This window comes from Protopterus annectens, chromosome 2.part1 (genome assembly GCF_019279795.1).
Source record: "Protopterus annectens isolate FY-2018-M chromosome 2.part1, PAN1.0, whole genome shotgun sequence".
Classification (NCBI taxonomy): domain Eukaryota; kingdom Metazoa; phylum Chordata; order Ceratodontiformes; family Protopteridae; genus Protopterus; species Protopterus annectens.
In genome coordinates, this window is record NC_056729.1 from 142,950,321 (window position 1) to 143,022,409 (window position 72,089).

A 72,089-nucleotide genomic window follows, 5' to 3' on the forward strand; every position below is an offset into this window, starting at 1 on the left:
GACCAGTTGGGTTATATAACTAGTAAAATTCAAACCTGGATCTACTTATATACCCAGGTCCTTAAATGAATCTGCAGCTTTAATCACTGTGTGCAGTATTAAATATTCACCTTTCAGTTTATGTCTCTCAAATCACATATGCTTAGTTTTTAATATATTTATCAGCAATAATTCTCCTGTGCCCATATGGTCAATTTAGTCAAGTTTTTTTGCAGGTATGCCCATCTATAATACATGTAATCAGTGTATCCATTTTTAATTCATCTGTATACAGACTGTAGAACACTCAGATGAAGAAGATAGATCTGAAAAATACAATCTAAACAAATATAAGCCTAGGATAGAGCCCTGTGGGACACCCTGACTGTAACTTCAAATTCTACCTATCCATTTGCTCTATGAGACTTGCCATGTTCTATTTGTAAGCAGTGCAATTATCTGTCTTATCAAGCTACATCAATACCTAGTTGTTCTGATTTATTTATCATTGTGTTGTGTATGACCCAATTAAATGCTGAAGTTAAATCTATATAAATTACATCAAAAACACATCTTTTCATCCATAGCTGTTATTTTATTGTTATAGAACATCATGTTACAGGTGGTAACAGATGTATTTTCAACATATGCATGCTGATATATGGTTATAAATCCCAAGGTTTCCAGTTATGATAATAATGTATCCAATATAACCTTCTCCATTATTTTTCCATAACATATAAGTAAATGTATGTGTTGCACAGCCCTGGGTTTGTCCTACTTCTATTCCCTTAAATATAAGTTTAACAAGTGCATGTCTCCAATCTTGGGTAATCTCCCCTTTTTTATGCAACTTAGCAAATAACAGATATAATGGTACTGTAAGTTTATGCCACAGAGTTCTCAGGTCATCATTACTAATGCCATCTCATCCCTGTGCTTTGTTTGGATCCAGTTTGCATAATTCCTTTTCAGTATATAATCTAATTTGATTTCAGTGTAAGATTACCTGGATCTCACTCAAACAATTTATCTCCCCTTTGTGGATCCAAATTGTTTTGCATAAGAGTTTGTAAATTTATTGATAATTTGCTGTGTCTGAGAATAATTTTTATAATGTACACAAAGCTTATCAATTTGTATGTCTTTACTCCTTTCACATCTTATGTATCTAGAAAATGATTTCCTATTATGCTCAATATCTTTATATAAATTTCTTTTAAATTTTTCTTGATCTTGTTTTTAATTTGTCTGTCCAGCTTGTTTATGTCAGTTTTCAAAGTTGTGGTACAACCTATTTTTCATTTGTTGTAATTTATGTTTCTCACCTTAATCAAGTATCTTGGTCTTATGGAATTATATCATTCTGAAATTCTCTGCCTTGATCCAGATGTTAAAACTTTTTGGACTTTTTGCATTCCAACAATTTCTCTTTCAAAACTTTCCACATTCTTTCTGCAGTTGTTTCACTGAGCAGATCACCCCAGTTTGTTGTACATAATGACAGTTTTGCTTCCATAAAATCTGTTATTAATCTTCTATGCATTGGTTTATATTTCAGTTTAGAAAAATTATCTAACAGCAAATTAACCTTTAACTTTAAAACTTGACATGGAGTAATAGTAATTTCCTTAGGAACACAAACAATGTCTAGTATGTTCTGTTCTCTGGTTGGCTTTTTAACAGTCTGAAGCAATTGCTGTTCCTGAACATAACATGGTAAATAATTTCCTTACTTATGTTGTTGCATCAATATTATTTCATTCGGTTTCTGTTAAATTTGAGTCCCCAGCCAATATTATTCTTACTTCCTGTGTTTCATGTAAGAAATGTATGAATTCCTCTAGGTCATCAGCACTTGACTTTGCTGGTCTATACACTTCAACAATTGCGAATATGTAATAATCACAGGTCTCATAACAATCTTTAACACTTGTCATAATACCTCAACCTGATTCCTGATTTTTTGGTTGAAAGTCTGTTTGCAGTAAAAAAACATTTATACGCTGACAGAATTGGTTTCCAGTCATTGTTCTTTAACCATGCTTCACAAACAATAACAGCATCAACCTTGGGGAACGTAACAAATCTTCCAAAACAAAAAAATATATATATATTATTAATGCTGCTAGCATTGACAACCACCAAAGATGCATCAAAAATCCTGCCTTCTGTTTGTCAAATACTGCAAAATATCTGCTGAAAAATTTATTTTCCCTGATCTTCACAACTGCTTGCCATCCTGTCTAAACACGTTTGTACAAAATTAGGCGCATTTCCATTTTTTTAAATGGGACATTTTTCATTCATAGTGACCGGTCTCTCCTTTCTATATTTGATTTGTGAAAATACGTCCTAACACCTGTACAAGCTATGCTATCAAAGAGGATGTAAGTTCCCTACTAACAATCAGAGTCCTTGTGGATGAGATCATTTATAGAAACATACATAAAACAGATCCGTGTTTTCTAACATTAAGGCAGTCTAAGGCCTGTCTCACATCCTCTCTTTTTGATCCTGGCAAGTATAACACTGTTTGACATTCATTATCTTCTCTGCAATGTGAGTATAAGCTCCTGATAGGGCAGTGATATATATTTCTAGGTTAAACTTGGAGAGGTTGCATGTTATTTTTTAAACATGCTGTTTGAGTGGATGTGTTAGATGTCTGGTTGTATAGCTTGGGAGCTGGTCACTGAGAGAGTCTGATACTGTAGCTGTGGTGGTAGATTTGCTAGGGTCTGATACTAGGATCTAATATAGTAAGGAATTTGATGTATTTTCTGTAATCTGTGGGACTATTAATTAGTTATGTGAAACAGTATAAGTTAATGATACATACACAGGAATTAGAAGTTACATCCAACCAATTGATATTGACATGACCTAGTAGTATTTTTTCTTTTGGAATTGGTATGGATATCCATTGTAGGATATCATCCAGTGTAGCTGTTCTGCAGCCTGGAGGGATGTAAAGGGCAGTAGTACATATGTGTTTATATGTGTTTATTGTCGGGAAAGTAATAGAAAGCTATGCTGAATTATATTTTTGTATTGGCTTGCTGTAGATGGAAATGTGGCTGTTGGGAAATCTTAGAGCAATACAACCACCTTACCTCTTCATTTGGTCAGTACAGATGAAAATATAACTATAAGCCACATTTCAGTTATACTGAGGATGTCAGGCTTATTTTCAGTAATCCAGGCATGTAGTCAAGGAATTTTATTTCTTATATTTTTAATATTTATGGAGGCAAAAACTAGATTAGCAGCATGAAGGGTAGACCATGGTGTGGCTAGGATGATGTTGGCTGTGTTACGTGGGGTCAGCATTAGGGTGAAAGTCTCCTCTTAGGAGGAATTTACACTACCCTAAGTGCATAATGGTCTAACCCCCCCCTCCCACCCTGGTAATCTAACTTTTGCCTCCTCACACTCAAGAATATAAACATCTGTGCAGTTACTGAGACATGGTCTAAACCATCAGTGCAAGGTTTCAGTGCCTTCCACAATTTCAAACCAATAGCTGCACAGATAAGGCTAAAGGAGAAGATGTCTCAATATACATCAGTAACAAACATACCTATAGGGTGATCAAACAGGATGACATGTTAGAATTCATCCATGTGTAGATCATCATAGGCAAAATCCTGAACCATATCCTAGCCAGTTATAGGTCACCTTGCATGACTCAAGAAGCTCACAGTGCATAATGGGACCAACTGGAAACACTTACCATCCAACCTAACACCCTATGCATTGAATATTATAGCAATAACCCACGCCTGGGTGTGGGTAATGCTAAATTTACCCACGGTTGGCGTGGTTTAAGCCCTCGGGACCAAACCACGCCAACCGTGGGTAAATTTAGCATTACCCACACCCAGAAGTGGGCTATTGCTATATTATGACATTATTTAAGAAAAGAAACTATTACTTTTCTTAAATAATGGCATAGTATAATGCCTGTTTGCTGCCCTTCCGCAGATGTCTGGCATCCACGGCAGTTCTGATGTACTGCGTGCCTGCGCAGTACATCAGAGCTGTGGGCAAAAGCAACGGAGAAAGCAAGATCTCCATTGCTTTTTTTTAGTGTTTCGCTATGTTAAATGAGTTTAACATAGCAAGACAGTTTTAAAATAAGCAACGGAGATGTCCGTTGCTTATTTTAAAACTGTCTCGCTATGTTAAACTCATTTAACATAGCGAAACATAAAAAGCAACGGAGATCTTGCTTTCTCCGTTGCTTTTTAACACTGTCTGCTGTGTTAAATGGGTTTAACATATGAGACAGCTTTAAAATAAGCAACGGAGATCTCCATTGCTTATTTTAAAGCTGCCTCGCTATGTTAAACCCATTTAACATAGCGAGACAGTGTTTTAAAAAAACGAGTTATACTAATGGAAAAAAGTCCGGGCGACCGGACCTTTTTCTATTAGTATAACTCGATTTACAACGGGCATGCTGGCCAATCAGCATGCACGTTTTGGGGGGGGTCATGGTATAATAGATTTTAATTACCCCTTTACAGACTAGGAATCCTACACTGCCTCAAATCCGCAGGCACAGAGATTCCTGAACTTCATAAATACAAACACCCTTGACCAAATAGTGAATACTCCCACTAGAGTCTCAAACATACTGGACCTCATGCTCACAGATATGGGAGAATGCTGTGAACACCCCCTCCCCCACTATCTCATCCTCCCTGGTAAGGTTCGACTGTAAAGCTGTCTCCTTTGAAATCAAAATCAACTCTGTAATCCCATTAAAACCAGTCACAGTTAGGAACTATTCCAAGGCAAATTTACTTTTAGTAAGTGATGGTTTGTCTAAATTCAGTGTTTCTCCAAACCCAGAGAACACAGCTGCCTGTGCTAAATTGCTAAGGCAAAAATTAGGAAGGGTAATTCCCAAAAAAAAAAACTCTCTTATCAAACTAAGTGGACAAGTAAGAGGGCTAGTTAGGTCAAACAAAGCCAACACTGAGGTCAAGATAGCCTCCAAAGTGAAAGATAACCATAAGGCCATCTTCTAGTCTGAAACTTCAAGGGCAGCACATGCAATGTGCTGAACTGATGGAAAATAGTGACATATTCACCAAGCCTGGTGATACAGTGATCCTGTTAATGGATAAATTCTATTCCATTTTTACCCCTCTCTCACCCCCATTCCCACAAAATATACCCTCGAACATAACACTTCAAACTATAACTAGTAAGCATGTATTGGCTATGCTCACTAAAACCAAGAAAATGGTTTCACTGTCCCCAGTTACATCCCAGGATGCCTCCTGAACAGCCCAAAATATGATTTATCAGCACCCCTGGAGTCATTATTTAACTATAGTCTTAAAACAGGCTTTTTGACACATGAATGGAGGATGGCATTGCTTATCCTTCTTTATAAAGGAACACCTTCAACTGATCCTTGAAGTTGCAGACCCATTAGGCTGACTGGCCATGTTTGCAATGCCATGGAAAAAAATTATCTTGGAAATATTAAAAAAAACATAGGAGATCTCCAAACATTGGCTCCTTCCCAGTTTGGCTTTGTCAAAAGGAAGGTCATACTTACTGAATCTAATGGACTTCTTTGAAAAGGTCACAAAGACAATTGAAGAGTAAAAGGTGCTGCATGCTGCCTATCTACATCTGGCTAAAGCATTTGATACAATATGACACTACAGCATTGTCAACAAACTTATGGAATGAGGTATAATCCCCTTTATAACATACTGGATAGCTAGCTTGGTTACTGATAGGATTGCAAACTGGGAGCAGTCAGTGAATTCCCCAAGACAAGAACACTCTTCCAGAAGGTCTGATATATAGACAGATGCTTGGTACCAAAGCCATGGCTTAAAACTCAACAAAAAAATGCATTATAGTACATTTTGGGAAGTTGGCTACCCTGGGAAACTACATCATCAATAAAACACCCCTAAACTTGATTGAATAGTCAGGGATCTGGGAACTCATTTAGATAGTAACCTGGACTTAGATCAAAATGCATCCAAGGTAGTAAGTAAATTCCTTTATGTTGCTTAACTGATAAGCAAGGGCATGGAATCTAGGTCCAGAGAAATCATCCTACCACTGCACTTGGCCCTCATCATGCTCATCCCTAGAGTATTTTACCCTGTTGGGTATTTGCCATATCAGACACATGCAGCAACTGGAACATCCACAAAGGTTCCTTACAAAAAGAATATGAGAGTAAATACAATTTCCTAAGCTGATCGCCTTATAGTCCTGTGTCTTTACTTGGTATCATACACATTTTGAAAAGTGATCTTTGCCTGTAATACAAGGCATCCCTGCACCCTGTTTTGATGAACCCTTTGCACAGCTGCAAAACACATGGCATCGGAACAATTAGATTAAAAGATATAGATTTTGCTTATAACTTAAATAGTACATGTTGGAGAAACAGATATTTTTCTCAGAAAATTCCCATTCTCTGGAACAGGAGGTCCATGTGAACCAGTGTTCCTCCCTATCTCTATTTAAGTACAATTTGGACCAATAAATGGTTAGTCAGAAATTCATCCCTGGTTTGCCACCTACAACTCTGAAGGATGGAGGCTGTCAGTAAATCAACATGTATATAAATCAAATTTGTGGGTTACATTTGGGTTGCACGGCTAGGCTTATGAGGGTCCTAGTGGTCATTAGCATATTATATACCTATGTACCTTTGAATGTATGTTGGGGTTTTACTGATTCTTGTTTTTGGATAGTATTTTTGTACTTAATTTTATTTTGATTTATATTAAAGTGTTATTAATCAAAGGTCATAAACACACTAAAACTAAAAAAAAAAAAAAAAAATAAAAAACCCAGGAAATCACAGTCGTAACTGTATCAAGGTTTATTTAACAATGAACACTTTTGTCTTAAATCTTTCTTAAACAGACTTCATCAGAGTAATTCTGGTGAAACCAAACATACCACTGTATTATAGGGTAACCACCAATGAAAGGCTGACAAGCTGAATAAATTAATTAATTCATGAATATTCATTAATATTAAAATTACACTCCATGTTGGATAAAAGCAATGATAAATAGTAGAAAATAGTAAAAAAAAATACTATAACATGATACTATGAAGTGATGTTAAACCACCAGATCAATACACATGTTTAATGAAACAGAATAAAATGCTAGGTAATAAATAAAATAAGTTTAGTTAAAATTAAACAGTAGCTGCTTTAATTTTTAAAACACTTGCCAAGGAAACAGAATCATTTAGGCCAGGTGCAACTGTGGCATTCAGCCTAAGTTGCCAATTAAGTTAGTTTAACTCAAGCTATCTGTATCCCCACATAGAGGTGTCACTATAACTCTGTCCATGAAAAAAATAAAAACCTTGTATGCCTATAAGAGGCATTAGTAGTTTTCTTTTTTCTTATATCATAGTAATCTTCCCTTATTCTATCTTTCAACTTTCTGATAGTTTTCCCCATGTAGCATGCATTGCAGGAACTGCAGCTAGCCAAATATACAGCATAGTTACTATTGCAATTACATATCCCTGGGCATGATAAGGTCCTCTCCAAATTGTGGACTACTATATATGGCCCCTAATGAATGTACCTGCACATCTTACAGAACCTGCATTTCTGCATGTTACTGTGGGTCAATGAAGTTTTTGCCGATACTAGTTCTAAAAATGTTTTAATATTCTTTCCTCTTGAATAAACCACTACAGGAGCCATTCCAAGACATTTTTTTAATCTCTTCCATAAACACAATATCCCTGTACAGCTTAATAATACTAACATACTGATAAGTGTTGATACTGAATGGTACTACAAATAACGGGGTAGTCACATTGGGCAGATCCTTGTGTTATAACACTCATATTTACCTCTCTACATAAATTTATATCAGTTCTTAGAATGGGTGTAAAACCGTCATGGCAATGGCCCTCCACTACAGCCCTGATTTTCCTTAACATCTGCATAGGGTAACCTTTGTCCAAAAATAAATTAAATGGTGTACCTCAGTGTCAAATATGGAATCATCAGAAATAAGGTGAGAAAGTCTGAACATCTGCCCTTTAACAAAGGACTTTTTTTTTGAAAAAGGGGTGAGAACAAGTAGTGGAGCTAAGTACTTGAAAAAGTCTCCTTCCTATAAATAGTTGAGGAGTAGCAACTTATGTCCTTATTTGTCCCCAATATAATATCAAGATAGTTGATATTATTTCTACTGCTAGAATAGGTGAATTTAAAAAAAAAGAGTTCAAACTTTGCCATTGATCAAGAAAATATTCCCATTCATTCACACTACCCTTCCACAGAATTAATACATCATCTAGGAACCAGCAGTAGCCATGTGTCAGCACCAGTTGAGGGGTAAAAACATCCCTCTTCTCCCACATAGCCAAAACAATGTTGGCATATATAGCGTGCAAGCTGTGCCCATAGCAACCTCAGAAATCTGGCGATATTCACCCTCAAAATATATAAAGTTGTTAAGTTGGGTTAGACTAAGCAGGGCCATAACCACTTACACTTCTTGACTAGATAGAGATGTATGTTCTGAAAGGAAAGAATAAAACCACTCTAGTCCAATATCATAGGGGATGACCGAATACAAATCAGCTACGTCCACAGTTATAAAATAATGTCCTATTAAAATTCCAGTGAATTCAGAGTCTCCAGCTAATGCCAGGAATCTTTAAAAATATATGTTTCAGATTCCAAGACTGATTTACACTTAAAAGCTAGAAACATAACTAACACCTCAGTTTTAGAGCCTTTTGCTGGAACTATTGGTCTCAACGGGGATCTTAAGCATTTTTATGTATTTTAGGAATACCTAAAATTGATGCCACCTTTGGCTTAGCCACGTTGAAGTATTCCGAGAGCTCATGTTTCATATGCTCTTGTAACACCATATCAAGAAAATGAAAATCCAGTTTGGTATGTGCAACATTTATTTCATTCAGGGAGACTCTACTATAGGTGGTTTCATTAGAGAGCAAGAGGGGCATTTTTGAAGAGTAATCAGTGCTGTTCATAATAACCACCCCCCACCCTTGTCTAGTTTCATAATGCAAATACATTAGTCACCAGCAAGTGTATTTAATAACCCCCTCACACACTGGATAAATTGTTCGGGGTCAGCTTAGTCTTTTTGTTCACACTGTGAATGCTTCTGAATTGACCCTCACAAATTCTCTCACATGCAGAGACCAGGGGATTGGGGGGAGGGGTGGTGGCAAAAATGTACTCTTCTTCCCTAAAACTTTCAGTTTAACACTAGCAGCTTTTCCAGCAAAAAACATGTTCAGGTTTAAACATCTGGTGAATAAGTTCAACTGTGTAACAGCTGGAACAGTATGTAACTTAAAGTTTGGAATGAAGTTAAAGCCTTTCATAAAAACATGCATAACAAATACAGAAAATTCAGCATCAGATAAATTAAAAACATTAAAAAATTCCATGAAGTTAACATAAACTGGTTTATTACAACCACATTTACATAAACCTTAATGTCTGAATCTGCCCCTCCCCTGAAAATTCACAAATGTCTCTCTTCTTTGGGTTGAAAATCGATTCTCGAGCCATAATTGGTTTGAGGGTGCTGATTGGCAAGTCTCTATGACCAATATACTTGGGGTTGGTTTAAAAAAAGCCATCAGTATCACCATTATAATAATTTCATTGACTGAATCCAAATTATCCCTATAGGAAACAACTCTATTCCCCTGCCTTTGCCATTATAATGGGTAAGCCTTCCCATTCTCATAGTCTGTTTTGTCTCTTTGCAACTTATACATTTTAAGCTCCTTATTTTTATTAATATTGATGTCCACCTTGTGAAAAATATCAGTATACATACATACAAATATTTCAAGCACTGGCATTAATGCCCTTCTAGCATGCCAATACACCAAAATACTTGTTCCCATAATAAATGTCCAGGCTGTTCTTAAAAATGTCTAAACTAGTACTTGCTTTAATGTAATTTGGTAGTTTATTCCATGCATCATCTACTCTGTCAGAGAACCAAATAATACACTTCTCATTCCTATAGAATCTTCTACATAGGTTATCTGATGATTCTCTAGTACTTTTTGATAACCTCAAATATTCCTAGAGTTAGTTGTCTCTAAATGCCCTATATACTTTAATAGGATTTCCTCTTATATATCTATAAGAGACACTGTACAAGTTCAGATATTTTAGTCTTTCATAATAACTTAGATTTTCACATCCTTGGATGCCCTTGATATATTTCTGCTGTACTCTTTCTAGTTTAATCATGCTTGTTTTCTTATAGGATTTCCATATTGTTATTACATACTCAAGTTTGGGTCTAATGTAACTAATACACAATTACTTCATTATTTTTGATTTCCTAGACTTTATAAATCTTATTATACAACCTATAGTTCTATAACTATCATTAACCAATTGGTTGATATGATTAGAAAAACTCATAGCTGAATCTATCCATACACTCAGATCCATAAACGAGTCTACAGTTTCAATCACTGTGTGCTGTATTAAATATTCACCTTTCAGTTTATGTCTCCCAAATCTCATATGCTTAGTTTTTTATTTATTTATCAGCATATTATTCTCCTGTGGTAAAATGGTCAATTTAGTCAAGTTATTTTGCAGATGTGTCTTGTCTGTAACACATATAAGCAGTTTACCCTATTACAGGTCATCTGCATATAGACTGTAGAACACATCAGATGAAACTGTTAGGTCTGAAAGATACAATCTAAACAAGTAAGAGCCTAGGACAGGGACAGAGCCCTGTGGGATAACTTGACTATAACTAAGGATTTCACCTGTCCAGTTGCTCTATGATACTTACCATGTCTTATTTTTAAGCCATGCAGCTATCCATTTTATCAAGAGTACATCAATACCTAGTTGTACTAATTTATTGATCAGTGTTTTGTGTATGACCCTGGCAAATGCCGAAGATAAATCTATATAAATTACATCACAGCACAATTTTTTCATTCATAGTTGTTATTATATTGTGATAGAACATCATGTTACAGTTGTTAATAGATCTGTTTTCAACATATGCATGCTGCTACATGGTTTCAAGTCCCAACCTATCCAGTTCTGACAATAACTTATCCTATATTACCTTTTCCATTACTTTTCCACAACATGAAAGTAGATTTAATGATCTATATGACTCTGGGTTGGTCCTACTCCCCTTTCCCTTAAATACAGGTTTAATAAGTGCATGTCTCCAGTCTTGAGGAATCTTCCCATATTTATACGACCTAGTGAATAATAGATATAATGGTGCCATATGTTCTTGATGAAGTGTTCTCAGGTCATTGTTACTAATTCTATCTCCTCCCTCTGCTTTGTTTGGATCCAGTTTGCACAGTTCTTTTTCAATATAATCTAATTTGATTCCAGTATCTGGGGTTACCTGGATGTCACTAGGACAACTTATCTCCCCTTTTGTAGAGCCAAACTCTTTTGCTTAACAGTTTGTAAATATATTTATAATCTGTTGTGCTTGAGAAGAAATTTTTGAATTTGCACAATTTATCAGTCTGTGTGTCTTTACTCCACATGTTATGTATCTATAAAAAGGTTTCCTATTATACTATGTATTATACTATTCCAAAGACATGCATCTGGAGCATTTCTCCCCGGGCCTCTGCTGAAAACAGGCTCTGTGGAACCTAGTCGGACATTCCCGGTCAACAAATGTTAAATAAAAAATAAAATAAATATTATGCTGAATATCTTGATATACATTTTCTTCAAATTTGTCTTGATCTTGTCTCACACTATGCTTAATCTGTTTGTCCAGCTTGTTTATTTCAGTTTTCAAAGTTGTAGTTTGACTTCTCTTCCATTTCTTACACTTTTCGTCTCTCACTTTAATCAGATATCTTGTTCTTATGGAAATATGTCCCCCTTATATTGCATGCCTAGGTCCTGATGTTAAACATTTTTTTTTTTGCATTCAATTTCTCTTTCAAAGCTTTCTACATTCCATCTGCAGTTTTTCCACTGAACACCGCACTCCAGTTAGTTTTACACAGTGATTGCTTTGCTTCCATATAATCTGTAATTACCTTCTGTGCATTGGTTTAGATTTCAGTTTGGCAGAATTGTATGGCAACAAAGTAAGCTTTATAACCTCATGATCACTGCACATCAATGGTGGTAAACCTTGACTTGAAGTAACAGTAATGTCATTAGGAACACAATGTCTAGTATGTTCTGTCCACTGGTAGTTTTTTCACAATCTGAAGCAATTGTTGTTCCTGAATATATATTGCAAATAATTTTCTTATGAACATTGTTGAATCAATATTATTCTAGTGTGTTTCTGGTAAATTTAAGTCCCCAGCTAATATTATTCTTCCCTCCTGTGTTTCATGCAAGAAATGTATGAATTCCTCTTGGTCATCTGCACTTGACTTTGGGATCTATACACTCCAACAATTGTTATATGTTCCAGGGTTGTCTTTATTTTTAGAGTTACACAGTCTATAGTATTGCTGTTATCAGTGAACACATAATAATCACAGGTCTCATAAATGAAGTTTGGGACAAACTAAGTTGTACCAGTCCCACACACAGGTGGTAAGGGGGGGTGGGGTGGTATAGCTGTTGAAAGATAATGTGAGTTTTTGGTAGGTAGATTACATATAGCTGTTGGAAGTTAATGTGAGTTTTTGGTAGGTAGATTACATAGTAGGCTTTGGGTGCAGTGGTTAAAGAGTTAAAGAGAAAGAGAGGTTAGGGGAAGTGATGTAGGGGAGGGAGGGACATATGACAGGCTTAAGTGGTAGGGCTTAGAGGAAGTGGGCACATTTTGGCATGAGTTGGTGGTGGAGTAGTAGCTAGCTCACATCCAGATGACCTATAGGTATCGCGGATTCAGGTAGGCCTTGGATGGCATGTGTGGGAGAGAGAAGCAAGGTGGAGTTAGATATGTCTTAGGGTTACTTTTTTCTTCTGGTTTAAAGGGAGTTTGGGTAGTGAGCAATAATAGGTATTGGAATGGGGGGATGAGGTAGGGAGTCTATGGAAGTGGCAGGAGTTTGTGTCTGAGAGGAGCTGCATGCAGTTGGTGCATGGTGCATGACTGGAATGTGGTGCTTGGCTTATCTGGTGGTGTGGCTGTTGACTTCTTAGTTCCTCGGTGGTCCGGTGGTGCTTAGGGGTGCTGAGGATGATCACTGGTGGTCCGATAGTGGTTCTGGGTTTATTTGTTGGTCCAGTAGTGGTCTCAATACTCCAAAGGGGGGGCGGTAGGGCCATGTGGTCTGGTGGCAGCCATGAAGCTCAGCGGCCTGGTTGGCATATGTCCTGGTGATCACTGGTGGAGGCTATGGAGGGTTTTTGTCTTCCTGTTACAGACAGCGATGGTGGTAGTGGTTGGGGATCCCTTATTTACCCCCTGGTGGGTTTGTGCAGCTGTTTGGTTTCTTTCTGCAGTCCTTTTGTGTCGGTTTATGTGTTGGTAGGCTGGGGAGGTCCTAGCATGGCCATTGCTTTTGTGCATGCAGATTGGAGGCAATAGCCATTGCAGTGAGCTGGTGGGAGAGCTATGAGATTCCGGGTATATTGTTCAACTCTACAGATTTCACAGAATGTCCAGATTTTTGCCTCATATTTGGTGTGTTCCTCCTAAAATATTTTCCTTTCTGGATAATAGCTGAAGTTTTAAGTCATTAAATAAGGAAAAACATTTGAGTTAAGACTCCACATCCTGTAGAAAATTCATGCTAATGCAAGACCTATCATTCTATCAACTTTTTAAGTAAGAGCAATAGTTAACATCTGTCCCTATTTCTCTCCCTATCATTTTAGGCTTTTTCCAGGTTTTTTTTTCTAGGAAAGCAAAGCTTAAACACGGAGGGCAATATGGAATATTTACCGACCAGATGAATGGCTTGCTGGTAAATTGCTTTGACTATGGTGTGCAGGGTCCTGGAATCAAGCACTGCTAAGGGGGTTTAGGTGAGTGGATAGAAGATAGCTGCATGGGGACTGTATGAACCCTGGTTGTCCTACTACCAATTAGGCCTTGTCAAGAGTTCTTGTTCAGTGGTGGGACCAGTTGTTTTTTTTTCCTCTCTCTCTCTCTCTCTCTCTACAGGCTAAAGGGTAGAGGAGGTAGGTGAATCAGATAAGGGAGGTAGGGCATAGGGCAATGCGACATAAAGGGGTGGTTAGGGGTGGGATAGGGCATTGCTGTCTGAGGATAGATATTAATGTTACTTGTTTCTTTTCTTACAGGTGACTAACTTACCGGGATTACATTAGCAGTGGCAAGCTATTGTGGCCCAGGCTGAGGAATTATTTCAGGAGGTGGAGATGTCCAAGGTGGTAACAGAACAGGAACAAGCTCCAGGTCATAAGAGGTGATGTACCACGGCGAGAACCCCAGCCCAGGGGAAAAAGCAGTGGACAGCGAAGCAGGCAGTTGCAGTGGAGACATTGGCTCCCAGTACGTCTCAAGACGGAGGTGCAGATAATGGTTTTGCTTCATCAGTGCTGGCTGGGGAACCGAGTAGTGAGGATCTTGGGGGGAGTGGAGATAAAGAGGAACTGTTAGGTGGGGATTTTGGGAGGGGATGGCAAGCAATAGAGGGTGCTCAGAGTGGGCTGGCAGAGGGATCTGGGTATGCTGTTGGGGATGCGACTGGGGTTGGTGTAGGTTTGGGGAACAGTTTGACTTTGGACTTGGACATAGGCCCTGACTTTGGGCTGTGGCCAGGGGACTGGTTAGCCACCCAAGCCTTGGGACAAGAGGCAGGAGCGGTGTTTCTGACTCTGCATATTCCGGGGTTGGTGAAAGAGAAAATTTGGGACGGGAAATATTTAGATGTATTTGAGTTTATCAATGTGGAAGGTGTCCAGTGGTTATGGAGTTGGCTAATAGTAAGGACTTGCTGGTGGCTTTAGCGGCTTTGGGGAGGAAAAGGGTAGGTAACATTCAACCTAGGACATGGGATAATTGGATGGTCAGCTTTATTTAGTATATGGCTGTGCAGCTGGAAAAGGATGGGTCAATGGCCCTGCCAATTATTTCCTTACTATTTGGGAGGCACAATGGTTAAGGCCAGGGAATACTTGGCTATGGTATGATCAGCGTTTCCACAAATGGAAGCCTGTGGACTATGTTGGGAGGTACGTCATCTGGATATATGGTTAGCCATGATGATGGATAATTATGGTGGTTTTAACAGGAGGGTGAGTGGGGGAGAAGGAGCGGGTGTCTGTTGGTCTTTCAATAGTGGCTCTGGCTTGAGGGTAGGGTGCAAATTTGGACACACTTGCTCAAGATGTGGAGGGAGTCATTCGGCCATTTTTTTTGTGGTCAGCAAGACCTTACCACATGGAACTCCAATGTTATTGCTTGTGAGGGTGAGTTTCTCACCTCGCATGGGTTTCAACCAGAGTGGGGTAGGGGTAATTTTTTTGGGTCTCAGGGCATTGGGTTCTTTAGAGGGAATAGGGTGGAGGTCCTGTGGGACATGCTTAGGTGGTTTTCTGGCCCTGCGATTAAGAAAGAGATATTACAGGGGTTTCATTGGAGGGTTCCTATTAAGTCCACTGTGGGGGGGGGTGGGGGGGTTGTAAGAACCTATGTTCAGTGCAAGGTAAAGAGAATATTTTGGAGGTTTTGGTGGAGAAGGAGTGTCGAGCGGGGCATTTATTGGGTCCTTTTGACAGTCCACTTTTCAGTCATTACAAGGTGTCACCCTTGAGGTTAGTGCCAAAGAAATGGGCTGGGGAATTCAGATTGATACATCACTTGTCTCATCCAGAAGGGAATTCAATGAATGATTTTATTGCAAAGGAACAGGTCAGGGTGCATTATGCATCCTTGGATGATGCTGTGAAGGTGATCAGGGAATTTCGGGAGCCAAGGCTGGTTAAAGTTGACATTGAGTCTGCCTTTCGCTTGCTAACAATTAGGAGGGAGGATTGGCCATTACTGGGGATGAGGGTAGGTGAAACATTTTACTTTGACAAAGTTATGCCTATGGGTTGTTCAGTGGCATGTGCGACCTTTGAGAAGTTCTGTACGGTATAACATTAGATGTGGCAGCAGAGAGTGGGAACACAAAAGGCAGTGAACTATTTAGATGATTTTCTGCTGGAGGGTGAAAGACAGGCAGGGGCATAAGATGGGTTGTGCGAGTTTACAAGCATGTACAAGCAGTTGAGGGTACTGTTGACCCAGCATAAGATGGAAGGTCCGGTGAGAGAGTTAACATTTTTGGGATTAATGGTAGACGTGGAGCAAGCACTGTTTTGTCTGCCCGAGGATAAGATAGAGAGGCTTAGGACGATCATACGTTTGGTGCTGGGCAAGGATAAGATACGGATTCGATCAGTCATGGAGTTGTTGGGGCTTTTGAATTTTGCCTGTCAAGCAGTGCACCCAAGGTGCCTCTTTTGTAGGTCAGTGGCATTTATGTTGAAGAAGGCCGAAGTAAGCATCATTGGGTTAGGGTGTCCAAATTGGTGCAGGAGGATTTGGTGTTGTGGGATGGATTTTTCTGACATTTTAATGGGATCTTTTTCTGGCAGTCTGACTGGGTGGGGCAGGAGGAACTTCAGTTGTTTACAGACGCAGCTGGGGGCACTGGTATGGCAGCTTATTTTGGAGGTTGGTGGTTTGCGGCTAAATGGCCTCAGGATTGGAAAGAGGAATGGAGGCGTGATGTAGCCTTCCTAGAGTTGATGCCTATATGGACAGCTTCCGTAGTGTGGAAGGAGCATTTATGGGACAAGCAAGTAGTTTTTCATTCTGACAATATGGCTGTGGTGAGGGTGTTACAAAAGAAGATGGCTAAGTCAGGATTGTTGTTGTTGGTATTATGTAATTTGGTTTTGCAGAGTCTGTTAATAAATTTTTCATTTACAGGAGTGCACGTGGCTGGTGTAAAGAATGATATTGCTGATATCTTGTTCCAATTTCAGTTGTACAGGTTTCGAGGGTTGGCTCCATGGGTGGAGAAAGTACCGGAAATCCTGCCAGAGGAGGTTTGGAACCTTGAGTCGAGGTAGCCAGGAGGTTGGTGCATCATTCTTGGGCTCCCTCTACAAGGAAGGCTTGTGGTAAGGCTCTTTCTGATTTTCATCAGTTTGTTTTGCAGTTGCCAGAAGTGGAAGGGGTGTGGTCGGATTAATTATTGTTGCGATAGGTAGCTTGTGCTTGGGGGCTAGGTAAGGGGTTACAGATGGTCAGGGTGGATTTGGCTGCTATTAGCATTTTCACTAAGGTATTGGAGTTGCAGGATTTTATGAAGTCAGGGACAGTAGGGCAGATGTTGAAGGGGCGGGGAAAGAGTGGTGGAGGAACGTAGGGATGTGCAATGGCCACTTACAAGGGTGGTATTGAAAGTTTTTTTGAAAGGGTTAGTGTTATTTCAAGGTGAGTCTTTGGATTATTTCATGTGGGGCACACTGCGTACATGGCTATGTTTTGGAGCCTTCCGTGTTTCTGAGTTGTTAGTTTTTTTTATGTTGGAAGGACGTTATCATAGGTGAGGAGAGGTTACTATCACATTGCAGATGAGTAAGACAGATCAATTGGGTCAAGGTTTATTTGTGGTGCTTAAGTCTGACAGGAATGCTAGCCTTTGTCCAGTAAGGTGGGCCAAGGAGGAGGCAGATGGGGAGTGTATCTGAGTTAATTTTTTGCTAGGTGGATGGGAAGGTTGTGTCAAGTAGTAGATTCATATGTTTGATTAGGAGGGTTTTACTTTGCATGAGATTTCCAGTGGATAGGTTTGCAAGTCACTCTTTTCAAATTAGCAGGGTTTCAGATTTCGCTAGAGAGGGCAGTTCCATTGAAGTTATTAAGAGAGTGGGGAGGTGGTCTTCAAATGCATTTTTATCATATATTAGATAAAAGTTGTTGGCCTGATTAATGACTTCCTTTTCTTCTTTTCTAGGAAAGCAGATTGTTATCTTGGGTCATAGGTTCATAGGTTCATAGGTAGGTACTATGCTATTGGCCCTAGGGCCTATATAAGCCTAGCCAAAGGTACCCTGGCTTTCACCACCCAAGAAAATTATTTTTCTGTGCCACTGTCGAGCAGAGCCACAGAAGTGATCCCCGGGGTGAATTTCCTATCTCCCATCCAATCATCAAGATTTTTCTTGAACAGTGCTAATGAGGAGCTTTGTTTGATATAGATAGGTAGTTTGTTCCAGAGTATGGGAAGTCTCTGGGACAGGAATCTATCAGTCCAGCATGTTCTGTTTATTGTGGTGATGAGGTTTAGGTCCCTAGAGCATGTAGCTTGTAGGGATTGGCATTTCTTTAAGTGGAGCATGTCTAAAAGCTCTGGGTTTGACATAGCTTTGTGTGTTAGGCAGAGATCGCCTCTGAGTAGGCGATATGCAATGGAGTAAAGCTGCAGTTTTTTGAGATGGTCTGCATAGGGCATCTCTTTGAGGCCGGTAATCCTCTTTGTGAGGCATTTCTGTGGCCTTTCCAGTTGTTGTAGATGTCTTGTGAGGTACATACCAAAAGGGGCATTGTACTCTATAATGGGTCTAATGAGTGATGAGTAGAGGGGAACAATGACCTCTTTTTTCCTGGATGAGAAACCTTTTGTGATGAGGTGTGCCACATAGAAGGATTTCCTGGCTACTGTGGCGATGTGATTATCAAAGGAGAGACTACTGTCCACCTGTGTCCCAATGTTTCTTATCACACTTTCATTGTTAAGTAGACTACCACCTATGTGGTAGTTCATGGGTACTGAGTTTTTACCAAAAGGGATGACAATGCACTTTTTGGCATTGAGCTTGAGGCCATGGCTTTGACACCAGGCATCTGTCTCAGCAAGACCCTTTTGTAGGATGTCCACATCTTTTGGAGTTTTGATTATGGCTCCTAGTTTGCAGTCATCTACGAACTTCGTTAGTCAAAGACCTTCTGTGTTGGCCTGTACTTCACAGAAGTAGATACCAAACAGGAGAGGACCCAGGACTGAACCCTGTGGTACTCCACTTGTCACTAGTCTGAAACTGGATTTGGAGTCTACTACTTTCACAGTGTGGGTTCTGTTAGTGAGCCAGTTGGCAACCCATCTTGTGACATAGGGATTTATACCTAGTTTAGTGAGTTTATCTATAATTCCAGAGTGGGGGATGGTGTCAAAAGCCTTGGCGAGATCTAGATAGGCTGTGTGAACCACCTTACCCTCATCTACGGCTTTGGTGACTGCTTCAAAGAAGTCTATCAGGTTTAGGAGACATGATCTGCCGTTTACAAACCCGAACTGGGTGGGGTCCTGAGTTTGGAGATTACCAATGTCATTGTTTATAAGTTTGATGATGATAAGCTCCATAGCCTTGCAGACCAGGCTTGTTAGGCTAATGGGGCAGTAGTTTCCGAGGTCTGTGGTGGCTCCCCCTTTCTGGAGTGGGATAACTGTCGCTGTGCGCCATTTAGTGGGCACATAGCCTGAGGTGAGGCTATGATTGAACATGGTACTTAGGTGGGGTGCTAGTTCGTTCTGTAGTTCATGTAGAACACAGCCTGAGATGTCTTCAGGTCCCATGGATGCTGTGTTCTTGGCTTTGGCTAGTGTGTTTTTTACCTGTGCAGCCGTGATTACAGGAACTTTGCATTCTTCTGGTATAGAGATGGGCCCTTTAGGGGATGACAGAGGGGTAAAGTTAGTACTGAACCTATCTGCCAGGATGTTGGCAATATCCGTTGGTTTTGTATATTTAGTGCCATTGTGCTGTAACTCAGAGCAGATCTGAGTGTTGCCATTGAGATTCTTGACATAGCTATAGAATGCTTTGTGGTTGTCTTTAGAGTCAGTGGCAATTTTGTTTTCATAACTAGCTTTGGAGGATTTTATGAGGGATCTCAGCTTCTTACTGAAGCTGACCAGGGAGTTTCTCCAATCATGGGATTTCACTCTTTTTTGCAACAGTTTCTTTCTTCTGTTGTAGAGTTTGTTTATGGCAGGGGACCACCAGATTGGCTTCCTTTTTTTGGAGGATAGCATCTTGGTTCTGTTAGGGATTGCATGATCCATGCACTCATGTAAGTGCTTATAAAGTGCATTTGTATAGGATTCAGCAGTCATACCTCTATTGTCTGTCAGCATGGGTGTCGTGAAGTTTGCCACTTCTGTCTTAAGAAGCGTGAAGTTGGCTTTGGAGAAATTTTTTACTGTGGTTTCCCTAATGGGGAGTGGGGGAGGGATGTGGATGTCTAGGGTGATTAGCTTATGGTGGGATCTGACCAACAAGGAATTGACCTCTGGTGTGGAGCACCGGTTGCCCATGTTGGTAATAACCAGGTCTAGGATATTGCTGCCCCTGGTGGGGGTGTGTATAAGTTGATCCATGGCATTGGAATTTATGAATTCCAGAAAACGTTGAGCACAAGAGTTGGTACATGAGTAGTTTTCCCAGTTAATGGTAGGGTAGTTGAAATCGCCCATTATTAGGGTGTTAGGTTGTACCCTAATATTTTCCAGTGTATTAAGAAATGAGGAGTGGGAATCCTGGGCATGGTGGGGGATCTGTAGCAAGCTACAATTTGGATTGCGGCCTTGCCCAGAGTTAGTTGCACTTGGATAATCTCAGATGCAGTATGCTGAGCAACTAGCCTGGAGGTGTGGATATCGTTAATGAATATGGAAACACCTCTGCTTTTAGTGTTTCAGTCCAGGTTAGGTGGCCGAAAGGTGTGGTATGAATGATAGCCTGGTAATGCAGGGGTACTCTCTGGAGCCTTGAACCAGGTCTCTGTCACTGCACAGTTGTCAATGTTCTCCATTTTAAGGACTGCCTCGAGAGAGTGCATTTTGAGGTTTAGACTTCTAGCATTGAGTAGCAATACCCTCTGATTCTTCTTGCCTGTACCTGTTAGGGTGGTGAATTTGTCATTTGAACCTTGCCTAAAAAAGGCACTATAGGGGTGGCTAGAGCCTTAGCCAGTATCTGGAATCCCAGGAGCGACAGGTGCAGGCCATCTCTGGCAAAGCATCGTGGCTTGTCGATCATGTCATCCCAGGCAGACAGATACTGGATCCCCTTAGAATGACACCAGAAGCTTAGCCAATTGTTGAAGTCAATCATTTTGTCCTTGTACTGTGGTATCATTCTGGGTGATGGCAGGATTCTACTCAGGGCTAGGGTCATACATGCCTGGGCTACAAGATCGGACAGCTCCTCCATGTCCCTTTTCATGTAGTCCAAGGAGGTACATCGCAGATCATTCACACCAACATGGACAATGACAGAGTCATATTTGTACTTGTTGTGGAGTGACCTGAGTGCATGCATTATGTGGTGGATCCTGGCACCCGACAGGAAGCTGACAGTAACTTTCTCCTTGTTTAGCCTGGTGAGTGGAACATCAGTGTGCCTGACTATAGAGTCACCTATGACTAGAGTGTTGGGTACGTTGTTATGCCTTATGGGCTGTGGTTGAGTGGCACACTGAGTTTGTGGGCTATGTGTCATTTGGGTTGTGTTGGGGGGTGGAGGTTGCTTGTGTTTCTGCTTTGGAGTTCCCTGTTGCTTGGGCAGGTTTTAACTGAGAGCCTCCGTGAATGTAGGTGTGTGTTTTGTGTTTCTGTGTGTGTGTTTTGGTGGTGTAGGTTTTGAGGGACTATGTGCTGAGTGTGGTGTGCTGCAAGTGTTTACCTTCTCTTCTTGACTGTCTAGTCCAGTCTTGGGTGAAGAGAGCTTTGCTTCCAGTTTGGCTATATAAGTGCATGTCTCGCAGGTTATAGTGTTGGGTAGTAGGAGGAGAGGGTTGTCTGTGTACATGAGGCAATTACTGCATTGCCCCAAGATGCCCAGATTCATCAGGTAGACAGGAGAAAACACCGGGGGCTGACCCTTAGTCTTGCCTGGACAGGTGCTTATTGTTAAGTACTAGAAACTGTTTTCCTCTAGGCAGTGAGGAAAGTTGAGTGCTGTAGTAATTTGTAGCTTATTTAGTGCTTACAATAAGTTCTGAACAAGTGCAGAAACAAAAAACTGGCTAGTTCTAAGAAACAAAATTAAGCTAGAAGGCTTCACTCCAACATAGAAAGGCTTGGGCCCTAGAAGCCTACAAATAGTTCTGGACACAGCAAATCTGTATCCAGACTAGACTACCCACAGGAAAGGCAGGAAACAGGCTTAGAAAAAGTTTTTTTTTTTTATATCCACTAGGCAGAGAAGCATGAATTAGTCTGGAAGATGGGAAAATTTGGGTTTATCCTATTTAGGATGGTCAGTGACTTAGCATGGGGTTATGGGTCTTAGGTGGGATAGGTTGCTGTATGAATTTAAACAGGTTACATTGAGGGTGGGGTGTCCTCACATATTAGTAATTCATTTGGGAGGCAATGATCTTGGAATTCTTTCTATGCAGAGATTAGTAGATATTATTCTACAGGATATGTTGAGATTGCAGACATTGTACCCAGGTATGGATATTGTTTGGTCAGAGTTGGTTCCTTGTTTGTGTTGGAGGAATGCTTATAGTTATAGGGTGATTGAAAGGGTCAGGAGGTTTAGTAACCAGAGATTGGCTAGGCAATTAAGAATTTTGGGGATCCATACTATTGAACATAGAGATTTTGGGGATGGAGATGAGGTCTGGTATCGAACGATGGGGTGCATTTGAACAAGATGGGATTGGATCTGTTTAATCTTCACTTGATGCTGTTTGTAGAGGGTATGGTTGAGGCTATGGTTTAGGAGGGTGAATAGCCTGGGGATCAGGCTTGTCCTCTTCTGTTCCCCCTCTAAGGAAGGTGGTCCTGCATTGCATGGGGAGTAAATGAGCTACTAGACGCTATTGAATAAAGGAGAATTTATTGGTTAATGGTTGTTTTGTCAGGAGGTGAGCAGGTGTGCTGCCTATTTAAGTGTGGTGGGTGAGTAGGTACTCTGCCCTGGTGGAGGAGGTAACAGGGTGAGTAGGTACGCTGCCTTGAGGTATAATCGTCCAGGTGAGTAGGTACGCTGCCCTGAGATTGTTACCGATGAAGATAATTGTTGTTGTTTTTGTGTGAATAAAGTTCATTATCTAATAATATTCAATAAAGGTTGTCAAATGGCTTTATGTGTTTGATGTGGTTTATTTTAAAAGGGGGGGTTGGAACAAATGAAGTCTGGGACAAACTAAGTTGTCCCGATTCCACACGCAGGTGGTGGTGGGGGTATAGCTGTTGGAAGTTAATGTGATTTTTGGTAGGTAGATTATATAGTAGGCTTTGGATGTTCTGGTTAAAGAGGTAAAAAGAAAGCGAGGTTAGGGAAAGTGATGTAGGGGAGGGAGGGACTTATAGCAGGCTTAAGTGGTAGGGCTTAGAGGAAGTAGGCACATTTGGCAAGAGCTGGTGGCCCTCCCACCCTCCCTTTTTTGATTTTGGATGGAAGATGTTGGTAGTTTAAAGCAGAGAGGAGAGACAGGATTGTCCTCTTCTGCTCCCCCCTCTAAGGAAGGTGGTCCTGCATTGCATGGGGAGTAAATGAGCTACTAGATGCTATTGAATAAAGGAGAATTTATTGGTTAATGGTTGTTTTGTCAGGAGGTGAGCAGGTGCGCTGCCTATTTAAGTGTGGTGGGTGAGCAGGTACGCTGCCCTTGTGGAGGAGGTAACAGGGTGAGTAGGTACGCTGCCTTGAGGTATAATCATCCAGGTGAGTAGGTACGCTGCCCTGAGATTGTTACTGATTATTATAATTGCTCTTGTTTTTGTGTGAATAAAGTTCATTATCTAATAATATTCAATAAAGGTCGTCAAATGGCTTTATGTGTTTGGTGTGGTTTATTTTAAAAGGGGGGCCGGGACAACTATCTTTAATCCCTATCATAAGATCTCCACCTGCGTTTTTGTTAGAATGTCTGTTACAGTAAAACATTTATACCCTGCAGAAATGGTTTCCAATCATTGTTCTTTCACCATGCTTCACAAATAATAACATCAATCTTGTGAAAATGTAGTAAATTTTCCAATAAAAAACATTTATTATTAATGCTCTTAGCATTATCAACCATCAGTGATGCATCAAATGTTGCTATCTGTGAAGTGTTAAATTTTCAACCTGGCAAAAATCCTGCCTGGTGTTTGTCAAATATTGCAAAATATCTGCTGCAAAAATTCTCTTCCCTGATCTTGACAAATGTACACCATCCTGTCTGAACACATGTGTGCCCAAAACTAGGCTTGGATGCTCTACATATTTCCATTTTTTAAAGCAGGACAGTTTTTCCATGTAGGTATTTACCCCCAAAAATCTTTTCATTTACAGTGACCTGACTGTCCTTTCTATAGGTGATTTGTGAAAAATATGTCCTAACACCAGTACACTATACTATCTAAGAAGGCTGTCACATCCCTACTAACAGTCAAAGAATCCTTGCGGATGACATCTTTTGTACCAACATGAATAAAAATGGATCCATATTTCCTTACATTAAGGCATTCCATGGCTTGTCTTACATTTTCTATTTTTCCTCCTGGCAAGCATAACACTATTCAATGTTCATTATCTTTTCTGAACTGAATCTCCAGTTACAAGAATATCTTTGCTGGCCAGCTCTGAAGAATCTTCAGCTTGTAATACAGTAATATCTGCTCTATCAATTGTTACAAAGGATAGATCTTCATCACCATTAGTCTTATTAATCACACTGTTTTCATTCTGTATTAAATTCTCATCAAGTTAGTATTGTAAATCCACAGGTTGAGCCATGTAGCCAACATCTGCCTTTCTCTTCTTTTTTTTTCTTTTTGCAGTAATGTTCTTCAATCCTTCCAGGTTCAGTTTTGATTTCTTCCTTTTCACCTACCCCTTGCCTCTTTTTTCTACCTTCTTTTTTGGAAAAAACAATGCCTTTTTCTGTAGACTGAAGGTTTTTTGATAGAAAAATATCATTCCCTGTAATCTGTGTGTTACATAACAAAGCAGTGTCCACTTAAGTACGTATTCTCTTAACTTTAGAGACATTAATCAGTTTCTTTTTCTTCCTTGTTATTTGTTGTGAACTTCTTACTTTCTTTCTTTTTTGTTTTCTTCTAAACAAACCGGATACTCAGATTGCTGAATACTTACATCCAGAATTCCAGAGTTGTCAGGGGCATCGTCTTGTTTCATAGGGGTTGAATGACCTTTGCAGACAGAAGATGCATCATTTCCTAAATGTGTTCTATTTGTTATATGCCTAACATTATTTACTTCATCAGTCCAGTCATTAATGTATGTAACAACAATTCTTCAAGCTGTGCCAATTACACGAGTGCAATCATCATCAAGTCTAGATTTACTTCTAACAATGATAAGTAAATCATTCAACTTTTGACATGAAGAACAACTTTTGACACAAGAAACACAGATCACCAGTGTTATCAGCTGTTACCTTTAAATATGCATAGTATATTTTTGTTTAATCTTAGCAAACAATAAATATATCCTAATTCCCTCATTCAGTGTCCTCATCTTAGTATGAAAGTACAGATATTTTAAACTTGTCTTTTATAATCATTTTTAACAACAGAATACCTGTATCATTGAACAACTTGACTACTTCGTAATAGAACTGGGAATTTGCTTCAACTCCATTTGGACATTTCCAGACACATAACCTTTTTGCTACAATGTTGTTATGTACAAATTCTGACAAGTACAAATTTTCCAACTGCAAATTCCCTATTTTGAACAACTTCTTTTCAAATTCTGGCAGCATAAAAGTTAAAGAGCAAGTGTCTTGCTCTGTACTGGTAGCACAGGACAAAACGAAGGAAGAGGAGCACAGCCAAACTTCCAGGTCAACATCATGTACAAAACTCAAAGGTAATTGGTTTTGGAGAACAGTACCTTGACTGGTATCTAAGCAACCATCTAGAACAACGTGAGCATAAGTCAGCGGTGGTTGAGATAATAATTCCAGACTCGGATTAAGCCCTTCACTGGAACTAGGAGGACAGTGCCCTTCAGAGGTAGCAGGAACAGCATAATGAGACAATTGTTGTAGAAGCAAAGTAAGGTCTCCAGGCAGATCCATATTGTTTGAAAACCAGTGATACCACAAAACCTAGGCAGATTCCAGGTATCAAAACTAGTAACCAAAGGACATAAAAAAAACAGGAAACCATCATCATAATTGTATCACAATTTATTAAACACCGAGTGCTTTCATCTTAAAACTTTCTTAAACAGACTTCATCAGAGCAATTCTGGTGAAACTAAACATGCCACTATATATGCTGTAGGCTAATCACCAATGAAAGGTTGACAAAATGAATAAAAAACTGACACAGAACGTTGATAATCCCTGTGTCTTGAGACAAACCTCTCCAAATGCTGGCAATTCAGCAGTTTAGTCCAATGTTAGATGCCAGTGGAAAAAATGTTCCAAAAAATCAACAAGGTCTAAAAACAAACTGGAAATTTATTAAACCAATAAAAAATCCAAAGTAGTATCCATCGTTAAGCGCTTTCACTTGCTTGATAGCAAGCTTCATCAGAACACTGTAAAACAGACCTCTCAGCATTTAAATAGACTTTTTGGCACCAATATACAAAATACTTTGTCTTAAAGGCATATGACACCAAACATTTTTTTATACAGTTATACAGCACCAGTTGTTATATCACAAAAATGTCCTCAATCTGTGCTGTTCACAACACAAATACAAACATAATACATAATGTAATCTGAAAACTTAAAAATAAAATATTAATATATGCATATATAAATTTCCTATTTATGTACGGATCGAATATTTCTAACATACTCTGTCAAAACTGTCCTATAAAAGTCTAATCAATTGAACGGTATATATTCTGTGTATATGACTGTCCTAGATCTGACGAGTCAGAAAATATGGCTATAATATGCCAGCAGTGTGTAATAAAAATAATATAAAACAGTAATAAAATTATTAATGTCTTATAGTCACACATTAGCTTCTAAATAAAGCTTCTAGATGTACCAATATATCACAAGCTCAGCCCATAACTAACAAAGGTTTTATAGAAATAACATCATTAAGTCCTGGTGGGGTTGAAGAATCCAATAATACTTGCCACCAATACTCTTTGTATGATAACAGGCCCTTGAAATTCCCCCCCCCCCCCACAATATCTATTTGAACACTGTCAATAATACCGAACTTAAAATAATGCCTATCTCCCCATTTTTTAATATGCCTGTAAAGCGCATTCTTATCATCTTTTGTCCTTATACTATATAAATGAGAGTATATCCGCTTATTAAATTTCCTCTCCGTTTTTCCTATATAAAATCCTGAGCATGCCATATATTTAGCCATATATACAATCATCTTAGTACAACAACTGCCTTGTTTAAATTTAACTTTTGTGCTGTTTATGTTCTCCAACACTAAACTTTTTTCCTGGAAAATGTAGCCACACTGTTTACAATTTCCACATTTTTTAGTATAAGTATCTTGTGATACTGGTTTTAAATTACTTTTCACTAAATATTTCTCAATATTGTACCCCATCTTGAACACAAATCTAGGTCCTGTTCCTAATATACTGACTAATTCCTAGTCAATAGATATAATATTCCAGTTGGTAATCAAAATGTTCTTAACTTTACCAATATATGGTCTATATTCCAACACAAAGCATTTCCCATATGATGGGCTGTCCACTAAAGAATGTGCTATTGTATCATCAGTCACCCCTGCTTCAAAATGTGAACCCAACAAAGGTTTATATTTATTGGTCCATCCTTCGATGGCCAACTGACTAACTCTAGCCATCATCTTATCATCATATCCTCCTTCCTTAAACATGGTCGTAATATATGCCACTTCCTCTATCATATCTTTGTACACAGAAGTCATTCTAATGGCACGTATAATCTGCCCTTTATAAATATTAATAAACCTATTCCTGGGATGGTTGCTGGAAAATTCTAAATAACTATTAGAAAAAGTATTTTTTCTATAAATTCTAGACTTGAACCCAGGTCCCATTTTAGAAACACATGTCCAAGTAGGCTACACCATAGTCATTCCTATGCGAAGTGAATTTGAGATAACTACTGCTCTGATTGAGATATTCTAGGAATTGGTCCAAAAAGTCAGAACTCCCTTCCCATAATATGTATATATCATCTAGATATCAGGAATAATATTTGATATATTTCATAAACTGACTATTAAACACCTTATTCTCTTCCCAATCTAACATAACCAAATTGGCGAAAATGGGAGCACACGCTGCTCCAATTGCAACACCCCTGGTTTGTCTGAAGAGTTCTCCCTCGAATAGAATGTAATTATATTCAAGGACAATTGACATCATATCCAGTAATAAACATTTATAGGACAGTTTTGACAGAGTATGTTAGAAATATTTGTTCCGTACATAAAAAGGAAATTTATATATGCATATATTAATATTTTATTTTTAAGTTTTTAGATTACATTATGTATTGTGTTTGTATTTGTGTTGTGAACAGCACAGATTGAGGACATTTTTGTGATATGACAATTGGTGCTGTATAACTGTATAAAAAATGTTTTGGTGTCATATGCCTTTAAGACAAAGTATTTTGTATGTTGGCGCCAAAAAAATCTATTTAAATGCTGAGAGGTCTGTTTTACAGTGTTCTGATGAAGCTTGCTATCAAGCAAGTGAAAGCGCTTAACGTTGGATACTACTTTGGATTTTTTATTGGTTTAATACATTTCCAGTTTGTTTTTAGACCTCGTTGATTTTTTGGAACATTTTTTCCACTGGCATCTATTATTGGACTAAGCTGCTGAATTGCCGGCATTTGGAGAGGTTTGTCTCAAGACACAGGGATTATCAACGTTCTGTGTCAGTTTTTCGTTTGGTAGTTTTACGGAACAAAATGAATAAATAAATACATTCATGAATAAGGGAACATTATTATGATGTAAGGAAAAAGAAGAATACTACAGGACTTTTATAGGCATAGCACTGTTTGTCCTAATTTCAAGAGGTTGTATTTTTTGTCATTGACTGTTTAATTTTTTGTCAGCTACTGTTTAATTTTAATTAAACTTATTTTATTTATTACTTAGCATTTTATTCCAGATTTCATTAAACATTTGTAGTGATCCAGTGGTTTAACATCATTTCATAGTATCACTTTATATTATTTTTTTTACTAGTTTCTACTATTTATTATTTGCTTTTATCCAACATGGAGTGTAATTGTAATATTCATGAATATTCATAAATGCATTCATTAATTCAGGTTTATCAACCTTTCATTAGTGGTCATCCTATATATAGTGTGGTATGTTTGATTTCACCAGAATTACTCTGATGATGTCTGTTTAAGAAAGTTTTAAGACAAAACACACTCAGTGTTTAATAAATCATGATACAGTTATGACGGTGGCTTCCTGTTTTTTTTCTTTTTCTTTTTTAGTTCGTGAATTGACATGGACTGCCACTTTGGGGCAGATGTCACAGCCACTTTCCCGCACAGTTCAGGCATGTATTTTACTATGACTGTTAATATGCAGCAAGACTCTTTGTGCTAGGCTTGCTTACATTGCACAGTGACAATATTCGCAGTGAAAATGTTCGAGAGTTGGGCCTTGCGCCTGAGCTCCTGCAATATCAGAGTTTGGGTTGGATGAAGTGACCACAGGCTCTGAAAGGAAAGAAAAGAGAAAAATTCTGCAAACTGTAATATATGAAGGCAATAAAGTTAATATTTTTTTCCTAATGATGGAGGAAAGAGTATAGTAAATCAGAGCAAGAAAATATGGGGTATTGTAAGAGCAGAGCGATGGTAAGGAAATGTATGAACGTTAGGTCAAAATACGTTTATCAGGAACTATACTGATAGAGAAACCTGCAGTAATACAATGTATATGGCTGTATAAAACAAATTGTCAGAAAACTGTGCGGCACTGATAAAAACATAACACCATCACATAATACCAGGAACTCGGACTCTATACTGAACCAAAAGATTTATTGCACAAAAACGGTTGAGCGCTTTCAACAGTACTCCACTGTCTTCATCAGAACAACATATTCAAACAATTGAATCCTTATATACAATCTAAAAACCCGCCAAAAAAAACTATTAAACAATTATATAATTAGCGTAAACCAAATACATAACCCTAAGTCCTATACATAAAAATTCCATATGTGAGGTGACATCTGACATTCACAAAATGCCTGTAGCTAATAAAATAATCAACCCCTCACATATTGCATACAAACATACAAATTATACATAAAAAAATTGTATTTAAAAACCTATTTTAAAAATGCCTATATGAAATAGAACTCCCAACTGCAGCATATTATAACAATGTAAGCGCCTTTAGTAAACATTATAAGAGGAAGGTTTCCATGAAAATATTTAACTATTAACTATACAGTACTAGTACCTGCATATATACAATAACATAAACATAAGTATATTTGATATGTGTAAAAGGAATATGTATCTCTGATATATGAAAAAGAGATACTCCACTAGTGCATTAACCAACTGCCTTTCAATGTCTTAGCATTGGATAAATAATACATTATATTAGATTAAACCTTAACTAAAGGTTTTGTGGGGATCATTTCATTAAGCCCCGGAGATGTAGCTGCATCCAATCTAATCTATCTATATCTGTCTATAAGTAAAATAAAATAAAATAAAATAAAATAAAATGAATATATAAACCAGAATAGAGTAAATACCACCTTAACTACTACCCACTGACTTATTTTATTTTATTTTACTTATAGACACATCCAGGCTTTTGTCTAACAGACTGGTTATGCTTTTAGCTGGTTCACTTATACAATTTAGTCAATGGCTCTTTCAGTTTATAGTATAATGAGCCACACATATATGAGAAAGTTTTAAGTATATAATTTCATAGCAATAATAGTAATTATATACACACATATATCATTTTTTATTGAAGCGCTTTAGCTCACTGTATACAGGGATGTATTTAATATGTCGTTGACTCGCTGTGTTATTGTCTTGCATGCATTTGGAAGTGTGTTTTTCACGCTTCCCTTTTAAAGAATTGCACAATGTAATTGGTTTTTAATTGAATGATTGGTTTAACTTTTTCTTATAAAAAGCTGCTTAATTGCTTTGTACCTTGTCTGAAGAAGGAGAGGCACTGACCACTCCGAAAGCGCTAATAAAACAGTTTTTGTTATTATTTTTTGTCACTGCTCAGTCTGACTCTCACTTTTTTGTTTTATCAAGTTTTTTGGTTTTCTGGTTTGTTAAAATAAAGATTGTACAAAATTATTTAAAAATAAATAAAACATAACTATTTACAGATGTCCACAACAAAACCAAACATAGAAAACTAAATCATTAAAATTTATCAAGTAACTCACTTAAGTTTGACCAAAATCTAAACTTGGGAGTAATATTTGAAGTTCTCATTTTGGCAGTTGACAATTCTTTTTTATAGATATTTTTTGCTGAACTAATACATTAAGTGAAAGAAAGAGTAATTTTACATGTCCAATTCTTTGTGACTATTTTTCTTGCTATAACCAGAATGGGCCAAAGCAAAGGCACCTGCACCCTAGGAACGGAATCCTGAGCTTTTTAAACTCCACATAAAGTGACTTTAATGTGTAACTATGGGAACATTAATTGTTGGAGGGTAATGAAGTCTCTAATGCAGACTGATTGCATATGATGTTGGATTGTAAAACAGTAACTCCCTTTTGGGTTGAATTTACAAATTTTGTTCAAGCTTTGTGGACAGATGATTGTATAATTTCTAACTCCTTGATCTTAGTTAATGTTCCAGTTCTAGAGACTTCCTTATTTGTCATCTACTTTACTGAAGTAAAACCAATTTCAAAGGACTTTGGTTGACTATGTTTGCACATGACCACAAGTTAGGTGCAGTCCCTGAGTCCCCAGATGACTGAATCATTCTGGAGGAAGGTTTGTTCAAATAAATAACTGGTGCCAAAATCATCCACTGAAACTAAATACCAACAAAAAAATGCATTATCATATCCTTTGGGAATTCATCTATCCCAGAGAGCTAGAACATTGAGAATACATCACTAAGGGTTGATCCAGTTATTCAGGATTTGGGGAACTTATGTGGACACTGACCTAACTTTTGACGAACATGTGCCTATTATTGCAAGAAAGTCCTTTTAAATTGCACAACTTATAGACAAAGGGATTATGTTTAGAGCTTCAGATGTCATTGTCCCACTTTACTTAGCTCTCATTAGGCCTGCCATTGAGTATAATGCCCCTTTTGTCATTTATCTGTCCAGACATATGCAACAGCTGGAATGCCCATGGCGATATCATACTAAAAGGATACAAGGCCAAAAAAATATATCCTGCATGGAACATCCCAAAGTCCTGTCAACATTGTTCTTGGTGTCGTACAGTCTACTAATAGGTAACCGTTGTTTGGCATGCAAGGCATCATCTGACCTAGTACTGATGGCTTTACTGTACATCTGCAAGCCAAATGGCATTAGAAATACTCAGTCTAGGGTTCTAAACTCCTGCTGCATCATCAACAGAATGATGTGGAGGGACAGGTATATCTCAAAGAGGATACTGCTGTGCTGGAACAGACTCTCCATGCACAAAAAGCAAAGCTGTTCTCTATCCATATTCAAGCTCAACTTGGATCTATGTATGGGAAACAGAAAAATTACCCCAAAATTGCCCACTGTACTACTAATGGACAGAGGTAGCTCCTAAATTCTTTATCTAAAACATCAGTCCCCTCAAGTTGTTATGATATAATGTCAAAGAGCAACATGGCCATTATGTTTGTATGATCCTTTCATGGTCAAAGATAATATATCCACTCAGAAGAAACACATTCCACAAGGATAGTAGGCATGTGTTTTCTACCTATTTATATAATTACAAACCCCTATTTTTTTTTTTTTTTTTTTGTGAACCACCCTGGGGATCTTATGTATGTTTTCTTATAAACACCTAGAAAATCTAGAATTTCAGAGGGCTTTTGTTGTGACATTCTGTCTATATGCTAGGTTCCACCTGGGGGTTGTCTGACCTATTCACAAAAGTGTATATCTAGAATACATTATGTCAGAACTAAAAATTCTATATATTTTACCAGTAAAAGTATATATTTTTCAGTTGTAACATGCTGCGGTTAAAGTGCCATGCTTTTCAGGTAGCTAGAACTATGCAGTGAAATTCAGGAGTATTCTGCAGAGGAAGTACTGAGGTAAAATTTCATTCTAATGTGTGTTTTATAGTAAAATATCCTGTTATTATTCTCTGAAAATCTGGTAATGAATTCTCAATAGGAGTAAAGTATAACATTTCAAAGCCAGGTTGCAGAAACTTTAATTCATGTGCTTTTGTTGCCACGGCCTGACATTTTATGTTATACTCATGTTTTCTTTATGAGTGCTCTGTTGAATTTCTGCTCAGAAAACTGAGTAGAGTAATTGTCTAAAGTACTTCTTTATTGAGTTTTGGACATATCAGAAATAAAAAAAATCCTGCACATTTCACCAGAAAAAATATATATCCTTCATCTGTGTCATGCCATGGCGAATGTACCCTGCTTTCAAATAGATAACCTTGTAAAGTGAAATTCAAATGTGTGCTGCACTAAAAGCTCTGAGGACAGAATTGCAGTCTTAGTTTGTTATGTACCTGAATACACTGCTGATATTACCTGAAAAGTTCTTAAAGAAATCTCAGACAGGGATAGATGTATAGCCTTTCAAAATTGTCTGACATGGATTTAGTTCATATACCTTTAGTGCCATAGTCTGACATTTTACATTACACTCTTGTTTTTATTTTGGGTAACACACTGGACTTCTTCTTAGTGTGTTGCATATAATCATTGCTTAAAATACTTCTTTACTGAGTTGTCAATACATCAGAAGTAATAATCCAGTGTTTCTCCAGACAAGCATATGTTTTTTAAATGTAACATATTATAGCTGCCTACAATGCATGCTTTCAATTGGCTAAAGCTATGGGGTCATATTCAAAGTGTAGTCTTTTGGAAGATCTGACATTAGAATTGGAGTCTTATACAAAACTTACATCTGGATGCAATGTTTTTATAATCTGAAAGTTATTATTGCATTAGTTCCTATGCATTTACTACTTTCCATCTGCTCTGCTGTATTTTGGTCTTTGCATATTAGACGATGCATGGAGTGTCTGTTTAGTATGGCAAGTATTGTAGTGGCCTAAACTCTTATTTAATACTTCTTTACTGAGTTGTAAATATAAGAAAAATAAAAAATCGTCTATATTTCACCAGAATTTTTTTCTGTTTGGGACATGCCAGGGCTACAATGCCATACTTCTATCTGGGCTAAAGCTAAGGGGGTCAGATTAAAAGGTCTGGAAGCTCTACTGTTATATTTATAGCTGTAAGCATATTCTATAGCTAACAAACTGTTGTTATTACCAAAATGTTGCAAAATAAGAAGTCAGTGATGGACCAAGATACACCCCCGGATTCACTATCCTTCCATGCAGGACTAGCTTAGTCCTGCACGGAAGCAGTCGTTTATGAGCAGGACGGTAGAGCGCCATGCATATTAATGAAGGCATGCTTCCTGAGCTCCTAATCTCACGTGGAGCATGTAAGAGTGCAGGGGGCATGTCTGAGAGCAGAGCTCTCAGAATATACATGCCCCTGCAATGAAGAACAGCAGAGTAGTAATAAAAGAATGAGCGAGACCACTCATAGGTGTTCGCATACCCCCAGCAACATCCTCCCACGTATACAAGAGCAATAGTTAAAACAACAACTATAAAGATGATTTCTTTTTTATGAAACAGATGAAATGTAACCATAGGTGCACGTATTTACCCATCGCTTAGCTACGTTTAATGCAGCTTAAATGGCACAAGAGGATAAAAGGCAAGATATATGCAAATGAAGCAGTACAGCAATGGTGAAGTGGGCAGAGCATTCACCTTACGAGCAGTCATTCCCGGTTCGAGTCCCACTCCAGTACATTCCATTTTCCATGTCAAATCACTTTATGACCAATATTGTTAGTTGCATAACCTACTAAATAACATATATTTGTGAACTGGAGTACTGCATTAAATGCAGATGTGAGGTGCCAGTGTCATAAACTTGCAAAGTCCACAGATAATCACAAGTGCCTCAGACAGTATATGTACACAGGAATCAGGGATACAAATGGAAGGTAAAATGTGTAATGAATGATAACTTCATACAGTTTCCAAATCCTCCACCTTCCTAAGAACCATTAGACATTACTGTCTAAATTAGTGCGGTGGAAGCAGGGGTAAGCACTATTAAGCAGTAGTAAGGAAGAGTAAGCATATTTAAGCAGTAGTAAGTGAGTGTAAGCCGGTTGGTGTGGGGGTAAGCAAAACACACACAGGTTAAGCAATATTGAAGCTAATTCTCTGTAAGCATACTTAACCAAAGATTAGCATAGCTAACCCTCACACAAACCCATGCAAACCTGCTTACAATTGCTTAAAATTGCCTTAATCACTCTGTATGTAACAGCTACTGTTCAGGCAGAAACAAAATAAACAGTTTTTGCAGGTCTCTGGACCTAGGACCCTGCACACTATAGTCACAATAGTTAACCACTAAGCCATCACAGCAGTACATCAGACTGAGGTATCGCCAAACAGATCCTCACTATAGGAAATTCAAGCTGAACATGTGAAAGGAATCTATATACAGTCTTATGTTGTATAACCTACTATATAGCATATATATGTGAACTGGAGTACTGCATTAAGCCCAGATGTGAGGTGTCATTGTAATAAAGTCTTGAGATCCCCTAATAAACACAAGGACCCCATACAGTATACATACACATGAATCATGGATACCAAACACATATATAACATGTAATGAATAATAAATCAATGACAAAAAGCAAATAGTATGCAAATTAAAAATTAAGTAATGCTAAACATTGCACAGCCCAGCTTACTAGGTGTAATCAATGTGTAGGCCAGTTAATCCAATTTGCCCATTGGTATACCCGTTTAAGCAATGCCAACCTTAGGTAAGCAGGTCTGCTCAAAGCTTAGCCTTTTTAAAACCATCCAATCACTGCAAAGTGTGGAAAATCGGCCCTATTTAAACCCAACAGGTGGGAATACATCTCATAACTGGATGTAGCTTTCCCTTGTAGGCACCATGTCTGGAATGGGAGAGGGTGTGAACTTTAGGACACATTGTTGGGGCATTCTGGAGCCCAGAGTCATGGCAGAACCCCAAACTGGTGAGCAAGTCAGGCATCGCTATGCCAACCTGAGGCAGGGAATGGGGGATCTCTTGGATCAGTGGATCCAAGAGGCTAGGAGGACAAGGGCGGTCCCAGCTGTGTGTAAGCATCACTCCACTATCTGTGTAATAATTGCCAGCTCATGTATATTATGGATAGGTATGGCTAAATATTCCTCTTACGTCCTTCACAGCTGCTAGTGAGTGGGCTGTGAACCAGGGCGCCCATGGATGTTGCTTGGAGTGGTTGCGACGCGAGGCAGGTTAGTAATACTCTTGCATGTACTGTCATAGGAAATAAATCTAAAAGTAGTAGTAAGTTAATTGCCTGTATAAAACCTGTATTGTTTAAGGCATGTACTGCATACAGCAGAGAATATGGCAGGAAGAGTCTCATATAGGTTGTATGTAAATAAAAGCATAATAGCCTGACAATAAAGATCTAACTGCTGCACTGCATGTATTTACTCTGGTATCATATGGTAATGTAGATTTGCAATCACTTAATAGTACTGTTGTATTAAGCACTGTTACCCAACATAAATAAAATGTTTAGGAATGTCTGTATATGACTGGTGCGATCCCAAGAGATCATATAGTAAAACTGAAAAAGCATAGACAGAAAACAGTGAAAAGACAGACAACAAAATCCAAATAGTACATGCAACTGAGATGTGAACTGTTGTATTTTTAGCACACACACAGCCATGGTTTGAATCCTGGGAGTTGTAGTTGGCTGCATATTGAATCATACCCCACAACTGTACAGATATGTCCAGGATGTTCAGTAAATCAGCCTATATCTGCTGCCTGCCCCCTGTACCCCTGGGAAATCAGTGGGATGATCCCAGACATTTAGACAGCAAATAAGAAATACAACTGATTGTCACACATCTATAAGAACAAACCTGACACCCTAGCAACTCCCCAAAATGTTATGAGAGTAATAAGCCAAGTATGTCCCATTTACACAACCCATGCTGTCAAGCTGTGACAAGAATGTGTACAGTAACAGAGTGAGATGTATGTGCATAATACTCATGTGGAATCTGGTAATTTGTGTGGCAACATTCAGGTAGTGCTAACAAACATTGCTCCCACAGGTCCATCACATACAAACACTGTGCCTAGAAATAAAAGCTTGATACCCAGTACTGGCACTGTTTACTCTGGTATTATATGGCATTGTGAGTGTTGCAGTTGCTCTGAATAATAAGGTATCACTCATCACTGTCACCCACACTGTGCTACATAATATAACTGTCTAGGAAATCCTGTATTAGAGTGTTGTAAGTCACTAAAGATTTAAGAGGGCAATAGCTGAAATATGTCCTGGTTCACCTGAATGTGGTCAAGACATGTCCAGAGTATGTGCAAAAAGAGATGGACAGGTATGTGCATAACATCAACCTGGAATCTGGGAGTATGTGTAGAAACAGTTAGTGTTAACCAACAATTCATCTACAGGTATACCAGTTAAGAGGTGTATACTGCTGGTAAAACTGCAGGTAAAACCAGGTCATGTATTTAGCTGTCGACAGCCATACCACTGTCCAATGTAAGGCAATAGGGTAGTGTAATAATACTTGCAAGGCACAGATAACAGCACTGACTAGGAAAGTAATGTGAATACAGGAATATATTAGTTGCTAATTGACATCTTTCTCTCCCCTGCTATATCTGCAACAATAAAATGAATAAACAACTCAATTGGTATGTGCTGACTTAACTGTAATGTTGGGACATATGTCCTATTGTTCGATAATTATTTAAATCTGTTTCTATGCATGTGCTATGTTGAAATATTCCCACATTGGTGGCATGGTCCCATCAATGTACCTGCATGCTGTTGTACTTACCACTGTAGTCCCATATATGCATGTGTTCTGTTTGCTATGCAACTGTTCCATATCTGATGTTTGAGTTAATGGGAATATCTATGTGTGCTGTTATACCTAATCCTGGAATGTGTTGACTATTACTAACCCATATATTTTGATAAAACATAAACACCATAGCAAGTATGGGAATGCAGGTCCCAGTCGACCCACCTGTCCCATCTCAGCTGGCCTGGCTCTCCAACTCAACCCCCAGCACAGCCACCTTCAAGGGTGTGAAGGTGCAGTGGTGACTTCCCAAAGGTTGGGACCTCAGTCGCACTGTTTCCATTAGGGGGCTCATGGGCTTCTGATTTCCCAACACCTCTCCCCATCAAGGTGTTTACCCCCCACATGTCATATACCACCCCTGTATTGTCTTGTTTGTCTTGTCTGTTGACCTACCCAGCCTACCCCCCCAAATATACCTACTATCCTTCCACAAAATCCCACTCTCAGCTGAAAATAAACAAGGGCAATCTGTTCCCAGAAAAAATCTTGCCCCATACATAGCTGTCCATTTCATACACGTGTCCACTGGACACATGTAATCTGGTCTAAGTGGCTTAGTTACATATTATTGTTGTCCTCACCTTTCTTTCAGGGGTATGAGTGTCCAAATCTATCTCCATATTCAGGGTATATGCACAGTTGTTGCTGTAGAAGAAACGGGCAACTATGGACCTTCCCTACACCCGTCCTGCACATTCCTAGCTATTTTCCTTACCGTCTTTCCCTCTTTGTGCCCCTTTTTCACCACTTTCCTATCAACTCTTTTTCATTTCTTTTAAAGAAATTAGCATGGGGGTAAGCAAGAGTAAGCACTTTTAAGCAGCAGTAAGCAGGTTTAAGCTTATTTTGTGTTGAAGTAAGCAATGCCTACACAGGTTAAGCAATTTAGAAGCTAACTGAGTATAAGAAACTGTAACCGGAAGTTAGCTGTGCTTACCTCTGTGCAAACCCATGCAAACCGACTTACAACTGTTTAAAAATGCCTTAATCACTCTCTATCCAATGGCCTTTGTTCTGCCCAGCAACAAAATAAACAGTCTCTGCAAGGCTCAAACCCGTGTCCCTGCACACCATAGCCAAAGTGCTTTACTACTAAGCCATGTCAGATATACATAAGCATGATGTTTTCACAAACATATCATCCAGCACAGTCATTCAACTGGGCAGGAAATGCATTTATACATATAGATGTGTGTGTGTGTGTGTGTGTGTGTGTGTGTGTGTGTGTGTGTGTGTGTGTGTGTGTGTGTGTGTGTATATATATATATATATATATATATATATATATATATATATATATATTCATATCTAAATAGATATATAAAATATGAACAAGTAACTGAAACGAAGTGAAGAGGTAGTCTCTTTGAATTAAAAAATACGTATTTATTCACAATGATAAGCACTTTCGCTTACAAAACTTCTTCAGATCAATTTAACAGACAAACTAACGATCAGATAATATATATATAAATTCAAATTATTCAGACCAATCACATCACACAGTCAATTTATCAATTTAAAAGTGCATCCTATGCATCCTTGTCTTCGTTTCAGTAACTTGTTCATTTTTTATTTTTATTTTGATAACCGAGTGTTTATCTGGTTGGCTGGTGGCTAACTGTTTGTTCCTGATAAATAGATATATGCATATCTATATGTATATCTATATCTATATCTATATCTATATATATATCTCGATCTACTTTGTTTAGTCAACTTACATTTGGTCGAAAATTATTTTAGGCAGCCCACTTCACTGAAAGCTCATTTGATTGAAAGCTCATTTGGTCGAATTTCATTTAGTCAAAAATGAAAAGCAGCCCCTGCCCCACTGCAATATGACTCTGGAGTGAGAATAATAAGTAATGGGGGTGTGCAGGGGGCATAGCCCCCCACATAATAGTAGTGTATTCACTGTTATATAAAAGTGTATCCATTAAAAATACACTGATATATATATGTATATATATATGTTTGTTAAAAAGTATGTGCCCCCCACACCCACCTTACATAATATTCTTACTTCAGGGTCACACTGCAGTGGGACAGGGGCTGTACTTTACTCCCCACACTTGCCGCTAAATAAATATTCCTTCTCAGAGGTCGCACTATAGTGAGGAAAGGGCAAAATTCCCGATCTGCACTGTAGTGTGACATAAATCCAGACACTTGGATTATGTGAAAATTTGCGCATTTGTGCGTTCATTGTTTTGAGTTTCAATTATGTGATATAAACCCTACATATGCATACATCTATAGATATATATGTCTACATATATATGTGTGTGTATATATATATATATATATATATATAGATATAAAAGAGAACATAACAAATGCATATATGACCACATGCACCATTAAGGGGGGAGAGGGGTCCCAAGCAACATACGTCTTGTATGTATTGATATTCCCCCCTCCCCCAGAGTCAAACAGGTCTGTCCTGCAATACAACACCAACTGTTGCAAATCCCATAATCAGGACCTGACACAATATGGGCACAAGATGTTAACAGTAATCCATCCCACCTGTATGATGTCAGGCTGGTATCAATAACATATCATGCACTACAGGCTGGCTACCATATAGACAAATATATGCAGATACCATGTATATATATATATATATATATATATATATATATATATATATATATGTAACTATACATACAGAGATATGCATAAGAAGATACATATGTAGAGGGTGTACCATATGGAACAGCCAGTATGCCTACAATTGCCACCTTACCAACTGTACACTGTATAAGTCACCCATACAAAAGACAATTGTTGCCTTCAACGTATACCCACAGAGAGGTCAAAGGATATAACATCACACACAGGTTTGCATATATGAGAAAGCTTTATTTGGGTACTATTACAGTTGTTTATGCCATGTCATATAGCTGGTTAGACTCTGAAAGACATATAAACAGAATAATGCAACTGTCAAACAGATAAATCAATACAGTATTCTGGAAAGCATTACATATGTTGCTGTGTATGCCAAGGCCTTCAAGTAGTACAACAGTAAAGACAGACTGGGCCACAGGATAACAATCAATCAACATTAAGTAATGCAGATGTATAGTCCAGCAGCATCTATCTACACTCTGTACACAATCCCTAGGGGATAAAGACCTCAGATGACACAGTGGGATGTATCTGTTACATAAAATGTCATAGCTCAATACATCACAATCACACCAGCAAACAGAACAGTCTGTATGGCAGGAAGGAGTAGGCCTGCATTTAACAAAGGTGAATTGCATAGTAATGTACATCCAGATACCTGAAGGCAGCTTACCCCTGATACTCCTCACATGTTGTAACAGCCTAGGTTACTTATGGTGCATTCCTCCCACATAGACTGACATATAGGGCCATATACCCCTGTTACATACACTGGACTCTGGACTGCATAAGGACACACATGTATTGTGCAGATGAAGGCCACACATATATGGACCCAACCCCACAATATGTGTGGTGGCCACAACAGCAGTGGAATGATGGCAGGAATGGCAGCATGACATACTCACAGGCCACTACATAACAACCCCTGACAGCATGTCATATGGACAAAGCCTGGTATGTAGATGAAGGACAGAGGCCGGAACACAGGCCCACATGTGAAATAGTGTTGTCATACACTAAGCAAGTTGCTGGTGTTACAGGATAGTCTGCAACATACCCTTAGTCAGGAATATGAAGTCAAAAACACAAATAGATGTAGCCATGTACTGTTAGCAGTCAACACACCCACACTGCCAGTGATATATCTGACACAAGACCTGTGTGGTAGATAGGCATAACATAACATGCACACCTCTGTCCATCAAGTGGATAGGCACACAGTTGAGAGCTATGCAGACAGACTGCAGTCTGTTTTAAACTAGTATGTATACACAAACCATGTAACACTGGTGCTATACAATGCATACAGTAACAGTACTCACACTCTCTGTTTGTAGTTCTGTAACCTCATACAAATCTCTAGCTGGCCTGAGTGTGCAAGTCCTGTTGTAAGAGGTATTGCTACCTGCTGTCTGTAACACTGCTGCCCACACACAGGAAGGATGTCAACCATACAGGAAAGGTAAGGGACCACTCCCACATGATGTAGGGATTTAAGTAGTAGGTTGCCATGACAGTGGTAATTGGAAATCCTACACAGCTGTCTGCATGCAGGTAGCAAGTGGAGGGCACTGATTGGTGTAGAGGCCATCACCTGATAATGTGAATCACCCACAAAAGCCATGCTGCAATCTATTCCAAGCAGCTAAATCCATTTACAGGTGAGAGCCAGAGAGAGATGCAGAGAAAGAAAGAGAAAGAGAAAATAAACAGAAAACATACAACAAATCCTGAACTGCAACAACACCAAAAAAGGCAACAAAAGAAGCAGGCTAGGGAGTGAAAAGAAAAAATACCTCCAACAAGGATACTATCCACAACAGACCTCATCCCCACAACAGGTATGTGAAGAATATATGCATGTAATTGACTGTAGTACCTGGTCCATAATACTGGGTAGATGATGTGAAATGATATACATGTGCCATCAGGTGTTGCTGTTGTAATGATTATCAGCTGAACAACTGCTATGGACATTAGAGTCTGTCCCTGTGGGTAGTGGGCCATACCCGTCAGTTATGTAGAGCAGCACAGACTGACAAGATGTATGCCAATATAGTTTGTGGTGTGTAATGGAAGGAACGCATATAACTGTGGCCAATAGCTGGTGGTGGAAGTAACACCATAATGATGGACATGTGGGTTCCAGAGCCCACCACTTGCAGGATACTCAGGTCAACATGTATTGTAGAATGCTGAAATGCCATAGGTGTGTAACAGGGTTACCTGCAGTCTGGCCCTATATATACCCCCTAATGTTAGGCTGTGTCCATATGTGGCACCTGTCTATGTTGTTGCAAGGCAGAACAGTGCAGCCGTGCAGGAAGGAGTTATGAGAATGTGGACCTGATGTCTGAATGTACCCCATATATAGGTATGTGTATGTGTATGTGTATGTGTACACACACACACACACACACACATTTATATATATATATATATATATATATATATATATATATATATATACATAAATAGATATATATTTACATGTATGTCCACAGATATACAGATACCCATATGTAGACATATATATAAACACACACACACATACACACACACACACACACACATATATATATATATATATATATATATATATATATATATATATATATATATATATATATATGTACACATATATATCTATATGCAGATGTCTACATATATACAAACGCGCACACAGATATATGTATGTAAATACATGCCCCCTATATTACCACCACAGTGCTGCATGCTATGTGTGAGAGAACAGCACGCATAGCAATACACACAGATATATACAGTGGTAAGTATGTGCAACATGGATGGGTATGTCACATGTGAACCCCCTGTTGGGACCACATTGCCTTTGTCTGTGAAGTAGGGAATGGGAATATGGGGAAGTATGGCAGGTATATTTGTGGAGGTGGTACAGGTTGGTAGATATAGAGGACAGCCTTCAGGGGTGGTATATGACACACGTGGTGAGTAAACATCCTGAATGGTGTGTGTGGTCTGTGATATGGAAGCCTCATGGGCCCCAATATGGAAACAATGGGAATAAACCTCCCACCCATTGTTACTCACAACAGCAGTCCACAGCCGTGAAGGTGCCTGGTCTGGAGGCTGAGCAGGAGGAGCATGTGGACCCTGTAAATATGTACTGGGTGCCTCAAGGTGATGTAGCACATCCCACATGTGTCTGTGGAGCCCCCTATGGAACAGACCCTGGACCTGACCTAAGGTGACAGTATCATGTCTGTGTGTGCCCCCGGGGGGGCAACATCACCTGAGGTGGTTTCACCTGAAGGTAGTGCTGAACCAGTACATGAGGTGGCCCCAGGTTGGGTCCCCACAGGTGATGTGGCCTGGTAACATTGCTAGATGAGTTTGGAGAGGTGGTTCTGTTAGCAAATATTCCCTAAACATGCTATTGTGTCACTGTTATAGAACATATGTGGGTAGTAATAGTCTATACAATCCCGGAACATGTCCAGCAGCATGCATAGATATTCCCAATAACACAGAATGTCAGATGTGCAGCTATCAAAAGCAAGCATACCACATGCATATATGGAACCATAGTGGCCCTGACAATGGCATGGTGGTGAATAGTCCATAACAGGCCATTATATGATGGGGGGGTGACAGAGATGTGTATTAAGAACTATGGTAACCTTGCTGTATGAGTTGCTCATACCTGTTTCCGTCTTTATGTCTTTCAGGCAAGATGTTACATGGATGCCTACCTGCTTATTCAACAGTCAAAAATGACATAGTGCTGAACTATCTCATCCAGCAATATACTGTCCTGTTTGGCTGAGCTGCCCATGAGCAGCAGGAGCAGACCACTCTGTGGAATGACCTAGTCCACAAGTTTAATGATGTCAGACTGCATAACCGCAGTTCTGAGCAGGCCCAGCATCATGGTTCTGACTTGCTTCGCAATGCCCGTTGGCGTGCTGCTGTAGTCTGGGGTGATCAGCTCACAACAGGGGTGATCATGCCATCCATCCCTCCTGATATGTGTTGAGGAGCTCCTCACCAGCCTTGTGGCACCTGCCCATCCACACAGCCAACAACTGACAGACACCATTGTGGAGGTGGGTGCTACCCACACAACAGCTGAAGAGTGTGCAGGTAAGGCCACAGGGCACATCAGTAGACCACTGTTGCATATGCAACCACATCTGTACAGGTAGATCATGCATATCTGACATGTCATATATATAGTTTGTTGCTGGATAGTAGTAATAATCAGATGTGCATAAGTGGTAGTACTGTGGACTTGTACGGTTGATGTACTGTAATGCTGCACCCACCCTGTAGCAATGCCACAGGTGTGGCCACTGACTTCACATCTCTCACACTATTATGTAGGTTTCTCCAGTATGCCACCAAGGCAGCAGCCTGTAGCTGGTGAGTATGGTTTATGTTGATGCTTGCCAATACACCGGGCATGTAATGGCTATGGTATATTCCATGCACACATCTAACACCTCTACCCGGAATGCATGCTGTACATGTACACATATTGTTCCTATTAAATGCACTGCATCACAGTGGTGACCATGATGGGGTATTGGAAGGGTATGTCACACACCTGCAAGATAACAAACATCATGTCATTGTGAAATGTGTTCACAGGGATTAACATAATGGTGGGACACATTGCCTACAGTAGGGTCATGTGTGAAACATTACCCTTATACACTGCAACAAAAGTGCATACACCAGTATTACAATGGCAACTGTTACAGATGTACATTATGGCATAATGTATTACTATGGTCCAGATTATTAGCTGAGACTAGGCTGTGACACGTGGTGTTCAGTGCATGACACTGCAAACTGACACACATGTCTAGGCCATACTTGTAAAGCATCTGCAGAAAGGCTGATGGTGGGGAGGGGGTGTCAGCATGACACAGCAGTGCACTGCAGCAGGGATGCTAAGGATGCTAAGTATGGTTGTATCTTCACAGTCAGGTTCAGGAAATGTGGCAGATGTAACCCTACCCCCACAGCAATAGTGATGGCAGTGTGTGAACACTAAGGGTTGTTCACATGAGTAGATCTTGCAATCATGCAGATTTGGGGGATATGTGTAGGGCAGACTGACCATACATTGGTAAATGCAGATGGCCCATGCTAGTATACTTCTGCCAGGAATAGTGACTGCTGTAGTACACATAACAATAGGTGCAACAAACTGTCATGATAAGGATGTGCACACATATGCACACACGGAGTGTATGCATTGTGATCAACATCCACACACCTAACACATTTCATAGATACTGCATGTGAATGTACAGGACTATGTCACATATCAGGCTCATCTACTGTTAATATATGCAGTGATGTGGTCCCATTGCAGATCAAGGAAGGGTGCATCATATCAATAAGGGTGTGTACACTCCTCATAGCCATGGCATGGTCTGACAGTTGTTGGTGTAATAGTATTGGATTGGTTGTACATGGTCCACTGATATTGAGATCTGTAAACCAGACAGTGGGGATTTACAAATGACATCTGTCCACATATCATCCCAGGTATGTGTTGCTAAAAAACATAGGGGCTGTGAGCATTAGAGCTGACATAACTGACACAGTACTATACATTCAGCAATGGGTTGTACACCTGTGAGGTTTGGTGCACAGTACATGGCAGGGTGCAGAACAGGTGCACAGCAATACTGTGTACATAGGTGCAGTGGTATCCAGGGGAAGGGGCATCACCTACAAACACAGCCCATGCATCACACACATGTATACTGTTACCAGCATGGATTGACTATAACTGCACTGCATGCTGTTGTGTACCATATGTTATGCATGTTGACAGATGGGTAATAGGAGGACTGTGTGTACTATCTTTGTGCAACCTCACCTGTATATGTGTGTGTGTGTGTGTGTGTGTGTGTGTGTGTGTGTGTGTGTGTGTGTGTGTGTGTGTGTGTGTGTGTGCGTGTGTGTTGTGTGTGTGTGTGGGTGGGTGGCTATTTTGTCTGTAGGGCCACTCTGGTGAAATGGAGGGAGGTTGATGCATGTAGGATGTGTGTGTGTGCATGTGTGTGTGTTTGTGTGGGTGTCCATATATGCAGATGTGTGATTGTGGGGTTGTTCATATGGCAGTACTTCCCTTTGGGATCATGCAGTTCATGGACATGGACTGACACTTGACATACCAGGAATACTTGTCTGATATGTAATCCCAGGACAGCTGATAGTATAATAAGGTCTGTAGCATGTAACATGCATTGGGAGGAAAAGTAGACACCAGGTATACCCTTAATATTGCATTCAGCAGAGAGGTGATCAACAACCCATGTATGCAGCACCACAGATGGATTGGGGAATTACTAGACAACACTAGGCAGTGTATCCATATATTACAGTTGTCACATGATAGGTTGATTGAGCAGCATATCTGGCATATACTGAGCAATACTTACACATGACACTCCAATGCGTGACATTATGGAGTGAACATAGTAGCCCCTTACATATAGGAACCACGCTCACAATGTCCCGACATACACAGGGTGAACATTGAATGACAGCAGTGAGGCCATGTAAAAACACTCCACTCAGGTCAAGGAAGTAATGGAGTAACAGGTCTTGTGTTGTGATCACTTGTCTAGGCATTTAGAGGAATGACACGTTAATGAGTGTTATTAATGTGTTTATGTTACCAAGTGTGATGCAGGATGGGGAATGTATGGGAATAAATGTGTGACTGTCTGTAAATTCACAGACAGGTAGGTATTAAAATGGAGTGTGTGTGCGTGTGTGCGTGTATGCGTGTGTGCGTGTGTGTGTGTGTGTCCATGTGCGTACTGTTATGCAATGCTGTACAGGTCTTAAAGTGAATCTCTTGTTTCCCCCACAGGTGGCATTGAACAGCATATCTGGCATGTTCTGAGCAATGCATACACGTGACACTCCAGTGCATGATATTATGGAGTGAACGTAGTAGCCCCTCACATATAGGGGCCATGCTAACAATGTCTGGACATACTCAGGGTGAACACTGAATGACAGCAGCGAGGCCATGTAAAACCACTCCACTCAGGTCAAGGAGGTAATGGAGTAGCAGGTCTTGTGTTGTGATCACTTGTCTATTCATTTAGAGGAATGATACATTAATGATAGGTATTAATGAGTGTTTGTTACCAAGTATGATACAGGATGGGGAATGTATGGGAATAAATGTGGGACTGTCTGTAAATTTACGGACAGGTAGGTACTAAGGTGGAATGTGTGTGTGAGTGTGTGTGTGTGTGTGTGTGTGTGTGTGTGTGTGTGTGTGTGTGTGTGTGTGTGTGTGTGTGTGTGTTTGTTTGTGTGTGTACTGGTATGCAATTCTGTATAGGTCTTAAAGTGAGTTTCTTGTTTCCTCCACAGGTGGCAAGGTGGGTCAGGGTCCCTCCTGCATGCAATCTGATGTTGGTGTCCATACAGACACCGAAGATGATGATAATACTGTTGAGGCACAGGTGGGGTTGTCAGGGGCTGAAATAGTGCCATCATTTGACATCAACCTCTTAGCCACACCAACCCCGCACACAGTTTCAGTGCCTATACATACCCCATCACCAGTGGTCATAGTGGAATGACAGCTGGTGGTTGGTGGCAGTGCACAGGGGAGTGTGGTATCCATGCCTACTGTGTCTGGTCACAGCAGGCATAGCTGGATGTTCAGCAGGGCACCACATAACCAGATGTCCCAGAGTGCTCATGGTAGGGCCGCTGGTCATCATGCACCTGGCAGATGCACCACAACTGGTACCACCAGGCACATGTTTCAGGATGTCATGGGGGAGCAGGCACAAATGGACCTGTACACCAGACTGTGCCTGAGGCTGCAGAAGGCTGATCTCACATCTGCAAGCGGCAACTTCCATGAACTGTCTGGTGCCCTCTGTGCTCATACCGATGTCATGTATAGATGGTTTGGTGAGATGATGGGCCTCATCAACCATGTTTTGTCCGTGCTTGAACATGTGGTGGGAGTGCAGCGACAGCCGCTTGGACATGGGCCAGCAACACCAACAGCTAGCGGTCAACGTGGAAATGCTAGGACACCATGGTACTCCCATAGTGGCAGTACCAGCCTCAGCACTGCAGGGGGGTGCTGTCCACACCACACCACAGCAGGCCATGAGCACCTGGACCTGTCCAGTCCCAGGAGGGACCTGGCTCCAGCAGACATCTGTCATCATCAGGGGAGAGTAACACATCGAGGCCTGTACCTGGACATTCCCATGGAACCCCTGGCTGGCACAGTCCACTTATCCATGGCCAGAGGCGGTGACCTGCACACTCTGCCAGGTATGGTCTGCAGCTGTCCATAAACACCTGTGTAGGGCAGCCTCAGGGCAGAACTGTGTGCATGCATACCCACACACTATAAGAATACACCTAGGGCAACCCCATACCTACACACACCACATCACCACTCCAAGTTCAACTCATTGAACCCCTCATTCACACACACAGTGTCAAATGTATGTCCCACCCTTGGCCTCTGGCAAACCAACAACACACCCTATGCATATGATGATACTGTGCCACATCCCTGTCATCCATAACATTGATGCAGGGACAGGCTAATATGGTTCTGATGCACACGGTGTCTGTACTACAGTGTAACAAAGTACTGCAGTGTAACATGTTGTCAGGAGTAATGTTAAATGCATACATGTCAGGTAGTGTAGCCATCCAGCAATGATGTATTATAGCTGTTAGTAACACTGGTTGTTTGTGGTCTCCATAATGTTATCCATTTGTGTTGCAGGTGTACATGTGTCAGCAGGGGGATGTTCTGCAGACATATTCCACAAAGGGTATGGCACTGTGGTGATACCATGGTTGTGACATATCTGGGGTAGAGTTGACACATGCCACAGGTTTGTATAACAGTTATTGCCTGTGCTGCATGGACAGGTGACCCACTGGGATGTGTATAATCTGCAACGTGATGTAGACCCATCCACATACACACACACTCTTACTTGGCAGCACTGGGACTAAACCCCTACCTAGGTATGTAGTGCTACTGAATTGTGTGGCTTTCATTGCACACACCACACAGAGGTTAGGGTAAGGGGTGTTTCAGGTTACATGTTACATGCAGAACATCCCCAGACATGTACAGTATGCTAATGGGGGATGTAATGGTTGTATATGGACAATACATAGTGTGACATACCATCATATACACATTAACAGACACATAACAGGCAGACACACTTCTGAGAGACCTATGCCTATCACTGCTAGCTAACTTGTCCATGTGTCCAATGTGTTGCAGGTAGGCTGCACACAGCACATGCATAACTGGGCTGGATTGTGGTATCAGTTACCTGTATGTTTGGTGACAGTGGTAACCATACTATGGTACATGGAACATATACCAGGTGTACCATGGTGTAATGACAGTGAGCACAGCACCCACATCCTACAGTGGATATTGTACTCCCTGGAACCCATGATGACACTCATACCCACCATTACACATTGCCCATGACTGCAATACAACCCACTGTATATCCCAAAAGTGGTACTACACGGATATGCATCTAATGCACATGCCACAGGCATATTAAGGTGTTGCATTGTCATGCCTCACCTATGGGCAGCAACAACACTATCTGTACTACTGTGTGGCAATACGTATTGTAATAGAAGTATGTGGCCTTGGAATGCTGTACCCTACAGATATACAGATATGCACACATACACACACTTGCCAGAACTCAATGGGTATCCCATGCCTATTGACCCACTTGTACAACACTGTTGTTCTGGAACTGCAAAGGTTGTGTAGCTGGTAGGGAAAGGAGTTTAACAGGGTACATGTAATGTCCAATACAGCAGCAGCCACAACTGACTATGGCAATGTCAGCAATGATGCAGGTGTCAATATGTTGCAGTGGTTGTGAAGCCCTCATGGAATTCCCAAGTACAGGTGTACTAGCACACAGACACTGCTATCCTCAGTAATGCACATGTACACATGTGTCAGTACTGGGGTGCATCGCTGTAGGTGGTCAGAGCTGCGTACCTGGCTATTGTCCTTGGAGAGATGGGTTATGTAGGGGTTGTGTGTACAGTGGTATCCTGCCACCTGCCATGTGCCATCAGGCAATCTATCTACAGAGACCACTGAGGTGACCCTCAGGGTAAGAGTGACGTGCATCAGCCAATCTTCTGGGTTCCTCTTGCACATGGCCACTAATGTGATCCAGTTGACATGTATGCAACATGTATTACAACACATGGTTAGTGTCTGTGATGGAGACCTGTACCCAATCATGTTCTGTTGACTGTGGTAGTGTAGTAGAGGTACCCATGGCATGTGGTGCGTACAGGGTGTTGTCTCCTATATGTGCCAGTTATTACACAGCTGAGCAGACATGTCAGTGTCAATCAAGCATAGGTTGCCTGTACATATCCCAGCTGGATACCTGCCATATGCACATCTGTACAGGGACTGACAGTCATCAGCTTGGCAAGTAGCTATGCAGTAGGATGAATGTGTCAACAAATAGACATTTGACAACAATATGTATGCCATCAGTACATGTTGGCAGCCCTCACTAACATGTGCTGTACAGATGGTAGTCTACAGTTACAATCCACATGTAGGATCATTATTCAGTAGGAGATATATACTGTGACACAGTTCACACACCAGGAACACAATAGAGAAGGCTCAGAGTCCAGCTATGCCTGCAGGTGTGTTTGTTGTCAGTACTACATTTAGCACTCTAGTCTTGCCTGGGAAAGCACTGTCAACAGTAGTACCACCATGATACACTACATGCCATTGTGACAGCATGTACCCTGGGTTACTATTGCTGTATGTAACACATTTACATGGATAAAAGTGATGTACAGGCTCGTATACTTGTGTATCCCAAACATGACACTCACACCTCTTGTTACTGTAATGACAGCACATAGACACATGTATTGTACATGGCATTACGTTCATTTATTACAGATGTCATTACCCTGCTATGTTATCAGACTGGGTGATGAGAACTGGTTACCAGGACTAAGCCATGATTAGCAGGTGTCAACATTGCTCCAATATAACAGCTAAGCAGATGTGCCCAGTGGTAAGCGAAGCCCACACAGTGTAAGCATACATACGTTTAACTTATGTTAGCACTGCTTAGCATTGTGCAATCCTGCTTAAAGCTTCTCAAATCTGCTTTAACCACTCTATATCAGACAGCCCTTGTTCTGCCCAGCAACAAAATAAACAGCCCTTGCAGGTCCTGAACCCAGGACCCTGCATATTATAGTCACAACACTTAACCGCTAAGGCATGACCACTGTGAAGTCAGTTGTTGTTTTTCCAATATATCTGTCAATACACATATTGATTAGTATTGAATAATTGCTTTTACTTCCACAGTTGTGTGGTACTTGCTATTGATATTACTGTTACATCACATATGTTGTTATATCATAATGTACACATATCAGATACATACTGTGAGATACATCTGGGAAGGTATACACAACCGTGATGCTTACACATGACAGGAATATGGATATATACATATACATATGTTGATATATGTCTACAGGTACATACACATGTATATTCATACATATGTCTGTCTACATATCTGTATATATATATATATATATATATATATATATATATATATATATATACATATATGTATGCACATCCTATGTGTACAGATATACCTATTTATGTTGATATATATGTAGATATCTATAACAATATGTGCATACATATCTATTCAGATATACCTATTACTGTTAATATATATGTAGATATCCATAAGTATATGTGCATCTGTATCTATATCTGTATATGTGTACACATATATTGCTTTGTATATGTATATATTTGAGTGTTTATATGTATATAAATATATATATATATATATATATATATATATATATATATATACAAATACACACATATATATATATATATATATATATATATATATATATATATGTATATATATATATATATATATATATATATATATATATATATATATGTATGTGTATATATATATATATATATATATATATATATATATATATATGTACACACACACAAACACACACACACACACATATATATATATATATATATATATATATATATATATATATATATATATATACATGTATGTTGATATGTATATGTGTATATATCTATATAGATATATGGGTAAATATATATACATATATGTTCACCATATGTCCAGAACATGGAGTGGAGTCCTACCTGAGCCCCACTAGTCCCAACTTCTTAGTGCAAGGGGGTGTCATGTATGTATTGCAGCTATATATGTAGACCGTTGTTACTGTAATAGGGGTTGTCTTAGACATGTTGTGTGTGGGAGGTCATATCTGGTTTTGACATGTGCGCCACTGGTTACTGACAGACATCCTAAGGACATCATAGTACAGTACCACTTCTAGCACAGTAATGATCCTTTGGACTACAGGAGAGATATGACCAATGTATGTGGACAGTCTGGCACTCTGTGGTCAGTCCAGAGGTGTACACATATCCCCTTCATGCGAGACATGTGGACCATGCCTCCCAATGGGGATGTTAATAGCCATGTACATAGGTATATCATGTAAATACTGGACTACTATGCCCACAAATTATATGCATGCACACACGCCAGTCTGTCCTGACACTTAATAACCAATGGTGCAAGTGTCACATGGCCACATACTACCCAGTGGTTAGTGACATATATGTGTAGAGAATCCCACTGCTTTGTCAGAAATAAACAACAGTTATGGTGGCCTGGCAGCAGAATGTCTTGCAAATAACTGGACATATCAGCACACTGGGTAATTACACTAGGCTGCTAGGCATGTCACAAAGCACTGTGCAAACTACAGGCAGACTGCCACAACACTGGACTACATTTTGTAAACACAACCACAGCCAGATATGGTACACATGCTTAATATGACACTATATGGACTGTCTGCTAAACACCATCCTCATATGTGCCACTCACACACTGGCCCTACATACACTGGGTTATGGCACTGTGTGGTTCAATGGCTGTCTGTGGTATGGGACAAGTGTGTGTATGTCCCTACAGACATGTGAGCCAATAGGGTACCATAAACTGGAGCAGCATGTAACATCAGCTAGAACAGGATCGACAACAATGGCATCTACCACAGTCTGTGCACAGCCCAAGGTATGTATGCGCAATACACATACTGTCGACAATTACCCTAAGTATACAGACCCCAGTACTGTACACACAACCACAGAATGGTCAAGCTATGTTCTCAGAAACAACCCCTACTATACATAACATGTCTAGCAGTCTAATATCTGACTGGCTTGTTATCAGGTATAATGTCAATAAATAATGGTGTACAGGACATATGCACCTCTTACTGCATGACATATGTACAAAGGTTGACAGACTTGTGGCTGCAGCTATGAACACTGCCTCAATATTGGCATGCTGCTGTGATAACCTCATGCATTTACTGTCATACCAGGATTTGTTGTGACATATGTCCTATGAGGGATATGAAGTCAGTAACTCTCATGGCTGTCATCATGTACTGACTGCAGTCCTCACACTATGCTTTTGCAGTTCTCAGATAGGTGTTCTATGAGTAACACAAGAAACAAAAGGCCCCACACACTGCCCAGTCTGCAGATGACTCTAGAGATGCGAGTTTCCTCAACAGCATAGCAATGTCATGTCAGTTGTTAAAACATGTAGACCAACCATATCCACACACACCCTGTTAAACCAACATTACTCCAAATGCAGAATAGCAGCACTTACATTCTATAGTCATGTCAGGCATATCCCTTTCCTGAGTGTTGGCCTGTTTACACAGTGTATGTTGTTAGAGGTAAATCCCAAATCCATCTGTGATGCTGTTTGCCAAACACCAGATCTAGGTCCTGCTCACAGTGAATGAAAAGGCCCAACGCCTACATGATGTTCCTAGATATTGGAGTGTGTTTCCATGCAATTGGCTAAGGGAATGTTACCACAGCTTTTCCACATGCAATCAGCTAGAGGAGGGCTGCAATTCATGCAGAGGCCATCAGCTGATCAGGAGCATCACTTAGAAACACAAGCTGCTGCCTAAGCAGGTGTAGTTCTCCACATCTACCAGTGAGGGAGTGAGAGAGACAGACAGAGACAAAGTAAGTCAGGGAGGGGGTGGGAGAGTAAAACCTAAGCATGTTTGTGTACCACACCTACCAGTACAGGGTTTTAAACCCCTGACTGACTATGTACTGCTATCACATGTCTATACAGTTATTGCATGTGCCAAATAGCTTACATGTCAAGGAGCAGTCCAAACGTATATGTGGTGAGTGACATCTGCAACAGTGATATGTTAGAGATACGGTAGGTGTAGTACACATGCCTGTCCACATGAATAGGTGTCATCATCAACACAGCCACACTCTCTCTGAGACTCACACACATTGACACACTTGACAGGGACAGAAATATACTTCCTAACTAGTTGGTTTGCCACAATACAGTAATGTGCAGGTATCACATGTACCACAGGGGTTTTCCGGAGGTTATATGGGCAAAGGGGATGTGAAGGTGTCTGACATCAGACAGCATGCTTCAGTATGCCAATGGGAGTTGTAGGGAGTGTGTATGTCATGGAAAGCATCATACACCACACACACAGACATAAGGTGCCAGTACTGACATGCATGGGTGCATTGCTTCACGAGTGTGTAGTGGTTGACTGTGCAAGTAGGCTATACAACGCTAGGTGATGGGTATACCATGGCATCAGGCCACATGACAATGGTCTGCAATGTGGCTCAGAGGTGTAGTGTCTGGATTGGCCCACACAGGTGGATATTGTACTCACCATCCAGTCTCCTGGGTAACTATTGTGTGTGGCCATTGCTGTGCCTTGCTTGCCATGTATGTGTTCTTTAGTCCATGGCATGGATGGTGGCTGTGATGTGCACACATCCCTCATGCATGTACAGTGACATGTATAACTGTACCTGGGGTGTCTGGCCCATATTGTGTACACAGATTGCTATCATCAGATGTGCCAGTCCTGGCCTCATGTGGCGAGAACTGGTAATGCACAGCAGGATGACCCTGCACCTAAATTGATAGCATGATACAGGTATTCCCTGGTGTCAGTGGCATCTGTCCATATGGGCATGTCTTTACGGCATGGTATGTCCTTTGTGGGTCATATTTGATGATACCACAGGTGTTGCAGGTGTCCAGTGGGGAACATAGTGAAGGTGCACTGTCTGCATGTATGTGCCTATTGTACTGATGGACAGGGTGCCATGTCCTCTGTAGTCCACTGCAGTCACACCATGTTTACTATCTGTGGGCAATATGCAGGGTACTACCAACATAGCGGTTGTTGCCTAGGCATTTGTGTTTGTGTATGAGACATGGGTTGAGCGTGTTCTCTGGTTAGTACAAGGATTGCTAACATTGTTTGCCAGACTTTGATGTCATATGTAGGGGTATGGATTGGCACCCCAGTCTCCAGGATATTTCACATCTGTTACTGTTATCCTTGTAAGGTGGAAATTGTGACATATAATAAGGCCACCTTATAAGAAATTTGCAAAATCCACTACACAATGAGTCCAGTTGTTACACACTCACAGCCACCACCACACAGGATACGATTGACAAACACAGACACACACACACGCACACACACACACACACACACACACACACACACACACACACACACACACACACACACACACACACACACACGCACTTGTCATGTCTGGGATTAGAACTCCTACCTAACTAGTTTATTACACTACAGCATTATGCAGTTATATGACACACCACATATATTACTGGGATACTCCTTCCCCAAAAATGTATTTCACTGGGAAAGACATCAGCAGGCTTGCAAAATAAGGTCAATGGGGGTTCTAGTGACTGTGCCTCAAAAGCATTGCACCCTACACAGACAAAGAAACACACACAAACATCCACACTTGCCATCTCTGGGATTAGAACTCCTTCCTAACTAGTTTTATCACACTACAGAATTACACAGTTATAGGAAGTGCCACGGAGATTACTGGGCTATTCTTTTTCCAAGGGTGTATTTAAAATTGAATGACATCAGCAGACTTGCCAAAGTAGGGCATTTGAAATGTAGTGAGTGTGACTAGCCTAAAAAGCATTGCTCCCTACACAGATAGAGACACACCCACACACACACACACACACATACACACACACACACACACACACACACACACACACACACACACACACACACACACAACACACAAACACACACTTGTCATGTCTGGGATTAGAACTCCTAACTTACTAGTTTATCACACTACAGCATTATGCAGTTATAGGACATGCCATGGAGATTACCGGGCTATTCCTTTCCCAAAGGTGTATTTCAAAGTGAATGACATCACCAGGCTTGTCATAGTAGGACTATAGGGAAGGCAGTGTGTGTGCATGGGCCATAACCCATTCATCTACAGGTAGACACACCACACTCAGGCACACGCAGGTTTATATTCTGCAGGTACATGTATAAAACTGCTAGATGACTACTGCCTTGTAAAGTCATGTTACACAGCTAGCACTTGCACCACAGAGTCTTTAATGCTGACAGATACCAGTGGCTAATTTCTACAGTGAGTGACATTTACACATCATGTGGATGTAGCCATTTGGCTGTGTGCTGGGTGGGACAGGCCTCATGATGGAAGGCTCTTTGTCACTGTCACTCTCTTCCACACATCTATGTATGTGTACTTTTGGCATATTATAATGTGTTGTTATTGGATATATGTGTGTATTCTTATCCATTGTGTGTGCAAAGCATGACTGGTGCATACTGAGAAGTGTATGCACTAACATCTGCAACTGTCAGATATGTATGGTCCACTGTTGTTGGCAGACGTTGGCTTCATTTGTTTAAGTGTGTGAGCATGCCCAGTATGCCCTTCTGAATTGAATGTGTGGTTCCATTCCAGGTAGTTTGCACTCCAGTGCAGACATTTGTGTTCTACACCTACAGCTAGCAAACTGTGTATGCAGAATCTCTGTAGATCAGTTGGCAAAATGGGGTCAAACTATGCAAAGGATAGTGTGTACTGTAGGTGATTGTGTCTGTGCTGCTTCTGCTACATGGTACTGGTGTCAGCAGAGATATTCAGACATGTGTACTGTTATACACTGTGATGTTTTATGTCCTCAAGTGCTGTCAGGTGGACATTTCTGCTTACAGTGATGTCCTGGGGAACACAGGGTGAATGCAGTTTTGTCAAGTATTGTGGTCAAAAGCCTACATATTCATGGCATGTTATGCAATTCTGGAGGGGGAGCTGCAGACACTTACTGCTGGGTCTATGTATCCAGGTTCAGCACCTTGGTACAGTGATAGCAGAGGATTCCATACTTGTACATCCATCGATGTGACAGTATGGCCTTATCTTGCTGTGGCAATACCTCACAGCTGTACAGATTCACACAGGTTATCCAGAGGCAGGGGACATAAGTCAGGACATTACCCCTATTGTGGAGTATGGGCAGGTTTGTAGCCACCCATGTTTGTGCTTTGCAGCCAGGGATAGTATGTGCACATGGCTATGTGTTGGACTTCGCACATTCCATGCTACTCATGCTCCCATCCCCCACCTCTATTATTCTATCCTCTTCCATACATTATGCATACATTCATTCTCTGATACTTTCCCTATAGTTATCACCTCATCACAGCTGTGTTTTGGTGTTGGTCCACAGTTCATGCAGTGGGACATGGTGGACATGTTAATGTGGTTTGTCCACATGGCCTTGCATATGGCTTATGTGGTGTGTGTTATGTTGTTATTTGGGTGTCCATGACATAATATACATTGACAGTACAGGTGAGATGCAGGCCTTTGGCAGGTTCCTGTAGGCCATTTGGTGGTGATGTAGGCCAGCTGTAGCAGGCCATTGCATTCTTTATTTATTTATTTATTTATTGATTTGCAGTTGGTTTACCAGGATAGTCCATTGGGCCAAGATGAACCCATTTTCAATGGAGTCCTGGGGAGAAAAGCTCCAGAAACAGGGTTACATATTATTTAGATATGTATTACAATATTTACAAAATTATACGGTTAGAGCATCATACTGGTGATGAACATTACAAATGATACAAACTAGAAAAAGGGAGATCCATATTACTATATTTACAAATTTATACAGAGTATAACATTCAGGTGACATTACAGATGAAACAGACTAGGAAACGAACATTTCAATAGGTTCATAGGTTCATAGGTTCATAGGTTTATACTAGGCTATCTGCCCTAAGGCATTTATAAGCCTAGCCCAAATTTTTGTGGCTTACGCCACCCCTTATATGAAAAAATACTGTGCCCATTAGTTTGTTGTGCCTCTGTCCAGCAGTGACACAGAGATGATTCCCAGGGTAAACCTACGATCTCCCATCCACAGGTCTAGATTTCTCTTGAACAGAGTCAGCGAGGTGCTCTGCCTCACATGGACCGGGATTTTATTCCACAGCATTGGGAGTCTCTGAGTGATAAATCTATCCCTCCAGCACATCTTATTTATATCCGTGCTAAGGTTTAAGTCGCTTGCTCTAGTGGTTTTGGTGGATTTGGATTTTTTGAGGTGGAGCATGTCCATTAATTCCGGGTTGGACATGGCCTTGTATGTCAGGCACATGTCACCTCTGAGCAGACAGTATGCGACTGAATAGAGCTGGAGTTTCTTCAATCTGGCAGCATATGACAGATTTTGGAGTCCCTTTATCCTTTTGGTGAGGAACTTTTGGGGTCTCTCCAATTGCTGCAGATTTCGGGTGAGATACATCCCGAATGGGGCATTGTACTCGATCATTGGTCTGATAAGTGAAGAGTACAGGGGAACAATAACCTCACTAGATCTGGATGTGAATCCCTTCATGATCAGGTGGGCAATGTAGAAGGTCTTTCTAACCACTTTAGCAATGTGAGTGTCAAAAGAAAGGCCACTGTCAACCTGGGTCCCCAGGTCCCTGATAACCTCTTCTGTGCTTAGTGGATTGCCACCTATATGGTAGCTTGGGGTTACCTTGTTTTTCCCGAAGGGTATGACTATACATTTTTTGGCGTTTAACTTCAGGCCATGGCTCTGGCACCAGCTATCTGTTTTCGTGAGTCCCTTCTGAAGGATATCCGTGTCTGATGCACTTTCCACTATGGCGCCCAGTTTGCAGTCGTCTGCAAACTTTGTCAGCCAAAGTCCTCCTATGTTGGCCTGTACTTCTGAGAAGTAGATGCCAAACAATAGGGGGCCAAGGACCGAGCCCTGTGGGACACCACTTGTGACCGGCTTGGAGTCTGACACAGCGCCAGCAACTCTAACCCTGTGGGTTATGTCCTTAAGCCAGTTTGCAACTCATCTTGTGACATATGGGTTTACATTTAAGCTGGTAAGTTTTTCTACAATACCCGAGTGGGGTATTGTGTCGAAAGCCTTTGCAAGGTCAAGGTAGGCTATATGGACTGCCTTTCCCTCATCAATGGCCTTGGTGACTGTTTCGAAGAAGTCGACCAAGTTCAAAAGGCATGATCTTCCCTTGACAAAGCCAAACTGGGTCGGGTCCAATGTCTGCAAGTCCCCTATATCTTTGTTTATGAGCTCCATTATGATCCTCTCCATAGCTTTGCAGACTAGACTTGTTAAGCTTATGGGGCGGTAATTACCAGGGTCCGTAGAGGTGCTGCCTTTGTGGAGTGGGACAACAGTTGCCGTACGCCACTCCTTGGGCACGTATCCTGTGGTAAGGCTGAGATTAAACAGCTGCCTTATGTGCGGGTTTAATTCCTCATTTAGCTCATGTAGCACACAGCCAGGGACACCATCCAGTCCCATTGATGCTGTGTTTTTAGCTTTAGAGAGAGCAGCTTTCACCTGCGCATTTGAGATGTCCGGGAGGCTACACTCGGCTGGGATAGTTATCTCTCCTTTAGGGGGGGAGAAGTTTGCACTGAACCTGTCTGCCAGTATGTTGGCAATGTCTGTGGGTTCAGTGATTTTTGTATCATTTTGGACTAATTCTGAGCATATCTGGGAGTTTCCACCCAGGTTCCCAACATAGCTGAAAAAGGCCTTATGATTGTCCTTTGAATCCATGGCACGTTTTCTCTCAAAATTGGCCTTAGTTGATTTTATGAGTGCTCGTATTTTTTACTAATAATGATCAGGGGTGACTTCCTTTATGGATTTTGTTCTATCATGTAATAGCTTTCTCCTCTTATTGTAAAGTTTGTTAATGGCTGGGGTCCACCAGACTGGACGTTTGCCCTTTGTGGAAAGAGTCTTGGTTTTATTTGGGATTGCCTGATCCATGCAGTCCTGGAGGTGTTCATAGAAGGCATTAGTAAGGGCTTCCAGCTGGGGTTGTGGTTGCCACTGGCTCAGGGGCCTGGAAGGATACCACACCAGTCTTGAGTAGTGTGAAGTTTGCTTTAGAGAAGTTCTTCACTATGGTCTTTTTGTTTGGGGTGGGGCGGGATGTGGATTTCCAGTGAGATTAGTTTATGATCAGATCTCACCAATGAGGGATATACTTCGTGTGGAGCATTTTGTCCCCATGTTTGTGACAATGAGATCTAGTATATTTTCTCCTCGTGGGAACAGTGACTAGCTGTTCCATGGCATTTGAATTTATGAACTCCAGGAACCATTGGGCTAGAAAGTTAGGGCTTGAGTAATGTTCCCAGTCTATATTCGGGTAGTTGAAGTCACCCAATATGATGGTGTTTGGAGATACATTTATACCCTCCAGTGTCTTCAGGAAGGCTGTGTGGGGTTCCTGAGTTTGAGAGGGTGGCCTGTAGCATGCTACAATTTGTAGAGCAGTTTTGCCTATGGTTAGTTGCACCTGGATGGTTTCCGAAGCTTGTGCGTTGCCACCAACCTGGAGGTGTGGGTATCCTTTATGAATATGGATACACCCCCTCCTTTTGTGGTGTGGTCCGGGTTTTGGGGCCGGAACGCATGATATGAGGTAAAACCTAATAGTGCCAGGATGCTCTCAGGAGCCTTGAACCAGGTTTCAGTTACAGCACAGACATCGATGTTCTCCATACTGAGAAGGGCCTCGAGTGCGTGCATTTTGAGATTTAGACTTCTGGCATTGAGCAGCATTACCCTCAGTTTCTCCCCATTTTTGTTTTCTAGGGTGGTAGGTTTAGAATTTGAGCCTTGCCTAAAAAAGGCAGTATGGGGGTGGCAAGAGCCTTAGCCAATATCCGGAATCCCAGGGGTGACAGGTGCAAGCCGTCCCTTGCGAAGTAGCGTGGCTTGTCAAGCATGTCATCCCAGGCAGACAGACACTGGATCCCCTTTGAATGACACCAGACATTAAGCCAATTGTTAAAGCTGATCATCTTGTCTCTATATTGTGGCAGTATACTGAGAAGCCATTGTGTCTTATGTAGCTAGCTAAGGAAACAAAAGTTAGGAAAGGCAGAAGCTAGGAAGTTCATGGAAAGGAGGAGGAAGGAGGCAAGGTAGTGTAGAATTATGATGGATGGGTGCAAGAGCATTCCCACTGGGTTAGTAGATGAGAGTGAAGAGAATTTTTGAATATAAAGTGGTTGAAAGTGGTGTGAATGGCTGGAGGTAGGGAGTTCCAGAGACGTGCCATAGGATAGGAGATTTTTTCCTGGGAGTCAAGTTGGTTTATATAATTCAATTAGGTTTTGGTTATTAGATCTGAGTACTCTGTTGGGGAGGTGCATTTTAAAGGCAGAGGAAAGGGATGGACAAAGGAAGGGTTTAAACATGAGCTTATGAGCAAGAGTAAGTTGAGAATAGATGAGTTGGTTGGGTAGTTCTAGCCATCTTAGTTTGTGGAGAGAAGAACAGTGGTGGGTAGATGCTTTATGACTAGTAGCGAATTTGGCTATTTTGTTGTAGCATGAGGAAAGTTGTGTTTTGAGGGAAGATTGTAGGTTAGTCAGGAGAGGGGCTCCATATAGAAGAGAGGGGATAAGAAATGTGGAAGAGAGAGTGATTTTAGTAGAGGGTGTAAGGAAGCGATTTTGTCGGTAGAGCATGCCTAGTTTTTGATGAGTTTTTTTTGATAATTAGGTGTATGTGGGAGTTGAATTTAAGCTGACTATCAATTTGAACCCCAAGTAACTTGGCCTCTGGCACCAATTCCAAGGATATGTTGTTGTTGCTAGTTATTGAAAAAGAGCTTGTGTTGATAGAGATGAGTTTAGAGGGAGTAAATACCATTAATTTGGTTTTAGAGGCTTTGAGTGCTAGGTGGTTTTCTTTTATTCATTGTTCAGTGGTTGAGAATGCGTCTTGTGTAAGCTTTTGGAGAACTGGGATGGATGTGGCAGAGCAGATAATAGTTGAATCATCTGCATACTGGATGATATTAGAGAATGGGATAGAACTGTGGAAGTCATTTATGAATATGTTAAATAGAAAAGGACCCAGTATGGAACCTTGGGGGACCCCAGTTGGGGTGTTAAGGAATTAGGAGGTGGCTTTTTTTCCATTTGACTCATCTTTGCGATCTGCAAGTGTTTGGCCAGACAACATCAGTATTCCTTACTACAAGCCAAGATAATGTGATGCATACCTGTATGTACAATTCCAAGTGTGTGTCCATTTCATGGTTACACATTATATACTGTATGTCTGGAGTACTTTTCTCTGTGTACTGCTTGTATATCTAGCCCAACAGTCATGCCATGTCCATCTTTCAGATGGTGACACATATTACCGCCATACATTTAAAAAGGCTTACTGCTATCATGTGTTATACTGGGGAGCATTGTCTTTGACAATGCAGTTGTGGGGACTTGGCCCTGTCATCGGCGGTAGTGGGCAATGGCCACCAAGTCAAATCTAAACATACATACACACTGACCACTCTCACACAATATGAAACACACACCAACCTGTCACACATATACCTGTATATTGTACAAATGATACAATCTGTCTTGCTACCTTGGCCACCTCAGGTCATCTGTGCTTCACTGGTATTATACCTACACATACATGTTACTACATGTCTACATCGGATTGGAGGGGGACACACCTGACTGTTACTACATTTCTACATAGGACTGGGGGCCCACCTGACTGTTTCTACATTTCTACACAGGATTGGGGGCACACCTGACACTTGTACACATTTGCTATGACTGTACTGGTATGTCAGGTACTCCATTTCATTCTGTATTCTAACCTATCATGCTGACTAGAGGCATATTGGTGTACTACAGCTCTTAGGTTTGATTGACCTACATATCAGTTTCTGACTTCCTACCCTTCATAACTAACATCCCACTGCCTGACCTGCTGTAGTTCTGTCTGTGTAGGCCTGGGGGGGGGGGGTTACCCATAGCCATCATTCAGAGGCCTTAGCATAGCCTTTGTTTGTGTTTGTTTGTCCTGCTGGCTGAGACTGTTGTTCAGTATGTGAACCTCCCTGACTGACTGGCAGGTATGTGTTATATGGACACATATGTGGCCCAGCACATTTCCTGCAGTGGGTTTTGTCACAATGTGTATGTCTGGATACTATGGTGACACCAGTATTTGTTACAGATCTCATGCTGCCACTATAGGTGTCTACTATCTGCTGGCATCCCATTCAGTCAAGAGATTCCCTTGCATGCTCACATCCATACCATAGATACAAGTAACAACACATACTACTCCATTCAGCAATTGGTAGAAAGAGTGACTTACCTTGTGGGTGTGCCAATACTGAGGATGGTGCTGGAGGGCTGCCTATGTCATAGTACACTCCCTATACATGGGTGAGCGCAGGTATCATGTTTGGCATCCCTTTTACTGTATGTGCGAGTCAGAGAGAGGTGTCATTCCCTGGGTCCCTCCTGTGTCAGTGTATGTTCTATGCATTGCCTCTTTGCCAAGGCCATGGCATACTGGGCACACCTCTTTCTGCCTACTGGGGCAGGCTCAGGTTGTTCCTCCTCTGAGTCACTCTGTGCCTGTGCAGGCCTTGGCAATGCTGGGGGAGCATGTGGCCCTGCTCCATGCTGTTCCTGCTGCAGCTGTTTTTGCAGGATCATATTATGTAGCATGGCACATGCAATGACAATTTGAGTACATTTAGCTGGGGAGTACTGCAAGGCTCCACTGGATGTGTCCAGGCACTGGAACCGTGACTTGAGCATCCCAAACACATGGTCTATTACAATTCTGGTCTGTGCGTGTGCCTCATTATGGAGTTATTGTTCTGGTGTGTGTGCATTTCTTATGAGTGTCATCAACCACGGCTCCAGTGAGTAACCAGCATCCCACACTTGGTAACCGTAAGGGATGTCCCCACTGACAAATCTCTGGTACAGCTGTGTCAGATGCCAGATGTGGGAATCGTGATAGCTTCCAGGGCTGCCAGCACACACATTCAGATTTTAAGTATTTTTCTTGGCTTTTTCGACTTTTTGTGACTTTTGACCACTGTTTTTGCTAGTTCAAAATGATGTGAAGATTACTGATCCTACAGACATTGCCAACATACTGGCTGACAGGTTCAGTGCAAACTTCTCCCCCCCCCTCCCCCCCCCAAAAGGAGAGATATCTATACCAAACGATTGCAGCCCCCCAAACATCTCTAACGCCCAAGTGAGAACTGCTCTCTCCAAAGCAAAAAACACAACATCCATGGGACCTGATGGAGTCCCCGGCTGTGTGCTCCACGAACTCAACGAGGAATTAAATCCACAACTAGGACAGCTGTTTAATCATAGTCTCATCTCTGGATACGTACCCAGGGAGTGGCGCACTGCGACTGTGGTCCCACTTCACAAAGGCGGTGCCTCCACCGACCCTGGAAATTACCGGCCCATTAGCTTGACAAGCCTTATCTGCAAAGCCACGGAGAGGATCATAATGGACCTCATAAATAAAGACATAGGGAATTTGCAGACTTTGGATCCAACCCAGTTTGGCTTTGTCAAAGGCAGATCATGCCTTTTAAACTTGGTTGACTTTTTCGAAACAGTCACCAAAGCCATTGACGAGGGAAAGGCAGTCCATACAGCCTACCTCGATCTGGCGAAGGCCTTCAATACAATACCCCACTCAGGTATCATTGAAAAACTCATCAGCTTAAATGTTAACCCATACATCACAAGATGGGTTGCAAACTGGCTGAGTGACAGAACCCATAGGGTCAGAGTTGCTGGCGCCATGTCAGACTCAAAGCCTGTCACAAGTGGTGTCCCACAGGGCTCAGTCCTGGGCCCACTCTTGTTTGGCATCTACTTTTCTGAAGTACAAGCAAACACAGGAGGGTTATGGCTGACAAAGTTTGCAGACGACTGCAAACTGGGCCGTGTCGAAAACACATCTGACACAGATATCCTTCAGAAGGGTCTCACAGAAATGGATAACTGGTGCCAGAGCCATGGCCTAAAGTTAAATGCCAAAAAATGCATAGTCATACCCTTCATGAAAAACAAGGTTACCCCTAGCTACCATATAGGTGGCAATCCACTGAGCACAGAAGAAGTTATCAGGGACCTGGGGACCCAGGTTGACAGTAGCCTGTCATTCGACACCCATGTAGCTAAAGTAGTTAGGAAAACCTTCTACATTGCCCACCTTATCATGAAGGGATTCACATCTAGATCAAGGGAGGTCATAGTCTCCCTATACTCATCACTCATCAGACCAATGATTGAGTACAATGCCCCATTCGAATGTATCTGACCCGACACTTGCAGCAGCTGGAGAGGCCACAAAAGTTCCTCACCAAAAGGATAAAGGGTCTCAAAAATCTGTCCTATGCTGCCCGACTGAAAGAACTCCAGCTCTATTCAGTCGCACGCTTGCTCAGAGGTGACCTTTGCCTGACATACAAGGCCATGTCAAACCCAGATTTGATGAATATGCTTCACCTCAAAAAATCTAGATCCGTCAGAGCCACAAGGGCGGGAGACTTAAACCTCGACACGGCTATAAATAGGACGTGCTGGAGGGATAGATTCATCATCCAAAGACTCCCTATGCTGTGGAACAAAATCCCGGTATATGTGAGGCAGAGCACCTCGCTGGCCTTGTTCAAGAGGAATCTTGACCAATGGATGGGAGATCGCAGATATACCCCAGGGATTACCTCAGTGTCACTGCTCGACAGAGGCACAGCAAAATAATGGGTATAGTTCCCCATACTAAAGGGGTGGCGTAAGCCACAAAACTATGGGCTAGGCTTGTAAATGCCCTCTGGCAGATAGCCTAGTATGAACCTATGAACCTATGAACCTATAATGCCCTGATACATTTCACCTGCCAGCTATGCTAGTTCTCCTAGGTTATCTTCCTACTGCTGTTTTCCCTTCCCATTGCTTTCCTGTTTAAACCCAGAGATGCGCCATGCAAACACAGTGCTCAAATGTGCACAGAGCTGCTATTTCCTGGTTTACTTTTTTTACCCCCTTTAAAACCTGGTGCGTGGCACTCACACCCGCTTAGGCAATCTAAAGAGTGCTAGGCAGCCTTAGACACACTCCCTTGCTTAGCTCTACTAAGCTAAGGGCAAACCCATGCCACAGGGCCCCAATCCACTTACAGTATGCCTGAAACACCCCCATATGATGTTAGCTAACTCCTAGGCTTGCAGCAAGCTATTCCTGCTCTTACACTGTTGGGTGCTGACTAGCAATGAAGGGGAAATCTGAAATTCATTATCATTCCCCTCATTTGCATAGGATTGCCTTCTGATGCATAGTTACAGGTCCCACACTGAGCCTCCTCCCTTAGCAACCACTATTCATTGGCCATGTTGTCTTCTGTCTGCCATTGAATATAATGGCAAAATATTGATTTTGGTTAGGATGCTTATTTTAGTTTTTTTTAATTTATCGCTCAGTCCCATTTGTGCGCCGCTGCCCTATGCTTAAACAGCCAAAATCAGCTAAAAAAAAATAAAAGTTTTTTTTTTTAATTTTTGCAACTGTTTTCCATGACAGTGGCTATATATTTGGCCATTGGCATGCTTTTAACATAATATCCACCCTTTATGTGGAGCTGTCATGGCTCCATTTTGTAGTTTGCAGAAATATACTCGGTTAATAACCGAGTACATTTCTGCAGATTACATTAGTCTTGCACGGCTGGCTGCCAGCTTTCTGGATTGCAAAGTTACCTCATTTGCATGGATTTCACCTGCAAAAGGGGTAATTTGCATACAGGAGCTGAGTCCGTGCAGGACTAGTGCAGGAGCGCTCGTGCACGTAGCTATTGCTTATTCCTGGATCGCACGGCAGACATATTGCCTGCTGGAGCTCCTGCACTAGTCTTGCACACCGTGCAGTGCTTGCTGAATCCAGGGGATAATCTTTCAGAGATGGAAGAAGTGCCATTTCTCATTAGATTCCGACATTTGGCATTATACTTTGTTTTTATTCTGGGTGCTGGGGTGAACTGCTTCTCAGTATGAAGACAACAACAGTGGCCTCATATACCTCTTTGATGAGTGGACTGTATATTAAAAGTAAAAATCCTACTTTTTCTCCAGGTTACAGAATTTGTTTTACATCACTGGAATTGTGATCCACCCCAATTTAGACTCATATGCAGTAAACTACATTACATGATGATATAGCTGTATAATGTAGCTGAAACCACCAGTCAGGTACATTTTGTATCTAAGGGTCATGATATATTATTCTGAGAATGGTTATATTACATCATATGGTTAAAAAGAAATTGTCCTTTATTGCAAGGTACTATCAGTAGTCTTATATAATTATTTTCAGAAAAAGTGATTGGTGATTTTGAAATTGACTCTTGTTATGAAACAGAATCATACTATCAGGGTGCTTTTATGAAATGAAAAAAAAAATAATACTCTTTTCCACGAAAAAGTAATATTTTCTGCTACTTTTACACATTATAGCAAAATATACACTTTTTACATTTTCTGAGATATATGCCCTCATTTGAGCATTTGAGATTCTATTATCAATTTCACTAAAAGATTTTAATGTGTAAAATATTATGAAAGTGGATTTATTGCATGGTCATGTCCTGAACATTTCATAATATATTGATACACTAGACAGATATTGTCATTTGAAGTAATGGTGGAAATCAGGCTAGAATGTCTTTTGCAAATTGACAAAGTGCAACTTTTACAAAACAGTTGAAAGAAATGTGTAGCTTGTCATTTCTCTTCAAAGTAAACAAACCAAAAAGAAAAATCTATCAAAGCAAATATATAATATTGGCATGATTTTAGACTTAAAAGGATTATGTGCTTCTGAATAAAAGCAATCTGTTTATTTTCTGTTTATGATGACATTCATTTTTTTTCATTAAAATTCAAAATGCGGTAGTACCTTTTTTTTCAAGGGTAAGAACCCAGCTAATAAAGTTTTGTATTATTTCAGTAAGATTCTCTAAAATTTTCCCAGATAAACGTTGAACCATTTTAGAGGTATAAACTTTTAAATCCAAAGAGCAAACATAAGAAAAAACAGTCAATATTCTGAAGATAGACTGGATGAAAATGCTCATGAGTTAAGAGGTTACTTATTATATATTTATAAAACGTATGGAAAAAAAAAAAAAAAAAAACTTCCACTCAATATGTGTTTGTGCCAGATAGAACAATTACATCAACCAATATAAGTGGTAATGTGTGGAGCTAAACGGTGTGGGTTTTGAGTGGGTGAGACTTTATGTTAGCTACTATTCTTCCCTTAAAGATTTTTGGATTATGGCATAGCAGTTAGTTTTGTTGCTTCATAGTGCTTGGTTCTCCATGTGGTTATCACCTGGGGAGCCGTCTGTTGAGAGTTTTCAAATCCTCCTTGTACATGGGTATTTATCAGGTGCTCCAGTTACCTTGTATATCCTAAATGCATAGTATAGTTAAATTGATTCTCCTCCTCCTAAATGTCTATATTTTGTGTGTGTGTGTGTGTGTGTGTGTGTGTGTGTGTGTGTGTGTGTGTAAACATCCTAAGATATAACTCCTACCCTTTATAATAAAAAAAAAACATGTTCCACAGCTGATGCTCAACAACTGTCAAGCAATAAATGCTACCCAATCATGTTATAGACACCAGTTTGCATGTAATCCTAAATCCTTGGTATCCTCTCATATTTATTACCTTCTATATAATTGGCTACTCTAATGCAGGTATTCATAAAAGCAGGGCTTTCCTTACAATGACAAATAGGGCAGGTGCTGCATGGTACACCTAAACCCAGATTCAGTAAGCCAGTTATGTATACCTGACGAAACAGAGCCCCAAGCCACTATACTGTAGAGCAAGTAACAATTTTATGATAAGAACAAGTAGGCTTTGGACACAGGAAAAGGTCCTTCGCATGTTGAACAATTATCAGAATATTGCTCTTTTGTCACCCTGCTCAAGTATCTTTGAAAGATTAGTACTGCCATGTTTTTTTCTATGATCACAGCGCTAGAACTGACATACTGCATTTATAAATGACATCACATGGAACTGTGATGATGGCATTGGGCTGGCAGTATCAGCCTATGTATTTTTACAGATAGATGCTAAATGCTTCAGACATCACCCAGGTTGACAATAGGAAAAATAATACTCATCCTTAAGAGTGAACTTGCAAGCTATCCTAAAAACTATAGACTAATAACTTACCTTCCGATGATTTATAAAGTATATACTGGAATTAAAGCCAATATAGTTTATAGTCATTTAGAAGAAAACTCTGTCATGGAAATAGAACAAAAGGGTAATAAAATAAAGTTATGTTAATCTGGCTACTAAACAGATTATGTCACAATTACAATTTGGCTCCCAGAAAACAGCAAAGTTTAAAGACTTTTCATCATCTTATGGATGATTTAAAACTGTATAGTTTATCAGATGAGGAACTGAAAGCACAGCTGCAAGTGGTCAAAATTTCTTACATGATGTAAGAATGTAATTTTGTCTTGATAAATGTGCAAAAGCAACCCTTAAAGCAGGAAAGCTGCAGCACCAAGAAAGTATCAGTCTGGGACGGGAGTGTGATATAAAGGAACTTGAACAGGAGTGGGTGTATAAATAATTGGGAATTGATGAAAGATCAACAATAAAGCATGAAGAAATGTGAATAAAACTTAGTAAGAAACATTTTAGAAGATTAAAATTAGTACTGAACACAGCCTTGACATCTAATAACAAAGTCCAAGCTATAAACCAAACTGCTCTTCCTGTTCTAGCTTAAAGTTTTGGGGTGATAAGTGGCCCAAAATGGTACTGGATCAGTTGGACAGGAAAATAAGAAAAATGCTTCACACTTATCAAATGGTTTATAAAAAATCAGTGTACCAAAATTATATATTCCCCATTCTGAAGGAGGTATGAGCCTCCTTAAAATTGATTACATGTATAGATCTGCAGTCATAGGACTGCATACATATCTGCTGACCTCACAAGACCGAAACATAGTGAAAGTTTAAAAACATGAGGAGAACAAGTACAAGATGACTTTCCTGCTTAGTTTAGCAGAAGCATATCAGTATCAAGTGGGAATAGAAATCAAACTAGAAGTAGCCAAAAATCAGGCAGAACTGAATATGCCAAAAAAACAAAAGAAAGAATACAAGGTGAAGGATCAGATGAGAAGGCAAGAAATAAGAAAAAGGCATAAATATAGCTGGAAGCACTGAAATCTCCTGGAACAACTTCATTTCAATCAGGACCTGATGTGGGAATGGTTAAAGGGAGGTGAATTTAAACCAAAAGACAAAATATGAATATTAGTGGCCCCAGGATAGTGGACTACATAGACATCGGTTTATAAAAATCCGTTGAGCATGTCAGAGAAATAGACAAGTGCAGGTTTTGTAAGACAACTGGAAAAAGTTGCACATCTTGCTGCTGGGTGTGATACACTAATGTCAGAGGACTGTATACTGAAAGGCATAACAATGTGGCAAGACTGTTACATTGGGGATTTTACAAACATTGCAATATTGAAATAGATGAGAATCACTTAAAACATCAGCCGCAAAGCATTATAGAAAATGATGAAGGTTATATGACATGGGATTACTCATTACTAACAGTTCAAAAATTAGATGCAAGAAAACCAGATATATTAGTCCATGAAAAGAAGACAAAAGTAGCAATGATCACGGAAATTTCCACACTCAGTGATTACAGTGTCTTACATACAGAGAGACCCAAAGTCATGAAATACCAGGATTTAAATGCAGAAATGAGGGCAATGTGAAAGAAGGATACACAGACCGTTCCAATAGCAGTAGGAGCAACTGGTCTTTTAAAATAAGAATTAAAAA